Below are 68,432 nucleotides of genomic sequence, written 5' to 3' on the forward strand. Positions count from 1 at the left end.
CTAACGAGAGGTGGCGTTTGCGTAAATACATCTATTGCTTGTGTTCCTGTTGCAAAACTGCTGCATAGGATTTTTCCGTCGCCTTTTTCTGTTAATCTAAAATACGCTTACGCGCCTAGAAAAACGTAATATTTTCTCGGACTCTCAGTTCTTGGATATCCTTCTCTACCATATACTTCGGGCAATTTTTAGAATTGGAGGCGTGGTCCCCAGCACAATTCACACAGTGCTCGGCGCTGGCACACGGGGATTCCCCATGGTCAGAACCGCCGCACCTTGCACATACGATGTTGTTTGTGCAACGTTTTTGCGTATGTCCGAACCGTTGGCACCTAAAGCACCGCATTGGGTTCGGCACATACGCACGAACTGGGACACGCTCGTACCCGACAAGGATGTACTCTGGTAGGACAGGCTTTTCGAAGGTCAAAAAGACAGTGCTCAGCGGAATAGTCTGTCCGTCCCGCTTACGTAATAAACGGTAAGCCTTGGACACAGACTGTTCCGCTAGTTCTAGTTGGATCTCTTCATCAGACATACCGTCCAGAGAATCCGTATGCACTACTCCCCGCGTGGTGTTCAGCGAGGAGTGCCGTTCGACTTTAATAGGGTAAGACCCTAGCAACTTCGCTTTCAACAGCGTCTCACTCTGTTTTGGAGATACCGTCTCGACGAGGAGACTACCGTTGCGGAGTCGAGTTGCATTTTTGACCTTCCCAACGAGTCCGTCGAGTGCGCGTCTGACGGAAAATGGACTAATGTTTTTCATTGTCTTTTCTGTTCCGTCCAAGGTGATACTGATAAACTTCGGAGGCGGCACTTTGACAGTTACTTTCTCAGGGTCCAAGTCCATAGCAATTTTCGTCAAAATTTGACCACCAGTCGTATCAATTCCTGTCTTCTGTTTTTTATTATTTTTTCTGAGGGAGGAGAAGAGGAGCGCGAAGAGGCCATTTTGAACTGGCCCCCCTACGGAACTGTCGACGTGAGCCTGGCACCGGGGGGGCGAAAGAAAAAGACACCTAAAAAATTCTTCGCGGTCTGTGCCGGCCGTGGGGACTCCCCCACAGCCCGATCCCAAGCAACCCACTTCACGCAAGTTACCCTTCAAACTGGTCATTACACACCTAATGGCAAGTCTTACACCAGAGGCGTGTCGCAGTTTTATGCCCCTACCACGGGAATAACCGCCCGTGGCTCCCCACTCTACACAGAATACAAGTGCCAGACTACTGCGGCTAACTCCGACCGACCCTCCCAAAGTCGGAGCAATCCGAGACCGCACGCAACTTAAGGGGACTTGTGGTAGATTACACTGCGACACCCATACGTCAGCGGTAACACGTCGGAGCGATATATCCGCCTCGGCGAGCAGAGTCGGTCACCGGGACGTTTAAGTCGCTCCGGACCCCCATTGGGTTTCTACGTGAGTGTACATGACTACTGGTCCGGGCTCCGCACCTAGACTTGCATATAGGGGCAGTATGAAGGGTCCACTATTGCTTCGTTGCTGGGCGCCCTGTCGGGCCACACAAGTTGGAAGTCGCGCTCGAAACCGTGGGACAGGACCACGGAGATAGGAAAGATCCCCGCTGGTGAGACGGGAGTTATAAACCTAAGAAACTTAACCTAATAATAGATATAAGAATTAGAAGGGGAAGAAGAATAAAGCCTCATCAGGCATTGTTAACAAATCCCGTAATGGTGGCGGACGTGGCAAGAACAAAAACAGCGGGGTTGGAGAGGTGAAAATGGCTGTGATGATGTGGTGGGCGTTTCGCATGCAATGGCGGCCGGCAGAGAGAAATAGTGATGAAAAAGAAGAGAGAACGAAGAGGAGTGGATGGTGATATGACGAAAAATGGCCGAAAAGAAAAGCACGAGAGCCACCATTGCACCCCCCGGTCACCACTTGGAGGAACCCACCTCGACCGGTTCACATTGCTAAGGCTTCCACAAATGTTATGCTAAGAAGTTGAAATTTTTGCTACAAGTGCTCTAAAGTATACTTAACAAACGTATTTGCCACTTTTTCAAAAAAGTAAGTAATTTGTGAATAAAAAAATTAAATGTGTGCATGTACTCTGTAAATTTTAAAAAATTTGAATATGAATAGGATATATTTTTTTTTCCTCTTTTCACAAGGTAAAACTAAAAAATGTGAGAACATAGAAACTTTCTGAAGAGATCAAAGCTGTTGTAAAAACAAATTCAGACCTGGTTCTTCAATTTTGGAGGAGAAGTAGCATTTTGTAATTATGCAAATTTTTTGTCAAAAAATTTAAATAACTTTTAAACTACTGATCCTATTAACACGAAACTTAAACACATCACTACTGATATCAATGGGAGTATGTATACAAAAAATCAAGTCTCTAGCTAACGAAATATAGAAAATAGGTATTTCACCCATCGCCTCCCTTAATATTTGTTTGTTTTTATTCGTGGTACTAAGGTACATATAGAAGAAAACGATTAAACTCTTGAAGTGAAATCGAAGGCCTATTGGTGAATGACGATATCCAATTGTCGGAATTCACTAGTAGTTTGTAATTTAAAAATTAATTAAATTCGACCTCCAGTTTTGAATCTGAAGGAAACGTTAATGTCATGGCAGGTCTTTCGAACACATTAGCAATCAGTTTTGCTACATCCATTGTGTGCACTGTTTGAAACTTTACAACCACTGACACAACATTTCTGCCAGGCGTGAAGAAAGAGGCATACTCAAGGCGGAGCTTGAAAGGCCGCTAGCTGATAGTCGGAGCAGCCAAAAATGATATTTCGCACTCCGTTTAACATTATCACGTTGTAGCATCTATGATATTCATACAATCGCGCTTCAATTTGTTTATTGATAGGTCAATTTCCAAGGGAATCATAGAAAAAAAATCAAAATATCGTTTTCAAATGTGAGAAAGAAAGTAGTGACTTTGAAGTGATCAGCTCATACCAAAAAATTTAGGTAAGCGCTAAACATTTTTGTTTTTCACGTTAGATGAGGGGGAGTCAAAATTCTTCGCGATCTGTGCAACCCTCGTCACGGAAGTTACCCTTCAAACTGGTCATTACATACCTAACTGTACGTTCTACACTAGAGGCGAGCAGCACTTTCAAGCCCCTACCAAGGGAATAACCGCTAGTGGCTCCACACTCTAATCTGAACAGAACCGCCGGACTACCCGGCTAACTCCGACCTCCCCCACCACAGCCGAATAATCTGAGACTGCACGCAGCTACAGGGGACCTGTGGTTGATTACACTGGAGCACCCATTAGTCAGCTGCAACACGTTGGAGCGATATAACAGCCCCAGCGACCAGAGTCGGTCACCGGGGCGCCTTAATCGCCCCGAGCCCCCATTGGAGCTCTACGTGAATGTACTTGACCTCTCGTCCAGATTCGGCACCTAAACGTGCATATAGGGGCACTATGAAGGGTTCAATATTGCTTCGTTGCTGGGCGTCCTGTCTGGCCACACAATTCGGAAGTGACGCTCGAAACCGCAGCACAGGACCACGAAAATAGGATAAATCTTCGCTGGTGAGACGGGAGTTATAAGCCTAAGAAACTTAACTAAATAATGAACATAAATAACTAGAAGAGGAAGAAAATGTTGCCTCACCATGCATTCTTAACAAACCCGTCATGTAGGAGGACCTGGCCAAAAACAAAACAGCGGGGTTGGGGAGGTGAAAATGACTGTGATGATGTGGTGGGCGGTCCCAATGCAATAGTGGCCGGCGAAGAGAAATATAGTGATGAGAAAAGAAGAGAGAACGAAAAAGAGCTGGATGGTGATAAGTCGCTATAAGAAATGCACGAGAGCTACCATTGCATCCCCTGGTCGCCAACTTGGAGGAACCCACTTCGACCGGTCGAAATACAAACATCCCTTCATCTGGACAACTTTCAAAGACATAAACCCGTGATTCATGTCCTGGAATTGATGATTTGAAGTATGTCTTACTGACAAGTCTGGAAGAAGAATTGATAAGCTCATGTGCATGCAGTGGGTTTCAGCGGAGCACTATTCATTGGAAACTATTTAAAAGTTCACAGTTTCTTGAAGATTTCAGCCAAACTGATCACTTTGAAAAATTAAGATTTAATGGCTATTTTTGCAGGGAAGAAATGCCAATTTAGCCTAGTGAAGGATAGGTGAAATATGATTCTGGTAAAAGCTATTAATTTATTAGGACCTATATAAGTTGAAGACTGGTCATTCCATTGAAACAAGTCAAAGGCAACTCTATCCATTCTTGTATACTACAAGGAAAAGTATAAGAGTTCTGTTTCCATCTCATAATTCATGAAACGTGACACAATTCTTATTCGTGCCTTCCAAAGAAATCGATTTGCTCTATTGGAAACAGAACTGTTCACAAACTTGAAAAATATTTTTTACTTTTCACACAGTTCAGTAGCCAACACAAAAAACAAACGAACTCTGCAAATTTGTGTAACCACAGGATGATTTCCAAGGCACTGAAGCAGAGTAACATTTTTATACCATTATGGCAGTTAAGACACATCCAACAAAGACAAGCCTTCAAAACCCTCTCTCGTTTCAGACCATGACACTCGACAGCTGTTTGTGTGGAGAAATCAAACATCCTGCAATAAGTATTTTGTGTATAATAAATGAATATCTGGAAGAGAAGTTGTTACAAATACGATTTAATGAACCAATTTGTTACAGGATCTCATAAATTTCATTCCTCTCGTTCAGTATCAACTGAAGTTGTAGCAACAAAAAAAAAAATTTCCAGATTCTGAGGAAACTATTTTACATCATATTAAAGGTTGAAGATATACATTTTGATCATTTCATGGCTCGTGCTTATGACAACACGTGGTGCATGGGATGTATTCTCTCAACGGATGCTGTAGATTGTGATTGAAATAAAGTTTTCACACCCAGCTGGATGACCTACACACTCCCCTTGTCCCATATGTTCTTACCATATCAGGAAATTTCATTCTTTGCAAACGTAATCCAGTAACATACTAGCTTACCCACAGGAGAAGACAAAAGCATCCAATATGCTACTTAATAAAAAAAAGAGATGTTTTATCATTAAGAAACTATTATAACGCTGTTATTTGATTACTGCGATGTTATATTAACTGACATAACTTCAAAATTAGCCATAAAGCTACAGCGTGTCCATAATATGTGTATTAGATTTATATGCAACATTCGAAAATATGACCATATATCAGCATACTTCGAACAGCTGTCGTGGCTCAGACTTGAAAATCGCAGAAAACTACATTCACTCTCAGTGCTGTATCAAATCATGCACACTTCTTGTTTCAGAATCTCTCATCTCTTCACAACTTTGCCACCCGGTCTAACCAAGAAACTATTATTCTTATACATGAGCACAGAACATGCTGTTATTCTCACTCATTCATAATCAACGCCTCTCTAATCTGAAATCTTCTTCCCTCGATATTAGAACCTGTGGGATGGTATCATCTTTCAAAATTAAAGTGCACAATTACCTAATTCAACAGGCATAATAAATTACATTCGCTCTTAAATGTAATACTCGTAAGGAATAATTAATAATTTGAGTTTTTTTCAGACTAGTTTAATGCAATGAATTTCTCTCCATATGGTGAACAGTGATTATATTTAAATATCTAAATAAATGTATTTTCACTTCCTAAGTAATTATCTTTAGATTTCTAATTTACACAGATTAACTGGAAACTTAGATAAGTTTCAATAATAATATTTCACATTATTATTATTATTATTATTATTATTATTATTATTATTATTATCATTATTATTATTATTACTATCATTATTATTATTATTTACGCACTTGCATTCATTCTAGATATGGTTGAGTATATGAGAATGCGTTAAGGCCTGAACTCTGCCAGGAAAAATAAAATAAATATTATTATTATTTTTATTATTATATCAAATTTTTATACAATCACTTGCTTGCAATAAGAATAACACCACCACGTTCACCCTGAAATAAATTGTAGTCTCCATCAATCAAAATTACCTAATAATTTCCTGTAAATAATTCTTATTCAGTTTATGCAAGAGTTTAACCTGGTTTCAGTTAAGCATATCATGGACTTACTGGGAAGAGTTCGCAAATACACAGGGGAGTGATGGGACTTAACAACATTTTTCCACTAAGTTCACGATATGATTTTACACTAACCTCATTGAAGACGCAACCTATGTTAATTGATTTCACTTATAAGCCCCGTGATATTTTAATAGTAAAAATAAAATGAGTTTTCCTTTTCATTGTCGGATTTTTTTAAGACTTTAATGGCTTTTTATGGCAAGCTATAGGTCTATTCAGTTTTCGGCTTATTTTCCTTATTCTCACTCACCTGATTCCACCATGCCGTCGGACTGTGGGTGGAGGGGAGTGGTCCTGGTTTTATGCACCCCAGACGCTCGAGCAATTCTCCCAACAGGTTGGATTCGAAGTTGCGCCCCTGATCGCTATGCAATTCCTGGGGCACCCCGAATCGGCAGATAAAGTTGTCAAGCAGCGCGTCGGCCACCGTCGAAGCCTCTTGGTTGGGAATTGCGTACACCTCTGGCCATTTTGTGAAGTAATCCATGGCGACTAGCAGGTAGCGGTTCCCGCGATCTGTGGTCGCTGGGGCGTGTTTGTCCATCACCTCACTCTTCTTGTCCAGCAACTGGCTTGTCTGCTCTTGACGACGCTCGAGATCGCGGATTTTGCCGTCGAAATGGTCTTCCTCCTGTCTCAATTCGGCTATTGTCTCGTTTATAGTTGTAAAATTCTTGTTTAGGTTGTCAAGATCGGCTTTGAGTTCGTCTTTCACGATGGCGACAATTCCATCTACGTGGGCTGAAACGCTTTCAATTTGCGTAGTGACGTCATCTTTCACTCCGCTTATGTCACTTTTCATCTTCGTTTTCACTTCACTTATGTCGCCTTTCACTTCGCTTATGTCGCCTTTCACTTCACTTATGTCACTTTTCATCTTCGTTTTCACTTCACTTATTTCGTTCTTCAACTCACTGATGTGCTTGTTCATGTCGTGATTCATTTCTGCGATGGCTTGCAGGATCTGCTGTAGGTTCTCCATTGTCGATAATGTCCCGATTCTGACACCAGTGTAAATTTATTTCAACTCAACAACAATGTAATTTATTGTCACAACAATAACTCTTCACTCTCTACAATTTAACTTCACTCCCGTCAACAATGGGATTTGCTCTCCGCACAGCAACACAGCGTTCGTTATTGCACTCCCCAAACGACAATGACAATTTACTTGGACTATTACGAACAACAATGAACTGTTAATCTTAACTAATATTTACAAAGCACTATTTACAAATCAGAACTGTCAGTTCTCAGTTCACAGCTCTTCTAGCTCAGTCACTCGAGTTCACAGTATCTCGAACCACAGACCTTCAGAGACAGTCCACTGTACTCATACTCAGGTCCCTCCAACTGCGGTCCACTGCACTCGAACTCAGGTCCCACCAACTACGGTCCACTGCACTGGAACTCAGGCCTTCGGATGCTGACACAGTTGCGGACGCACACTCGAGTCGAACTCCGGTAGACAAGACTGGCTTGCTTGCTCTGGCTTACTCACTGAATGGCTGAATAAACTGAAAATTGCTCCAGTTCGCTCGCGTTTCTTCTTTTATAGCTAAACTATCGTTGCGAGAAAGTACGAGTTCTGGATGGTTCGCGATATTTCGACGCGTGTGTCCATTCTCGAATCATCTCGCACGCTGCTGCTTCCCTCCTTCACCGCGCGTAGCCATGCCCCAGGAGGCAGATGCGCGCGCAACCCCTCTAGCCGTGTTGACGTAATACACCCCCTCTGCCCTTCAGCATGCAGATGCTCCCCGTACCAGCGTTTCGTCTGCCGCGCGCCCTATCGGACGCGTGTTCGACTCCCGTTGCAGCTGCCACAATATTATCACAGCGTCACCTAAGTTTATATAAACTACATTTAACATTCATTTTGTCATTCCAAACCTTTCGCCTTCAATCCACATCCTTTCTATTTACACCAACTTCAACTGGGACCTCTTACACCTTTCTGAACTGTTTTTTATTTTTTGATGATATTAAGTTCTTTTGATATGCAATATTTTTATTAACTTTCTGTTAAAATATGCACCTTTAACCTAAGAGTCTTACTGTTAAACAAGTATTCACTTTTGAATCATCATACAGTTTATTGTTCCACTATTATAACTCGTTTCGCGATCTCTAGCTGTCATGAATGATTATAATATGACATTAAATATGCATATTTATCATACAACTACCATTTGTTGCTGTATTTAGTGTACCTTTTTAGAAAATGTTTGTAATGAATTTATAAATTTCCAATAATTGTTTGTAGAATTTCAATATGTATTATGCAATTATGTACATATATCTTTATGGTCTGAAGATGCCCAAAATGGGCGAAAACGTTCACAAGTAAAATTTTAAAATGTGTTTACAAATATATTTCTGGGTTAACGTTAAAATAAGTGAAGACGGAAACAAAACTAAATTATATTTTTCTTTATTATAATTCGACTTATTTGAAAGCTTTATCAAAATGAATTCGAAATTCAAATTCATCAATTATGTTTTGTCTCTCTCCATCACATGTATTTTCAGTAATACAGGTATTCCTCAGTAAATTGTTCACTCAGCAGCAAGCTATACCTATCAAATCTACAGTTTCAGGCTTGACATTTATAGTCGTAAAAGAAATTCTGAAATTAGAACATATTGTGGCGCCATTCTGGATTGCTCTTGTTGCCTCAGGAGTGTGCGTGCGTATCTAACGAGAGGGAAGGCGCAAGGAAACTGAAACTCGAGCTTCGGTAGGCGCTGTAGCGCGGTACGGAGCGAGGGGAGAAGACTACGGTGACGGCGCGGAGCGAAGAGGAAGGAAAACATCTAGAAGCGGATAGCTCTCGAAGGTCCAGAAAGCCATGCGAATCGAAGATTCTAGAATATGTCGTGTAGTAAAAAAAAAAAGCCGACAGAAAGTCAGTCAGTCTTGGACAGAAAGCGAGCAGCAGCGAGCGACGCAGCTGAGAAATCTCAGTTCGACGTGCAGTGGACCGAAGCTGGGAGACCTAGGTTCGACGTGCAGTGAACCGCCACTGGGAGATTCGAGTTCGACGTGCAGTGAACAGCAGCTGAGAAACCTGGGTTCGATGTGCAGTGAACCGCAGCTCGGGAGACCCGGGTTTGACGTGCAGTGAACCGCAGCTGGGAGATCCGGTTCGACGTAGAGTGAAACGCAGCTGGGACACCTGGGATCGACGTGCAGTGAACTCGAACAATGAGCTAGAAGAGCTACTCAAGGCAAGCGAACTGTGAACTGAGAACTGACCGTTTTGTTCTGCACATAGTGCATTGTGAACATTAATTGAAATTAGGAGTACAGTGATGTTCTTCTGAATGTTACACGTCATGTATTGTCATTGTAGCTGTATAGAGTGAAATAACGACTATTGTGTTACTGTGTTGAGTAGAATATCCATTGTTGTCGGATGTTAAAAATAACTCACATTGTTGTCGGGTGTGTGGTGGTTAACCTATTTGTTACCATTGTCCCTTTCTTGGGATATTTATATTTTATTTTTTCTACAAAACATGTACAACAATGGTGATAATTTTTGTGATTATACTGGTAGTACTGGATATTATTAATGAGAGCGAAACAGTTTTTTCATTGTTGATTGCCCTTATGTAGTGTAGAAATAATTGAAGAGGTGCCTCTAAAAACGTTGCAACTGATAAAATTTATGAATGGTATGTTTCAGCGTAAAAACGTTCCTTATGACCTACTGAATCATGTGCTACCCTCTGGTGACATTATTTCGCACTTTTTCGTATTGTTTCTAATCTCCAAAGTTCGCGGTTATTGTAGAAACGTTCCAACTGCAACGAAAATGGCCGAACCTTCTGTCAAATCGCCTGCATCTCTGATTGTAAACAAGCTAAATAGAGGCAAAAATACGTAAAGTTAAGTATGAAGAATGGAAACAGGTGAAGAATAAGACTCAAGGATAGTGGATTGGCTTATATGGGCTCGAAAGGTGTCGTCAAACCAACAAAGAAGCCTGCAAATGCGGTGAGTGTAAAAACGTTGCTTCTGTACTATGTAGTTCTAAGGTTAACGGAAGCGCGCTTGATACATTTTAATAGGCAAGTTGGTAATCTTTTTAATATTCTGCAACAAATTATCTCTTATATGTCTTGATTATACAAGTTGTAACACTGTATCTTTAGTCAAATAGGTATTTACAAGCTTAGTTTAGATTTAACAAGTGAAAGTGATTATCATAAATACATTCCTAAATTCCCTATTACTGACATTGAATTACTTAACTTACGAAAACTGAAAAGCTGCGAAGACATAATAATATTTCTTATTGGATATTTTGTTATAGGATGATTTGTGTTCAGCAACTTGCACGTACGATGGCTGTTCACTGCTTAACGAAAACAATGCACAGAAGTTGTTTCTCCTCAACATATTTTACGGTTATTCCTACAACGTGCAGCAGCAATTCCTAAGTGAATGCTTCGATATTCGTGATCCCCAGCACAGATCTCTCCCGCGAATGTATCAACACGTCAGTGCACAGTGAAGTATACATTATCCACTTCCAGTAGATCTTCGAAATGGCAGGTATGTCAGAAGCAAATTATAAACACTTTGGATGTTACAAAAAGCTGACTGCAGATACTAATTGAGAAAATTAAGTCTGAGAAAAGCATTTTCGATGAGAGAGGAAAACACAAAAACAGACCTCGTAACATACTAGACGCAGACAAAGAATTAGTTGAAGAACACATTAAATTTTTTCCGTGTCAAGAGAGACACTATTCTCGCCAATCCACTAAAACCACTTATCTGAATCCCGATTTTAACGTTGTTGCAATGTTCAAACTCTTCAAGTCCAGATACTCAGAATCAAAAGTATTACTACACACGTACAGGTCTGTGTTTCGAGAAAAATTTAATGTGAAGTATGGGTTACCACGCTCTGACAAGTACAAGACCTGTGATCAGAATTTTATTCAGATGGCAGTAGCACAGACTGATGGGGATCTGAAGAAACTTGAAGTAGATTCAGAAGTTCACCATCGGAAAGCTCAAAAAGCCTACAAACCACTAGCCAGTGATACACAGTTTTCCAAAGAAAATGCTAATATGATTGTCCTCTGTGTAGACCTCCAGCAGGTAATTTATATCCCTAATTTGAAACATGCTTACGTATATTATCAGAACAGTTTTTCAGCTACAATTTTTCTATCCATAATATGGGGGAAAATAAGGCCACGATGTGTATTTGGAATGAAAGTAATGGGAAAAAGAGGCGCATCGGAAATTGTGTCATGCACTATGTTGGCACCAATTTCCAAAAACTTCTACCTCATGAGACACGATCACTGGTTATATGGTCCACCCGTTGCGTTGGACAAAACAACTGGAAAATGGTAGCACTGTGTCATTTCTTAGTTGGTCTGGAATATTTCACAGAAGTAAACCAGGAGTTCTTAGTAATGGGGCATAGTTTCCGACTGGGAGATAGGGACTTCGCTCTCATTGAGAGGAAAAAAAAAAGACAGCAACCCTACAAGTTCCACATGACGTAACAAAGTTGATACAATCTACAAAATATACAAATCCCTTCTTCATTAAGGTGATGGAAGGATAGTTTCTTGATTTTGCACCTATTGAAAATCAAATTTTCAGACATCCTGACTTGAAAATCAGTGAATGCAGGTAGATCCAATTTTCAAAAGACAGTCCGACAGAAATTCGCACCCGAAAATGCCACAACACTCTCGATGCCTGGAAGGTGTATGAAATATTGAAGAAGAAGAAGAAGAAGAAGAAGAAGAAGAAGAGGGGGGAGATAACCGATATGAATACGTTGTACCGAAAAATTCATCCATCAGAGCTAGGGGAAGCCTTCCTATCAACTCTGCTAAGAAGACTCATCTCATCAAGATGTGTGAGTTCTTACCTCCAGAACACAGAGAATGTTACCTTTCTTTGGCGTGTGCAGTTTGAAAAATGAAACTAAGCTTCATAGGTATTATATCTAATATTGAAATGATTATTATGTTACTAACTGTTGTTAATATCATGGTGGTATCTATTTAATTTTTTTCATTGCAGTACTAGTATAAATCTGAATTCTAAGTCATTCATAGCTTACTGAATTGTATAATTCGTAGGATATTGAAAGTCTGACAAGTGCAAAGACATTTTGTAAAAACGTGTGCCTAATGTGAAGGAAGTAATGGTGTTAATGATTTTGTATTTTACTGTATATTATTGAACAACTGGTGTATTTTTATTTTTTCCGTTTTTCAGTTACTTGAAGTACACTGATACAAGGTGACTGGAAATTAATGGATAGATCTAATGGTTCTAATTCAAAGACAAAGCTCGTTTTTATTTTCTACAGACTCTTTTTCACTGTGTATTTCTCTTTCTGACGAATGCAAATTACTTGTATTATATAGCTGAACTCTTCACATAAGTTCTCCCATTTTCCTTTTGTTGTGTTCTACATAGTTTCCTGTCCGCCTGGAGCAGTGGTATGAGGAGAAGGAGGATGAAAAGGTGCTAAGGAAAATATTTGGGTCTCTGAGGGATGAAGTTATAGGAGAAGAGGAAATGAAAACCTAGCCTAATATAACATAATCTAAGTTACACAACGCAGAACTTCATGTATTGTATTCTTCACGTAAGATAATTAGGAACATTAAATCCAGACGTTTGAAATGGGCATGGCATGTGGCACATATGGGTGTATCCAGAAATGCATACAGTGTTAGCTGGGAGATCTGAGGAAAAGATCTTTGGAGAGGCCGAGATTTAGATGGAAGGATAATATTAAAATGGATTAGAGGGAGGTGCAATTATGATGGTAGGGACTGGATCAATCTTGCTCAGGATAGGCACCAATGATGGGCTCATGTGAGGGCGGCAATGAACTTCGGTGTTCTCAAAAAGCTATTTGTAATTATGTAAATATTATTGTCACTTTTCATTAAATTTATTTGCCTAATATACTTCTCTCCAACTTGCCAAAAACAGATGTCCAGCCAATGAAACAATAATATAAAAACGTTGCAAATGAACATTTTAATAACGGGAGGTTTGAGAATAAAAACGTTACATCTGTGCAAATGAAACGTTTTTACACTGAAACAAATTAAAAACTGACATTATTTAATCAATCAATTCAAATTTGAAAGAAAACTCATCAACAGCCATACACGAAAGGCTGAATAAAGGATTCTGACCATAAATGGCGAAAAAAAAAAAAAGATTTAGGTTAAGAACAAAACGTTTTTTCTTCTTCCTGAAAAATTTTTTAAATGTGGTTTGGAACGTTTTTAGAGGCACCTCTTCAATTGATTAATAGATGTTTCTCTTAATATTTGTTGTTTTTATTTGTAGTGAGAAATTAGCATTTGCAAATGCGTTGTAGTAATTCCAACTGTGTCAGAATCATTAATTACATTACTACGAAGTACTACAATACAACACTTCGCTTATTTTAACTCATAGGTAATTATTATACGTCCCTTTTTTTTTTTTTTGGGACATTGGCGTAATACACTTGCAGTTCCAGGTTTCATTATTTGTTGTATTACACGAATGATTTTGCTATATTTTATCATTAACTAGAAACAAAGCGTCAAATTTACTATGGATTAATATACATCTATGGTAGACCTACTTTATATACCCCAATGTACATTATATTTCTTATTTCAGATAAGTAAACAACATTATGTCACGTTATTACACTAAGGGTCTAACAGTCAAACAGATACAGAGTGTTATGGAACACCTGGAACGAGAGGAACAGGCTGTGGATGATGTTGAGGTTGTAATTGTACTCACAGATCCAGATGAAGTAACGGACGAGGAAGATGTGCGTGTGAGAACGACCTCACTGAAAGTGAAGTGCAAGATGTAGCTGGAACATTAGAAGTATTTGTAAGAACTGAAAACGTATCAGTAAACGGTGAAAAAGATGAAACTTTTCCATCGGCTTCAGAAAATCCTCATAATAAAAAGAGAAAAACATGTGCTAGTACTGAAAAACCAACATCATCAAGAAAATAAATTGAGCTACAAGTGACAGTGGAGAACAAATGGATGAAATGTGAAGCAACATACAGTGCAGATAGTAATTACTATGAAACTGATGACAGTTTAGATTATCTATATGGGAAAAAGTAGATATTTTTGAAGAATTTTTTTCTGACAAAGATTTGGAGATGGTTATAAATCAGAGTGAAATTTATGCTAATCAGAAGAATCGTCCTGGTTTTTCTATAAGTAAAGAGGAACTAAAGGCATTTGTAGGTATTCTGTTGCTTTCCAGCTACCACAAACTACCTCAGGAAGACATGTACTGGGAACATGCTCCAGATGTAGGAGGTCCATTAGTTTATAAATCGATGCCAAAAAATCGTTTCAGAGAAATCAAGAACTTCCTGCATCTGAATAATAACTAAAAAATTGATAAATCTGAAAAAAATGTATCAATGAAAGATATTTTTTGATACTGTTCGAGACGAATTTTTAAAATTTGGAATTTTTCATGGTAAACTTTCTTTAGATGAAATGATGGTTCGCTACTATGGTAGACATCCGGCAAAAATGTTCATGAGGGGCAAGCCAATCAAATTTGGATACAAGATATGGTGCCTATGTAGTTCGAATGGTTACTTGTATAATTTTTCACCATACTGTGGAAGAACAGACACTCAAGCTGGACCGTTTGGCCTGAGAGAAATTTCTGAGCTCACTAGTATAATTCCAGCGGACAAGACACAACAGATCAAGTTGTTTTTTGACAACTTTTTCACTAGTGTAGATGCACTTACAGTCCTAAAAGCCAGGAACATCAAAGCGACAGGGACAATGAGAGACAATCGCACCAGCAAGTGTCCAGTCATGTCTACTAAAGACATAGAGAAGAAGGAACAGAGAGAATTTTGCGACTTCAGATTCGATACAACAAATGAGATACTGATTCTGAAGTGTAAAGATAACAAAGTCGTCACTGTGGGTACTAACGTCTGTACAGTGGAACCATTCAATTATGTTCGTAGATATTCTCAGAAAAAGTAGAAAGAAATACATATACCCATCCCAAAAGCTGTACATGGGTGGAGTGGGTGCATATGGGTGGAGTGGACTTGCTGGATAAACAAATATCATTGTATCGCATTCGGGTACGCTCAAAAAAATGGTGGTGGCCTCTTTTTACTCAGATGATTGATATAAATGTTGTAAATGCTTGGCTTACCTACCAAATTTCCAACAAAGAAGAAAATGTTTCACTTTTGGATGTTCGAAGGAACATAGTTCTAGCATATCTGAACAAAACGACAGAGTGCACACCAAAGCGTAGAGGTTCTCAAGCGAGTAAATTTTTGGGTGGAAGGGTTAGCACGGAAGTAAGGTTTGATCCAGGAAATCATCTAATTCAAGCAATAACCACGCAAATGAGATGTGCACTGTGCAAGGAAAGAACTACAAGAATATGTTCGCGTTATGATGTGCCACTTCATGATAAGTGTTTTGCTTCATTTCACACACGTTAATAACTGCAAGTAATAAAATTTCATGAAAGTATGTTAGAAATATATTTAAAACCAAGGAAATCATATTAAACACTACCGCTTATAAAATAAAAATAAAATTACAATAATGTATATATATATATATATATACACACATTATTGTAATTATATATATATATATATATATATATGTTAATTTTGCTAATGCTTTTTGCCAATGTCCCTGTTATGGGACGGTCCTTTGTAAGAACTCTATGTATAGAAAATTAATAAAAATTTGCTTTTTCGGTGTAATATCACATTCAATAGGAATATAGCAATTATTAATAAAAAAATTATTTGGAATAATTTTGCTGGGTAATGGGTTAAAGTAGAATAAAAGTTACATTGGTGGGACATTGTGTACATAATGAAGAACCTTACACTACAGAAAATCCTGCAGGCCATCATGGAAATGAAAGCAGACATGAAAAACGATATTAGCGAGGTGAAAAACGGCATAAGTGGAGTGAAAGGTGATATAAGTAAAGTAAAAAATGATATCACTACGCAAATTGGTAGTGTTTCGACGCACGTGGATGGAATTGTTACAATCGTGAAAGATGAACTTAAAACCTTTTTCGACAAACTAAACGAGAATTTCGCAACTGTAAATAAAGCAGTGACCAAAATAAGACAGGACGTAGACCATTTTGATGGCAAAATTCACGCATTTTACTTTAATCTTTTCGTTATTAACCTTCATGCCTTTACTTTTTAACTCTTCATTCCACCCCTCCATTACCTGTTGGAACTTTCGGATGTGTCTGATATTAAAATGATATCATCAGCAAATAGCAGAGCTTGAAGGTATGTTGATCGTAACCTCCACATGCCTAGTTTGGTTCCATGGGTTCGTCCCTTACACATTTTATCAATTTCATCTAAGAAGACATTGAATAGGCTTGGGCTAATGCTGTCTCCCTGCTTTATACCTTTCTCAATATTGAATTCTCCTGAAAGTTCTCCATCCATTCGGACTACGCCTATAGGACTATGATATACAGTAATTACATACCTACGATACATAATTTACATTATCGTGAAAAAACATTATATAGTAGGTAGTCATTTTGTCTTCAAATTTTCACTGCAGACATTATTGTAAATTAGATCTTTCATATGTAGACTTATTTCTCGGTAGTCTTATTACTGTACATAGATTTAATGTCTGGCAAGCTTGTAGAGAGACTAAAATTAGTGCATTTTTTAATAGAATTCGTATTACCAGTACTGGTACCAAAAGTGTTCGATATTCATTTGTAGCAGATAAGCGGTTTCAGGCGTGTTTAGAATTTAAGATAAAATCTTTAGTTTGTATCTTATTAACCTGGTACGGATAACGCCCTTGGGCATTCTTTTCCTGTGTACCAAGACATTGCAACTACAATTTCACGAATACAATTAAAATTACAATGACAATATAATGTAAGTAGCAAAAATTATCTGGTTGATAAACACTAGTCAATATTTTGCAGAAGTTAAAAACAACAAGGAATTAGTTGCTGAATTAGACATTAAATCTAGAATAATTACGTAGAGATCAAATTACTGGAGATTGAATTATTTTATGCTACAATAAGATAATTGTTTACGAGAAGCCATGTCTAAACTAGTCTGAGTTACTGGACAAGTGTCTAGTAAGTTAGTGTGCGATGTGCATTGAAGATTATTTTGACAGTCCCTGATACTAGCGCGTAGCAAATTGGGGGATATTTCCAGGAAATTGTGAAAGAAGATTGAGTACGAGGTAAAGAATGTGAATTACTTCCTAGCAACTTGTTATAACTGTTTCTCAACAGCACAGTTTCTGTAATCACTGTCAGTTACATAACCTTTTATTTCAGTTGTGATGGATGTGATCAAAATTTAACCTGCACTTGATCTGCTGGGCTTACAACTACATAACACATACGACATAGAAGAAAATGAGCCTTTATCAGAGGTAAAGTGAAATGTCTTACAATGTGTTTTGTTTATATGTTTATGTGACAGTAACAGAAAGGCACTGTTTTCAACATTTCACACTTTATGTCCAGTAGACTAGAGTAGATCCCTATGCTGTTGCTGTTTGGTATAAGGCGTCATGAATTGTTCTGGCAATATGCAGCATGCGTTGGATCTACTCTCTCCATGAGAAGAACACGCTCTCAAGCGTCGTCAAGAGCAGACGAGTGAGTTGCTGGACAAGACGAGTTGCTGGATCAACATGTTGAGAAAAACAAGCACATACTCGCGTTAGTGGATCGCCAGGCTAGAAAACATATACAGATAATTGCCGAAGAGGTTCGACGAGCAGTGGAAAATCGGCCACAGAATTACGGACACCATATAGTGGCCCTGTGGAATCAACGCCTCCAGCCAGACAATCGAACGTCAAGACGCCGACGTTCGACGGTACGACGTCTTGGGCGATTTTCCGACGCCAGTTCGAGGCTACCGCGGTGCATAATGGGTGGACACTAGCCGAGAAAACTACCCAGCTGCTGACCGCCCTTCAGAGACAGCCGTCGGAGATCCTTCACAGCGTCCCAGAAGAAGGAACATCCACAGAGATAATGAAGACCTTAGAGCGACGTTATGGTGACCATCAACTTGCGGCAGCATTTAGGACCCAACTGAAAACGAGGGTCCAACAGTCAGGCGAGTCCCTACAAGAATTTGCGATGGCAGTAGAACTGGCCCATAAGGCCCTCAGGGGCCTACCTCCTAGCTTCGTCGCTGGAGAGGCGGCCTACACTTTCGGCTGCGGAGTCCGCGACCCCAAGATCAGACAACTACTCTTGGCTGAGCATCGCAACATCAACGATGCTCTGGCGGTGGACCTCAGGATTGAGGCGGCCAAGTTGACAGCAAACGTCTCAGCACCGCACATTAGGAGCGTTGCGGCGGCCGACGTCGAGAAACGCGAACTGAAGTCACCCGAGCAACGACGACCTGCTGGTCCTGCGGCGAACCTGGCCACTTAAGGAGGGACTGCGACCGATGTGGCCACAGACAGGAAAACTAGAAGAGGTCGATGCGAGGAGGGGCACGCCGGGATCGCCATCCTAGTCCCCTTGGCGGATCCTGAAGACGGTTAACAGAAGATGCGACGATGGGCCGATTCCTGAAGGATGGATAAGAGGCCGTCAATGCAGAGTACTGGTGGACACCGGGGCGTCGCTCACTATCGCCAGGCCACAAGTCGTGCATGACCTACCTGAGAGGACGCCACTTCGCCGATATGAGCTACGTACTTATTCAGGCGAGAGCATGGCAATCCAGAAAGAGGTTCTCCTGGATCTGACATGAGAAAGACGAGACTGGAGATGTGGGTGTTCGTCGCCAACATCACTGAAAACGTCATCCTGGGAATCGACGCCATGCGAATTTTCGATGTGACGGTGGACGTCCAGCGCCATATATTCCGTTTTGGTCAGGACGAAGTGTTCCTGAGGGACGCCGAAGACTAACTCATGGCCAGCAGACTCACCTTGGAGAATCAAGTGATAATCCCAGCAGAATGAAAGATGATGGTGACGGCACGACTGGATGGACAGTCTACGAGGAACCTATTCCTCGATTCGCAAATAACTCCGATGGAAGGGATCTATGTGGCCAGATTCCTACTCCCAAACTTGTGGGTGATACCGTTGAGGGTCGTGAATGTCACCAATCAGGACGAGGTGCCTCGTAGAACTATACTAGGTAGCGTCGAGCTGGTAGTGTCTGTCACGTCTGTGAGTGATAACGACCACTGACCACGTCGAGAACTAGACCCATCACTAAAAGAGCTGGTTCGAGAATTGGCGGAGAATCTAAGTAGTGTAGAAAGAAGACAAGTCCACGATCTATTAACAGAGTTTCAGGACGTTTTCAGTCTGTCCGATGATGATTACGCGAGAACGGAGAAAGTTCAGAACCGCATCGACACCAGAAATGCTCGCCCAATCAGACAACCTCATCGACGTGTCCTTCTTTCCAAACAGAAGGAGATTGAAAACCAACAGGAGGGCATGAAAGCAAGGGGGGTCATCTAGGAATACGATAGGCCTTTGTCATTCCTGTGGTGCTAGTGAAGAAGAATGGGGACCTCCGTTATTGGGTGGACTACAGTAGACTGAATGACGTCACCAAGTAGGACTGCTTTGACGATACCTTGGACACCCTAGCAGGAGCAGAGTGATTCTCAACGTTGGATATCAAGTCAGGGTGAAGTTACGTCGTGATGACAAGGAGAAAACGGCATTCTCTACAGGCCAGGGACTTTGGCAGTTCACTGTCCTGCCCTTCGGCCTCTGCAACGCCCCGGCCATATTCCAGAGACTGATGGAGTCCGTAATTAGAGGCCTGACATACGACACCTATCTGCAGAACCTTGATGACGTCATCGTGATCGGCAACACCTTCGTTGAACAACTGTCCAACCTGAAGAGTCTTCGAGAGACTGCGACAACACAGGCTGAAGTTGAACCCGAAGAAATATCATTTGTTCAAGAAGGTTATCTACCCTGGGCACGTAGTAGGGGCCAACGGATTTGCCACGGACCCGAAGAAGTAGGAAGCCGTCAGAGGATGGCCAAGACCGAGGGACAAGCAGGAGTAACGCCGCTTTCTCGGCGCCTGAACTTATTACAGAAGGTTCGTAGCTGGGTACGGTAAACTTCGCCAAGCCTTTAACCCAACTGATCGAGGAGAAACGACAATTCCAATGGACGGATGAGGTGGAGTCAACCTTCCAAACACTGAAAGAGGCGCTCTGCACTGCTCCTGTACTCATATACACCATCCCTGAAAGGAAGTTCATGCTCAACACAGACGCCAGCAACGTAGGCATCGGCGGGGCACTCTCTCAGGAGCAGGACGAGCAGGAGAGGGTGATTGCCTACTTCAGTCGAACACTACACATGGCTGAAAGAAACTACTGAGTGACCCGTAGAGAACTTGTCGCCATTGTGGAAGCCCTGAAGTATTTACACAAATATTTATATGGCCAGAAATTCCATCTGAGGAAAGACCATTCAGAACTCACATGACTATTAGGCTTCAAGAATCTGGTGGGGCACACCACCCGTTGGGTTCAACGCCTGCAGGATTAAAACTTCACCTCCGAATACCGTAAAGGAGAAAAACATTCCAACGTTGATGCTCTATCACGACGACCATGACCGGATGGCTGCAGACAAGGCCTGAAAGTAGAAGAGAGAGATGGTGCCCACGCAGTCCGAGCAATCGCAGCCCAGACGAACCCAGAATGGGATAACTCCGCCATAAAGAGGGAGCAGTTGGAGAACCCAAACAATGGACAGCTACTGCGTGATGTGGAGTCCGGTCAGAGACCAGTGTGGACCGATATCGCCAGCCGTAGCATCACTTACAAGAGCTACTGGGGATCATCGACGGTTAAGGACAGAATCCTGAAGAAAATTTTGGCGTCGGCAATGATAGAACCCGTTTAGAACAACTTGTCCTACTCAGAAGCAAGGTGAAGGAAGTGCTGGAGGGGACTCATGCTGGTGTGACTGGTGGCCACCTGCGAGCCAACAAGACATTGAACAAGTTAAGGCAGAGGTTCTACTGGCTCCATCAGAAAACCGAAAAAGAACAGTGGTGCAGAAGGTGCGACATATGTGCAGCCAGTCGCGGACCAAGTACACATAGCAGGGGAGCCATGCAGGAATACAACCTAGGAGCTCCTTTTGAGAGAATCGCCATCGACGTTGCTGGACCGTTCCCAGCTACTGATCGAGGGAACCACTACCTGCTAGTAGCCATGGAATATTTCACAAAATGACCAGAGGTTTACGCGATTCGAAACCAAGAGGCAACGGTCGCAGACACGCAGCTTGACAACTTTACTGCCGATTAGGTGTACCCCGGGAGCTGGATAGTGATCAGGGACGCACTTCGAATCCAACCTGATGAGAGAGTTGTTCGAGCGTCTGGGAGTGCATAAAACCAGGACCACTCCCCCACACCCATAGTCCGACGGCATGGTGGAATGCTACATCAAAACTGTGAAAGAGCACCTGCGGAAGGTTGTGTCCAGCCATTTGTGAGACTGTGATGCCAGAGTTCCACTGTTCCTCTTTGCCTACCAAGTTTCGGTTCACGATACAATAGGGATGACACCGTCCAACATGGTCTTTGGAAGGGAGCTGCGCCTGCCCTCTACTCTGCTGTTTGACATACCACCCAATGCCGAGCAGCCAGCGACTGACTACGTAGCAGAACTGACTGAGAAGTTGGAGTCTATCAACTGGCTAGAGAGCACCTCAAGATGGCCAGCGACAGGATCACAGATATATAGAGAATATATTGGCAGTGCTTTATGTAACATCATTGGCTCTCGGTAAGGCGAGTGTGTGTCGTGTTGATGCGCGCTGAACCATATTGCTTCACTGTGCTAGTTCATGTGAACAGATACTATCTACTGGTTTCCTTTTTTATATTTAAGGTGTAAATGTAATTGGAGTCTGGATTATTAATATTTTTTTAAATGATGAATATCTGCGTGTTATTCGGGTATAATTTTTCTTACTTTAATAGAAACAAGGAAAAATAAGACATTTCAATACTTTCGTAAGTAGTTCTAGGCCAAAAGTATCTGCATGCTAGAACATTATATACAGAGGTGTGAAAATTATTAGAATAATCTTAATTTGAAAGTTTTTTTAGTAGTTCCTTCACAAATATTCATTGAATTGATGAATATTGGTATATAATATTACTATACTGATGTAGGATATATTTACTACTAACAATGCCGGAAAGCATTGTGGTACATTGGTATTTTTCTTATTTTACAATTGTTAAGGGAATTCAGAAATTATTATATTATGTTGGCGCAATTGGAAACATAAAAAATTAATTAAGAAATGCTTTAAAGAAATTGTTCTTTGCGTTTACATTTTGTGAAGGTTCAAATGAATGTATACATCTGTTTTGTGCATATATAAGTATTAATTCTGTGAATTATAGTCTCTGTATTCAATTCTGTGTGAATCTTAAAAATTTATTAAAATGGGAGAGACAAGTGAAAATTATTAGAATAATAGGAGGAATATGGGAAATACTTAAATAACTAAGCAATTTAAAGTATAGAACACCTTTATTTGTAAGTTATACATACAGTCAGTACTTGGTATGCATCCCTTTGTTCTTTATCAAGGCTTCAATGCGTTTTGGCATGCTTTCCACAAGGTTAAACTTCAACAGCAAGACCAGCATCGCCGGGCTGTGGACAGGATGGAAGTGCGCTACGACAGATTAGTCAACTCTGCGGGATACCAGGAGGGCGACTTACTGCGGCTGTATCGACCAACCAGGACCAAAAGGAAATAGGCGAAGCTGCACCGTGCCTGGGATGGACCCTACCGCCTGGTAACTCGGTTCAACGACGTGGTGTACCGCATCAAGCGACAACCCAGAAGGAAGATGATGGTGGTGCACCTGGACCGACTAGCGGCTTACCAAGGGACTGTCTGGGATGCACAGTCCTAAGGAGGGAGCAATGTGGCGCGCTTGCCGAATGTTCTGGTCGCATCAGGGAGTTGCGCGCGCATCTAGCGAGAAGGTAGGCGCGGGGAAACGAAAACTCGAGCTTCGGTAGGTGCTGTAGCGCGGCATGGAGCGAGGGGAGAAGGCTAATGTGACGGCGCGGAGCGGAGAGAGCAAGGGAAACATCTAGAAGCGGAATTCTCTCGAAGGTTCAGAAAGCCACGCCAATCGAAGATTCCAGAAGTTATGGTGTAATAAACAAAAGCGCTAGGAGTCTTCGGAAGTCAGTCAGTCTTCAGTCTTCAAGTCTAAAAGTGAATCTTCGAGCAAGGAAAGAAACCAGCCTTCGAGAGCATCTGCAAGACTTAGGTTCGACGTGCAGTGGAACCGCATCTGGAAGACTTGGGTTCGACGTGGAGTGAACCGCACAGTGCGCTAGAAGAACTAGCCAAGGCGAGCGAATTGTGAACTGAGAACTGACAGTTTTGTTCTGCACATAGTGCATTGTGAACATTAATCGAAATTAGGATTACATTGTTGTTCTTCTCAATAATACACTTCGTGTATTGCCATTGTCATCGTGTGGAGTGCAATAACGACTATTCTATTGCTGTGTTGAATGCAATACCCATTGTTGTAGGGTGAATTGTTAAGAATAAAAGTCACATTGTTGTCGAGTGTGTGTCGGTTAAAGCAGAATAAGTCACAATACATTCACAACTGGAGAGAGTCTGCGACATTAGCTGCGTTTTACGAAGTTTCTAGGGAAACACTGTACGCAGCGAATTAAGTAATCAGTTTTACGTTGGCGTTTTAGGTTATACGCAACATAAAATGTGTGCGCTGCTAGGAAAACCGTACTTTATATTAGTATATTTAAATGCAGTCACACCTGTACGGCTGCATCCATGACTTCACAAATATTTTATTACACAAGAAACAACTATCACAGATATCGGATTGTAATGGCTTTCAGGAGTAGGTTTGAGTTTTCAACTTACGTAAAATGAGTGACAGATGTCACATTTGAAAAATTACTCCCATATATGGTGGAGCTGAAGCTCGTGGCTTTTAAGGGACACTAGAACAGAATTTCTGGCTAAAATTGTAAAAGTAATGTTTCTTTTCTTTGCATAAATAATTATCTCATACATTTGTTTAATATTCTGTCCTATATTTAGCCACCACCTACCACTTTTGAAGATGTGGCGAGGATTTTTAAAATGTCACAAACACTAAAAATTGCGTTTTCTTAAAATTACGTTTTTGGGCAATCCCTCTGATGCATAACATGGGTCTGAAAGGCCCAGTCATGAAATCAAACTTCTATAGGTTTGTAATTCTGCGCGCTAAACGGCTGCCTGCTTGTGACAAGTCGACAAATTTAATTATGATTTAATATCTGAAATGACATTTTTTCCAGACTGAGGTTTATCTGTAAATTGTTAGTTTTCTTACCAGTACCCTGTTGTTACATAGCAAGGGTCATTGAGGCCCGTATTAATTATTAACTTCTGAGAAACTTCTAAGATCCCGTAAGTGATTATTTACATACAATTATGTAATATTTATGCAGAAACGTAATCTGACACTGTTTGATCAATTGTGTGTTGTTGGGAGTGAAGCAAATTACACTGTAAAATGAGTGGAAAACCTAACAAACGTAAACATTACCTCTGCAAAAGTTGGAGGCACTTATTGAAATACTTGTGTTAGCTGGTGTAGTGAAGAATTGTGATGTATCAATGCGAGAAATATTTTGCTCTTCTAATAGCAATCCCCATTACAGAACATGCATATCAGTTAACTTTATGAGACAATTTGTAAAGCATTGCTTTTTGATGACAAGAGGACGTGGGATAAAAGACTTCAAACAGAGCGTTTGCCTGTCTTTCGTTATGTATGGAGCATTTTCAACGAGAACTGCAAGAAGTATGTGCTCAGTGAGTGCATGGCCGTAGATGAACGGCTATTTCCTTTCAGAGGTAACTGTCCATTTTTACAGTAAGTTACATGCCAAACAAGCTCGGAAGATATGGAATAAAAATATTATGAATCTGTATCTGGTAGAAATATGACTTGTGACAATTAATTTACATGAGTTCCTCTGGCACAAGAACTTCTCAGAAAAAGACTTACTTTAGTCGGCACCATGAAGAAAGACAAGAGGGACATATCACCAGTGACGCAGGCTCATAAAACCAGACCAGTTCGTTCATCAGAATTTTGTTCTCATGGTGAACTCTTGTAAGTTATATTCCTAAGAAGAACAAGAGTGTAATTTTCCATAAATCTGTGATAAGCTAGAAATTAATATTTATTACAAGACTAAAGGGGGTGTGGACTGTTTTCATCACAAGACGAGAAATTACACAATGCTATGTAAAACAAAGAGATGGCCATGTGTGTTATTTTACAACCTGTTGGAAGCAGCCTGTGTAAATTTATTTCTGATATATGAAAGCCAACATCCAGAAATTTGTGGTAAGACGTCATCTAAGGGAAGAATATTTCTCAAAGAGCTGGCCAAAGAACTAATTATGCCACATATGGAAGGTAGAAGCCTGAACATATGTATATCTACAGAAGAGTATCAAAGAAGCTATGGTTATCTGTGGAATTGCATTTCCAGAGCCATAGCAGCAATGGAACCAAGGTGGAAAGAGGAAAAGATATTACAAATGTCCAGTAAAAAAAGACAGGAAAAGCAAAGCAATTTGTGTTAACTGTAAAAGAAATGTGCGCAGAGTATAAGTATGGTATGAGGTTCATCCAGGAAGTATGTTCCAATCACGTCCAGAGATGACATGACTAGTTGGACGAGAATTCGCATGCGTAGCAGTAGAAGGGGATATGTGGAAATAATTCAGTGCACTTTCAGTCTTGCGACGGTAGTAGTTATTGCACAGTGCTAGGACAAAATGGCACCACTGATATTGTCTCCCGCCAACTTCGAGATTCGTGCAGTTATCGGATTTCTGCACGCTCAGAAGCAATCTCTAGCAGAGATCCATTGCCAGTTCTGCAACGTGTACGGAACCGACATTATGAGCGACAGTATGCTCAGACGATGGTGTAGGCAATTCACTGAAGGCTGAACCAATGTGCACGATGAAGACTGTAGTGGCCGACCGTCCCTGATGATGCCAGAACTGATGGAAAGTGTACGGCAAGCAGTTTTGCAGAATCGGCACTTCACAATTTCGGAACTCTCTGGTCAATTCCCCCAGATGTCTCGCTCACTGGTGCACGAAATCGTCTCCCAGTGGCTTGGTTTTAGGAAAGTGTGTGCAAGATGGGTGCCAAAGTAGCAGACAAACGAACACAAAACCAAACGTCTGGCAGCAGCATTAACATTCCTCCAGCAGTACGCAGAGAAAGCTGACGAGTTTCTCAATAATGTTGTCACCGCGGATGACACTTGGTTGTCACATGCCACACCAAAAACAAAACAATTCATGCATTGGCTGCATGGTGGTTCACCTGTGAGGACCAAATTCAATCAGACAATATCTGTCAAAAAATCATGTGCACTGTCTTCTGGGATCGATGTGCTGCGCTCACATGCGAGTTTTTACAGTTAATGCTGAGAAGTATTGTCAGACATTGCAAAATCTGAGGAGGCGATCCAGAACAAGAGACGTGGAATACTGATAAAATACATTACACTTTTCCACGACAATGCACGAGCCCATACAGTCAACGCCACACGGAAACTGTTGCTTCAGTTTGGATCGGAAATCTTAGACTATCCACCCCAGAGCCCCGACCTCGCGCCAAGTGACTTTCATATCTTCCATCTTATGAAGTGCTTTCTGGCAGGAAAACGTTTCCACAACGCCAATGAGGTACAGACGGCAGTGACTTCATGGCTCTAGACATTGTCGGCAGACTCCTATGACACAGGCATACAAACGTTGGTGCACCAGTATGATAAATGCCTCAATAACGGTGGTGACTATATTGAGAAGTAGCCAGTGAATCTGTAAATAGTGCAATAAATATTTCTTACTTACAGATGTTTTTTTTCTATATCGGCCATTGGAACATACTTTCTGGATGAACATAGTACTATGCTGTCAATGTAAACAGTGAAAATCTTGACAACAGGTTAGAAGTAAAATGAAAAGAGAATTTAATATGTGAATGTTTATATTTAATTCTCCCGGACTCCAAATTGAAAACTGAATAGTATATATTTATAATTAAGAGAATAAAATTGAATGACAATGTAAAATTTATGTGTAATAATAGTTACTATTTTGTATAATTTAAATAAATAAATATATTGATTCAAATTAACACGGTATTTTACATTACAATTCAAATTAACACGGTATTTCACATTGCAAATAAGTGCGGGTCTCGTAGGGCCATGTCATACATTAAAAGGGGGGGAAAAGGGTCACGCATCAGAGGGATAATCAAGTTTCTAACGGCTTCTATTTCCTACAATTTACATTAAACTTTGCAAAAATATCAATATATTTTAATACACAAAGCTTTGCATGGAATCAGGTCTTCATTAAGAACTTTTAATGATATGAATTTTTAACTTACAAACATTAAAAAAATTATCAAAAGTAATCTCACTAGAAGTTTTGATTTATCTAGAGTAAATAAATACTCAAGTGGAATTTAATTGACTATTACACGATTAGAAGAAAATATATCAAGATTAGAAGGTATAAAGTATTCTAATACAATAAAATATTGACTTATTGCAATTTTCACTAATGTTAGCTTCACCAAAACGTTTGAATGGAGCCAACATTTTCAGTTGACTGTTTATGCTGTAAACAAACGACGATCGCAAAGTATGTTTAATAGTACCGTAAAGAAATTGCAGTTTGAAATGTCAAAAAAAGAAACAAATGGTAGGGAGGTAATAAAAACAGAAGAAAATATATAAAGATTAGAAGACATAGAGTGCTCCAATACAATAAAATAGATATTAACTGACTTACTAAAATTCTATTTCATTAATGTTACTTTCACCAAACCGATTGAACAAAGCGGCAATTTTCAGTAGACTACGTATGCGCGAAACAAATAAACGATCGCAAAGCATGTTTTACAGTATCGTAAAGAATTTGCAGTCTGAACAAAGAAACAAATGCTCCGGTAGTGATAAAAACAAACAAATGTTATGGAAGTGATAGAATTAAAGACATGCTAGGGAAGTGATAAAATTGTGCGATAAGTAAACATGATTGGTTGAAAGACGTCCTTTCGTACAGTTTTATTGGTAAAAAGTAGTAAGACGTAATAAAAGTGTTTTAGTCAAGGAAAAATTATGATTCGTAAGAAAATTTTTATCTTATAAACCAATTCTCAAATTTAAAAATACATGCGCAGTTTTCTTTACCGTAATATTTAAGTCCTCCAAAGAAGATTTTTAAAAGGTAAAACAATTCTGAAGCTGTCAGGAATTTTTAGAATTCACATATAATTTAATATCATTAAAATATGTGGAATGAATTTTGATGAAATTTGGTATTCTTATTTAAACATACAGACCCAACAAACCCGCAGAATGTGAAATAAATCAATCAAAAAAATTAAAAATTTCAAAACTCAGTCCCTGTGTCCTTTAAGCATAGGCTACAATAACAAACACATATCACAGGCATCAGATTAAAATGGTTCCTCGCCCGTGTCGGCATTTATAACGTTCTAGGGTCGAATTCATAGTCGTCACTTATAAAATGAGGAAACACTTAAGTAATGAGCGTATCCTTAGCTCTTATTTCAGACCGTATTGCAGAGACGCTACTCATTCATTTGCACTGAGCATTCCCTCGACATCGAAATAAATATGGCAACATGGCCAGATGTGAGCGCTTTCGTACATTCAATTGTTTTCCAGCGCCTTCAAATTGTTAAATCGCCATTATTATCGTACACAGATACAAAAGTAAATATTATATAGCTAAAAATTATACAAAATGTCGAGAAACCATTTTACAGAAGAAGAAGTGAACTAAGACAACTGGTTATAAAATATAAAGATATCGTTGAAAGTAAAAAATCTAATAGGCCTTATTATTCTCTCCGAAGAAGGAACTGACATGGGACAAAATTGCAGTTGAGTTTACTGCAAACTCCGGAAATATTCCCGTACGTAAATCTTTCAAATTTATTTTTCACTTATTTTTATGGTAAACAAAGTAGAAGTGGTATAATTACTCAAATTTTAACAGTTTATTCCTTGGGTTGAATACAAACGCAAATGCAAATAACACTTTGTTGGGACATGAATACTTTTCGAAGTAAATGCCACTTAAAACTACCTGAAATGATGCTGTGGTATAAAATCTCAAAGCAATCAGTATTCTCAACAGTGGTGAAATCTGTGAGCCTCATGTTTGTATTGTGAATTTCAATGAGAGACACCAGAATATCCACAAGAGTTCCTGTCGAAATGGTATCTTCCCTTAAATTGTTGATCATTATATAGAACATCTCTAAAGGTTTTCCATATCTCTTATATATCTTTTGTTTTGCCGAAACACATTTTCATTATGGAACTCAGTGAATTCATTTTTCAATGAATTGTATACTGAATCAGCTGAATACAATGCGCATGAGGAAATATTTGAGTAAGCAGACACGCTACCTTATTTGAATAAGTGTTCACTTCAGTGGGATTTATGAATAGGAAATGATTATAAGGAACTGCTTAAGGTGTTTTTTGCGATAAGTGTTGACTATGAATTCGGTCTTTAGAGCACGAGATTGGGAGAAACTAATATCACAGTTATCATATTTGAGATGTTTTTCGCCAGTATGTTTGAATACACGATTACTTATGAGTGTCTTGTTTTGAGAAAAATGTTGAATAGAACACACATTGGAAGGGTTTCACCTGTATGTTGGCGTTCGTGCCTTCTAAGGCTGTGTAACATCGAAAAACACTTACCACAGACATTGCAGTTCAATGGTTACCCGCCTGTGTGCAGACGTTTATGGTTTTTCAGAGTACCCGATTGCGAGAAACACTTACCACAAACATCGCATTTGAACGGTTTCTCGCCTGTATGCCGGCGTTCATGTTTTTTTAATGTACACGATTGTGAAAAACTCTTACCACAGACAAGGCATTTGAACGGTTTTTCACCTGTATGATGGCGTTCATGGCATTTGAGGCCACCTAACGTCGAGAAACACTTACCACAAACAAGGCATTTGAATGGCTTCTCGCCTGTGTGCTGGCGTTCATGGATTTTTAAGGCACCGGATTGCGAAAAACACTTACCACAGGCATCGCACTTGAATGGTTTCTCGCCTGTGTGCCTGCGTTCATGACATTTTAGGGTGTAAGACTCCGAAAAAGATTCTCCACAGATACCGCAATTGTATGGTTTTTCGCCTGTATGCTTGCGTACATGTCTCCTTAAAATTCTCTTATTAGGCAAATGGTTACCACAAAAATCACATTTGAAAGGCTTCTCCCCTGAATGAATGAGTTTATGGCTTGATAACAAACTCGATAAAGCGAAACATTTACCACATTCATCACATTGGAATGGTTTCTCGCCCGTATGCTGACTAACATGAGTCATTAGGTTCCCAGACTGCGAGAAACACTTTCCGCACAGATCGCATTTGAAAGGCTTCTCCCCTGTGTTTTTACGTAAATGGATTTTCAGTTTCGCCAAATTCAAGAAACGTTTCTTACACACGTTGCAATTCAATTGTTTCCTACCTGTATGAGTCCGCACAGGCTTTTCCGATGAAAGTGAGTTTTTCGGAGTCTCAAACACTGTCGCACTGTCTTCGTCTGCAAGACTGTCGAACTCAGATAATACAGTCCTCTCATATGTAGGTACAATCCTATGATCAAAATATGACATGAATCTATAAGATAGTAACAGGACACATACCTCTACTTATATAATTAATTTAGTGTACTGAAATTTATTTTATTTGTCTAGAACATTTATATATCTTGTTTAATTTATTTCATTATTTTAAGAGGTTAGGTACAGCTTACAGCAGTAAAAGTTTTGGAAATACGCAACACGTTTTCCTCCATTCCTGTATCTTCTACAGTAATGAAAATTGGTAGGTGTAAAACACTGTCCTGCTATATGAAAAAAGAATATATTTTTACGATTTAAAAATAATTATATATATTTTTTTCTTTTTTCAAAATTAAAAATGGTGGCAGTTCAGTATGCTGTGATGAAGCGTTTCCCTCATGTCATAAACTTCTTAACATTTTCACGTTCTCTCTTTTTTTATTCTATTGCTGAAACTCATGTTTACAAGCTACATTCCTTAATAAATAATATATATTTATTTTGTGTTAGAAGAAAATACTGATATCTAACCATTTTTTAAAATGAATTTATTTTTTATCAGAAAATCTATGAAAGGTAGAGAAGTGATTTTGTATCATATTGTAGATATGACATACATAAATATATACAAAAAAAATTCATCACAGAATGTTGGATAGTTTTTGAGTTTCGAGACAAATGCTTTATCGGTGCACAGTGAACTGCCAACATTTTTAATTTTGAAAACAAAATATAAATCCATACTTGAGTCTTGCGTACACTACTTTTAAAACTTAAATATAAATGATTGATTAAATGGCAGACTTACTAGTGTTAAATTATATAACCACGTGTGTCTTATAGCTGTTTCGGTGCATCCTTCACACCATCATCAGAGCCTATTAGATCCCGGCGTCATCTCGAATTCGCTGCCTGTTGTAGGGGTGCGTTTGCGACTCCACTTTTCAACACGCAAACGCACCCCTACAACAGGCAGCGAATTCGAGATGACGCCGGGATCTAATAGGCTCTGATGATGGTGTGAATGATGCACCGAAACAGCTGTAAGCCACACGTGGTTATATAATTTAACACTAGTAAGTTTGCGATTTAATTAATCATTTTAAAAAATAAATAATTTTTTAAATCGTAAAAATATTTTTATCGTTTAGCAGAACAGAGTTTTAGATACAGACTACTAATTTTCATTATTGTACAAGATACAGTAATGGAGGAAAAAAATGTTGAATATTTCCAAAAATTTTACACTGTAAGCTGTACCTAACCCTTTAAGTATTCAATTATTTAAGGGTTAGATTAATTTTATTATTCAATTTATTTCACTCATTTATGTAAATACTTATTTATTGAATTAATTTATTTCATTTCAACCGAATCATACACGAGTCTGAGTAACAGTGAATAGCATAAAGAACACACACATTAAAATCTTAACAATATCAAGACTGACACAAGGAATACAATGAATGGAGCAATTTGAATACTTATTTGTCTTAAGTGTAATATTTATGTCATGAAAGATCGAAGTAATACATTACCGAATGAATTTTGTATATTGAATATCGCATTCTCTTTGGGAGTGTATGAAATGGATATCAATGCATAAAGTGCTTACTTACTTTTTGTGCACTAGTGTTTTAAAGGTTCACTTTACGCATTGATAACAGTGGGTAAAATGCAACATTACGCACTATTGCAGAAAAAGAATTTTTTTGCCTATACAGGCCGAATATATATAAAGATTTGTAAATAGTGTCGCAGTATGAATTTGCGTCACTCAGCAGCAGAAGTCTGCTGAAATGTAGATTTTGAGTGATTCTCAACAGCTATTTGTTCTGCACTGCAGATCGTGTTTTGTATTTAAATTATTTTACACTGCCTTACCGTGCACAACTTTTCAAGGGACATTTCGTCATAATGATTATGGAACATTTCCTTGCAGCGGGAAAGTTGTTTGAACTTGGAATATTCGTAGCCAAGATAGAATGAATCAAGTATGAAATAATTTCTTCTAAACTTATGTAGTTGGTTCCCAGATATTTCGTTCCTTATTCCGTATGTCCCTTTCATATTCTGTCCACTGTATTTTTTTGTCTTCTGGTGTTTTATGTCCACTATTATTTCGTCCACAGTTTAAATGTCCATTGTGCTATTTTGTCCTCTGAAAGTTTGGTCCAAATTTTATTATGTCCTACATTTATCTTTGTTCTCCTTATTAAGTTGTCCATTTTATTGTCTCGTCCAGTACAGTGTGTCCAATATCCCTGATTGTCCATATGCATAAATGGTTTCTGGTGGTGGTGGTGGTGGTGGTGGTGGTGGTGGTGGTGGTGGTGGTGGTGGTAGTAGCAGTAGTAGTAGTAGTAATAACAATAATAACAATAATAACAATTATAATAGCAATCATAATAACAACAATAATAATCATAATAATAATTCATTTTTATTTACTTATATTTAATGTGCTGTACAACAGCCAGTTACCAATAATAATAATAATAATAATAATAATAATAATAATAATAATAATAATAATAATAATAATGATAATAATTATCATGATGACGATAATAATAATAATAATAATAATAATAATAATAATAATAATAATAATAATAATAATAATGTGAATGTGAATGTAAGTGGTAAGTATAATTGTTGTGGACAAGCATGTCCTGCCCTCTTACGGTTGTTATCAAATAAGCCATTTTAAATGTATTTCACTTACTTCAAAATTTAATACTGAACCAATGAACTAAATATTTCCATAGAATTGAATATTATTATGGTACAAAATAATTAAATACATTTCCATAGCAACCGTTCTTTTTTAAATTGTATAATGGAAGTACCTGTTACCCAAAAATGAACAAAATATTCGAGAACAAAGTATTTAGTTGACACAGAAACTAGTGGACAAAGAAAAACTGGGAAAAAATTATGGACACAATAATTCTTGATGGAAATATTAATTGACAAATTTTTTGGAGGACGAAATGTTTGCTGGACTAATTTCCTTGGGCAAAATCGCTGTGGACGTGAGATAATGGACAAATTGTCTGATGGCATACTGCTGTGGACGTATTGTCCTGGAAGCATTGTAGTTGAATTATTTCATTCATCAATTGATCTTATTGAACAAGAACATTTAAAGAAAAGTCATTTTGATTAATTTCGAGCTCATGGCCGTTTTACACTTATGATTTGAAAACAGAGATATTCAAATTCACTAAAAGTGATCAAATTTAAATAATTATGTTAGTTTGGCCGCCAGTGTAATGGAGCGTGAAAGGAAGTGGAACATAGTCGTAAAACAAAAACTTAATTGGTGTTCCAATTTAGTAATAATCAGTGAATCTGCAAGGAATGAAGCAAATGAAAGGAAGCTGCTTCCTAAATTTAACAGAATCATGAGTGTGAAGAATATAGAGATTTTCCTAGGCCCCATTCATAATGACAGAAAACAAAGAGGCAGGAGAAAGTAATCAAACTATTCAGAACAATTGCTACAGCAGAGCACAATAAGAATCCTACCAAAACTGATTAATGATCTAAAGTCACAGGATGTATGAAACAGAAGAATTATCACGATGATGATAGTGAAATCTGAAGGGCACGTCAGAAGAATTATCATAAAGAATTCTAACTCTGACAAAGTACTGATCGAGTCCTAAGCGATGTCGAATTTCAGTATCTATAGTAGTTTAAAGTGAAGTCTGCATAAGATTGAACAGTGGAACTGGAAAATGTCACGCAATGGAGGAAAGTGGCCACTGTCTGCACTAGAATTACTTCAGAAATTTTCTAAGATTGACTAAGGGTCATATTTTTCATTCTTATGAAATCAATCAATAAATCTTCTTAATGTATCCAGCTGTTTGCTGACAACATAAAGTCCACTATAGTCCACTGTAGTCTTTTCAGTTCTCGTTTTTCATGAGAAATGGGGGGTATTTTGATAAGTGTTCATTATAGATGCCTGTTACTAATAGGCAGAGGTGGGGTGTAGTCAATATATACTGCAGGGCTGTGTCGTCTGCAACTGGTACTGATGATTTTAATTTACTCTTTTGTAGTTTATGGATGGATAGTATAAAAGAATGTGTTCCAGATCTTCATCATGATTATTACACCACAGACAAGTAGGATTATCAGAAAGGTGAAATCGGTTAGGTGCAATTGTGTGACAATCTGACCTGGTCTGGCTCTTGTTAAAAATGTTTGAACATGTCTGGGCAAGTTTTTGTACATTTCCAGGTATTTGGTTTCTTTTGAACGGACATTTCTTATGAAAGATATTTCTACATTTCTCCATAAGGAGTGTACGAAACGAATACATTATATACCAAAATCTTCGATTTATCTCCTCTACTTTCATTATAATATCAAGCTTGAAAGTCATAACAAAATAACGAACAAAAATATGTATTAATATTAATGAGATGTATACTTTTATAGATGTGCTGCTTCCACGCTTCATGTACTCACAATACACAAATACTTTAGAAATTGTTGTTGTTGTTTTCTAATGCCAGGCGTTTGACAATAAAGTCATTTGACCTCTTGCACTCCAATATTTTTCAAAGATATTATCATGGCCAGCCAATGAAGCACAGATTTTGAGATGTTCCGAATCCATTTCTTGGTTTGAGTTGCACAATGGGCAGTTAGGGGACTGATATATTCCAATTCTATGCAGGTGTTTGGCCAAACAATCATGGCCTGTTGCCAATCTAAATGCAGCTACAGACGATTTTCGTGGTAAATCGGGAATTAACTGTGGATTTTGATGCAGAGAGTTCCATTTTTTCCCTTGGGATTGAGTTATCAAATGTTGCTTGTTGAAGTCTAAGTATGTAGATTTAATAAATCTTTTCACAGAGTAATATGCAGATTTAGTAACAGGTCTGTAAGTAGCAATGCTGCCCTTCTTTGCTAAAGCATCCGCATTCTCGTTTCCCAGGATTCCACAATGGGATGGTATCCATTGGAATACAATTCTTTTATTCTTTAATTGAGAGAGCATTTTAGTTATTTCTGCTGTTTAAGATGAAGGTGTGTGTTTAGAGACTATTGATAGAATAGCTGCTTTGGAGTCTAACAATATAACTGCATTTTTAAATTTATTGATGTGGCATAGAAGATTCCTGAGACTTTCACTTATTGCAATGATTTCTCCATCAAAACTTGTTGTTCAATACCCAAGAGATCTATAAAGTGAGAAGAGACAGCACGTAACACCTGCACCAGCACCTTGTTCTCTGGAGATCAAGGATCCGTCGGTGTATAAATGAAGCCAGTTTTGTGGAGGGTACCTAATATTAATTGTCTCTAAAGACAATTGTTTTAGTATTTCAGTGTTTACTTCTGATTTTAGTATTTCTTCTGTTAAATTTAGATTATATTCTATATTTAATAGAGTTAAAGGGTTTGGTTTAATTTGTAAGTTTTCTTTTAAATTCGGGATATTGATATCCTGTTTTAATTCTTGAACAATGGATATGAAACTTTTTTGAGTTTTCAATCTACAGAGAGGACTGTATGAATGCCAATTGTTTCCTGGTAATCTAATAAGTTTTTCATATTGAATCAGTGCTTTTTCTTCTATTGTCATTTTGATGCTGTTAATATTAGTGAGGAATCTCATAGAATCTATTGGAGTTGTTTTGATTCCACCAGTAATGAGTCTGAGAGCTTGGTTTTGAACATATTCTATTTCGTTTATGAAAGGTGAAGTAATTAAAATTTCTCCGCAGTATGTCAGCACTGGCTGTATAAACATTTTGTATGTAGTGTTCAAAGTATTCCTAGAGCATCCCCATTTCTTTCCTGCTAGTCTTTTTAGAAGGGAGAATCTTTTACGAGCTTTTTCAGAAATGTATTTCAAATGGTTGCACCATGTTAACTTACTATCGAAAATAACTCCAAGATATTTGGATTCATAAGTCCTAGGAAGGTGCTGGCCATTGTATTGGATATTGAATTCTCTTTCTTTTTTACCAAGTGAAAATATTTGGCAGTTACTTTTGCTTAAATTGAGTGTCATCAAATTTGATGCATTCCATTCATGTAGTTGATTTAGAGCTTTAAGAGCAGAATTTTGAATTTTGTCTCTATGTCTGTAAGATCCGAAAGTCCACAAAACTATATCATCTGCAAATAGAGCTGTTTTCATGTTTGATTCCTCTAATAGGGAGGGTAAGTCATTTATATAAATATTGAATAAAGTTGTGCTGAGGACAGCGCCTGAGGTAGACCTCGATATGTTTGTCTGTAACTAGAAAGTGAGTTATTGAATTTAGTGGCAATGAATCTTTGACTAAGGAATTCTGATATCCATCTGAACATATTGCTGGAGATACCTAATTTCTGGAGTTTTAGTAATTTAGCTGCAAAAGGGTATCTGTCGGATACAGGGGGGAGAGCCATTAATCCTTCCCATTGAAGGCTTTAAGGAACCAACCTGGACAAATACCCAACGTCCCATCCCTACCTTCCCCTGGTGCAGCTGTTAGTAAGCATAATTTTACAAGCTGAACTAAAGGGAGGGGCTACTCATCAATTAGCACTGGTCAGCTTGATGAGTTAATGACTGAATTTGGTATAATTTTCCTCTATTCAATACCTAATTCCCTCTTTACCCTTTCCTATCCAGTCCTCTGACTGAACTCTTACTTTCTTCGACCCTGATGGCATTAGAGCATTCGAGGCCTAGGGTTCATTTCCCTTTCCTTCCTCCTCTTTCTATTTTTCTGTTCCTAGTGCTGACCTGCTATGGCACTAAAATCGTCCTCCAGTGGCTTAAGGAGGGAAAGCTGGCGATCAACAAGATCTCCCAGCTGGGTCCAATGGATCCGTCGACCAACAGCAGGTGTGGTCCTCCAGACATTCTGGGGGTTGTGTGTGAATGAAGTAGCCACCAAAACGTTAAAATATGGTGTTCACTTAAATCGGCTACATCTTGCCATTTAACCACTCCAATATGAAATGAGTATCATTAAGGTAAAATTATCCGGAGGTAAAATAGTCCCCCAATCGGATCTCTGGGCGGGGACTACTTTAATGGTACAGAATCAACTAAACATCTTACAATGGAATGCTGGCGGTATAACATCAGCCAAGAAGACTGAACTTCAGAAATTGTAGAATTTAGAGAATAATTCAAATATCTATACATCTAACAGTTCAAGGCAAAACTTTCATCATGTGATAGATTTGCTAATGTTTACATGGGATTGGTGAAAAAGTGGAAATATTAACAGTGTAAAAATAAGGCAATGAGACTTTGTTAGGCCTAAAAGAAAAGAAATTAAAATAATTATCTTCGATTCTAATACTGTTCATTTTTAAATTGGGATAAGTAAGCGTCACAATTACAAACAATAATAAATGCATAAAATAAAATAACACTGAACCATAATTACAGAAAGATCTTCATATTTGGAGAATAAGAATAAATGACGGACACAAAGAGATACACAAAGTGTCTGTTACAGCAGCACTGTTAAAAAAAGACTGGCATGTGTTCGCCATTAAGTGTGGTACAGGCGCAAATTACAAAGTAGGTGGCAAAAAAAATGTGATTGGAGAAAACAGAAAATGATATTAAATAAATCAAACCAAAAGAATGGACGCACATGCGCAAAGAAATAGAACACGGTTGGATTGCAAATAATTTCATAGTTCTATAGGACAATGAAAAGGCAACAGCAGTGGGAGTAGTAGCACAGGAGATAGTGGTGGGCTTGTAGTCAGGTTTCAGGATGATTGGTCCACTACAGTTATGTCATCAACTCTAAAGAAAAAAAAAATGTCCCATAATCACGTTATGTTCACAAGCGTTTTGTCCATTGAACATAACGTCCATGGACATTTAATCCACAAACAAATATGTCCACAAGAAATTTTGTCGATTATATTATATACAATGACTTTTACTGTCAATTAATTATAATGTCCATAATACATCTTACAGAACAGAAATAGAAGGTTGTCTTTTCCCCTTCTGTCAGGCCATTTGGCGTCATGTTGTTCAACTTGAATTAAAGGTTACTTATAATAATAGGGAAAATGATAGAGTAAGAAATAGCATTCGAAAGTTAATGTCCATACCTTCCATACCAATGGATCATATTGTGAATACATTTGATGAAGTTTCTGATGGTGTAGAGGAATCAGTATTAGATTTACCATTATACATAGAAAGGACCTTCGTAAGAGGGATACCTGTCAAAGGTGGAAGATGAGAGGTGTTGCCTCGCTTTCCTCCGCATATCTGGAATGTTTATAACCTAGTCTTGAATGGGACTCATAAGACAATTAATACAATAGAAGGATGGCAATCCAAATTTTAAAAATGTATAGCAACTCATCATGCTAACACAGGGAAGTTCATCGAAATCTTGCAGAAGGACCAAAATGACAATCAGTTATTAATAAATCAATGGCAGGTAAAATGGCAAAACATCGTCCCATAAACACGTTCTATGTTTTAAATTCAAGACACATTGAGGAAATGGTGCGAAATTACCATGTACCGGTATATAGAAAAAACGGTGACAACAGATATCTTAGAGGCATTAGTTATTGGTTGAAACTGTATGCAGAAGAACTTCCTTATGATGAAAACGATAATGAAGCAAATTAATGGTATTTTTATAATTGAATAAACATGCTACAATTACAGTTATTATGTAATATTAAAATTCTAAAATAATGTACAGCTGGTTGACATGACTAATGACTAATGATTTTTTAAGTTGGTTATTACTTCAGATTTGTAGATCTTTTAAATTATGGACAAACCATCTGTGGACACAACTACAAATGGACCTGTAATGTACTGCACCTATAAATTAATGGAATTTAATGTAAAGGACAGAAAAAAATGGATATTTGACTGTGGGCGTAAAAAGATGGATATTTTGTCTGTGAACATAAAAAAGTGGACATATCATCCGTGTATCATTAATAGTAGTGATAATTTTAAGGTATCTTACGTCATTTCTGAATCAAAATATGAGCCGTTCAGAGCAGAAGTGGTGTAAGTCATGAATGGGTAATGAAGGTCGAAGTAAACATTCTATAAAATACAGCGCAAAGTAGCAGTTAATATTCACTTTATTTAAACTATTAGTAGTCAGTGGAAAGCAAGAATGACACTTCATTATCCAATTTTGGCTTACACCACTTTTGCTCTGAATGGCTCATACGTTGAACCATTTATATGAACAACAGTCACTTACAGTCATATTGTAGATAATGTTTAACACATTACACATTAATGTCATATGGAATCATTATAATGAAGCCTAAAAGAAAGGGCGAAGTGCAGAGTGGGCGGGACACACTCACCTTTCGGTCAAAACCTCATTCTCCTCTACTGTTACTTCCACCTTCAGCTCCTCTTTCACTGTGTCCAATTCACGCCACTCATCCTAAAAATAGAGAGTAAATAAAGAAAAAAGAGCATTGGTGTTAAATACCACATAGCTATATTTAAATCGTCTTGGATCCTAGTAGAATTTCAAATAACAGAAGACAATTTATGGGCCAAATTTGTTATGGTATATTTTTGTTCCTTATGAACAAATTACTGAATGAACTACCATAAAACGGAGGTGAATCTTATATAATGTTATGAAACCGACAAGTTGTTTTTCTTAACAAAGAAAAGGTGCACAGATGTTGCTGGTAATTTCAAACCTTTGCTGACACTGTTTCTAAGAAAGATAATTTGCCAGCAAGAAGCGATATTTAAATCACGCGCAACTCACTGCGTTGATTAGCGAGAGGGTTTACGAGGTGTCCTACATTTCTGTATTGGAAAATTCTTGCAGATAACTTGTACTATACTTCACTACATATTTTATGAATAGGGTATGTAACAAAATATTTAATTTCACAAGAGTTTCTAAAGGATTAGTGTGAAATATTAGACATACAAATATTTCCGTTTATATTTTGTGCACTTTTCAATGTAGTATTGTTTCGGAAGGTCGCTCTGATCACGCGGATATAATGGAAGAAGCTGGTGATTTATGGTTGGGATTAATTTTTTTTTTTACCAAGTTACGCTTCTCTACCTAATTTTATATACAAAGAAGCTAGAATATGAACTGCAATTACAATCCAATGTATCTACTTAATGTGGCAAAAACCTGTAAAATCATGAAAATTAATTAGAAAAGCCTCAGTAGAATATGGGGTCCCTTAGACGACACAAACTGCTAATTTACCTATAAGTGTCGCAGATCTTTTTGGCACTTGTGACGAAAGAAAAAGTTAGTAAGCGAGCCTTTATGGTGGTGGTCCTCTGCAGGGGTGGGTCAACCAATGGTCTGGGGTAGATGGAGGAGGAGCAACAACACTAAACAAAAGCATATCAGTTGCTTAGCAGAAATTGACCTGTAGGTGAGATGCCGCCAATACTTTTGAAATAAAATATAGCAGGGGATGAACAAGAGAGATCGTTCCCAATTTATACAATTTTATGAAGAAATGAATGGAGAAGTAAAAAATAAGATACAGAGAGCAGCAGAGGGAAACGTCTGTCTAACAAAGGTGAAGAGGATTTTCCCTGAAAAATAACATGGAGATGAAGGAACATCAATGACTCATCAGGAAAAAAACTGTAGATGGCAAAAGACCGCTACCAACATTGATGACTTTGATAAATGCGTGATACAACGAACAAATCACGAATTCTATCTTTTGCACAAAATTTCTCCTAAACTGTCACAGTTATTTCCCATTCTATGTGAAATCTCCCATCACTGATTTGGGGGGGGGCACTAGTTTAAAGAGTATTTTAAGAGAATTAGGGTGCTATTCATAGACATTTCGCAGCACATGCTATGAGCGTACTAAGCTAGCCCCGGCTATCCACTGGTTACTTGTATAGAATTCAAATTATATCCTATCGCTGACACTGGTTTATGAATACGAAAAACGCTGATCATCCACCGAAAGCCCGCGCTAAAAATGTCTATGAATACGGCCCTAAGAGTTTAATTGTAAGAAGACAGGGAAAATAGAAGTGTACTAATCGAGAGGCAGAGAATATCATCTCTATCAGTCATAAAGTTTAGAGAGAAAGACCGATCCATAATCTATGGGAAAGATAACTATATACACAGAAGTCACAATGATAAGAGGATAAGACGGAGATCATAATAATAACAAATTACGATGAAAGTAGCAGTGATAGTGTAGTGAAAAAAAAGTTCCAACAATAACAATAAATGCACTATGAAGAGAGGCATATGTCACTGTTGATAGTGATTCGTCTGTCGGATGGGGACATTAAGCCTGGCAGTCCCCTTGGTGCTATTCAACAGAAGTATGCTATGTGTCAGCACCGAGTTTCCCCTTCTCCCTTCCTCACCATCATCCTCACTCATTTCCTACACTACACTTACACGAACACTTGTACATACACTCACTCTAATACATGACATAATTTTTCACAGACACACATCAAGCATAACGTGCTCTGCCGAAGTGGTGTGCAACTTGAAAATGGGTGACAATCCTGCCATCTATCTGCAGTATGCGGAACCCGAATTACGCAAGTGAAGTCGGTAGGTATTAGATACACATACAATAAATGCGCAGTCTGTAACGATTTGATGTTCATGACTTATTGGCATTACAGGTCTATTTACACGAGTTCTGAGTACACTTCTACTGTCATGGCGATTGGCAGATGGGTATCAGTTGGAGGCTGCAACTGGTTGGGAGAAAACATACAAGGTGGATAGTGACTCGCTTCTTCGGTTAACATTTAAAATTTTAGGGGCCAAAAAGATCTGTGATACTTATATCATAAAATGATTTCACTATTGTAAGATTCCCCACTAATGGCAGGTTTTTGGAATGTCAGATAACTATTCGATAGCACTATTTATTCAATAAGATTAGCAGACATTCCGTTTACAGATATTTCGTCAACGATTAATTTTGCCTGATTATAAAATTCGTCAAGTTGCGTTTGACAACTGAGAAATTCGACAAGGGGAATGTCGAGAACAGGTATTTCGTCAATATAATATTTTGACTATTCGTGAAATTCGTCAACGAAATATTTTGACTATTCGTCAAATTCGTCAATACTATGGGTATGCCAATTGAAAAATTTGATGAGAATGAACGGAAATAATGAAGTGTGAAAGCGTAAACTTTATTTGTACTATTTGTACATTATCTATATTGTCTATGGAAATAATGAAGTGCTTGCCTGCTGATCCAGAGTTGCGCTCGGGCGCGAGTTCGATTCCCGCTTGGGCTGATTACCTGGTTGGGTTTTTTCCGAGATTTTGCCCAACCGTAGGGCAAATGTCAGGTAATCTATGGCGAATTCTCGGCCTCATCTCACCAAATACCATCTCGCTACCACCAATTTCATCGACGCTAAATAATCTCGTAGTTGATATAGCGACGTCACATAACCAAGTAAAAAAAAAAAAGAAAATAATAAAAAAGTGTGAAAGGTTAATTTTATTTGTACTATTCATACATCATCTACGTTTTCTTCTGCATATAATTTCAAATTGTAACTGACTGAACGTAAATAACGGGGTATGTCATTGTTTCATATTCATCATATATCCGTACAATATTTTCAATTCTGGTCTCATTTACAATAGGCCACTTAACAATGTAGTGTCCTCTCTGTAGTTTGTTTTCACGCTGGTCCTTGCGAATGTTGTCTAGAAACTTCCAGATATTAGAATGGCGAGTAACAATCATTTTCTGGAATTTCGAATGCCAGCTCTCAACTACGTTGTTGATTCTTTGATGTCTGTTAATAACATGCTCGTGAACGTGTGCTATTTTTATTACTTGCATTGTAATTGTACCTGTGATTGTCGTCCTCTAACATGGGCCGCCCCTGTTCGATTGTTATAGTCTTCGCATATCAAAACTTTTGAACTTTTGCTACTAAGATTTATTTCAAATCATCTGTCCTCAAGTGAGGTTCACCACTGGGATCCGGAATTAACAAACATAACAGATAAAGGGAAATGAAACGAGCAAAATAATGATTCGATTTGTATATTAAAACAAAAATTTACGTGTTAACATATTAATGGTAGTATAGAATTTGAAGAGAGGCCTTCACAATTTCCATTACAATCTTCTGAACCTCATAAAAGGGAATTTGAAAGGATTTAAGGATATTACATGTAAATTTTGGTAAACAACCCCTTGCTCCAAATAGTAAGCCTGTAACATCCCAGTTGTAAAGTGAAATGCCATACTTTTCACTGAGATATTGAAGACAAGGTACATATTTAGCTCACTTGTCATCATTTATCCGCAGTGCCTGATTCGTGTCTCATTCAAAGCAAATAGTAGGGTCTAAGACCATCGCTTTCTGGGTTCTTCTATTGATGGCAATTATATCGACTCTTATATAAAAATCATCTTCAGGCACACAATGAATTTCCTCATGTACTTCCCATCCTCTGTTTCTTAGCAGGTTGGCAATTGCTGTATGGGCACGATAGTGTCTGTTGTTACGTAGTAGCTTTCCCTTCTTACAGAACCCCAGTACGTGGCCAAGTGTTTCAGTCTCACTGCAGCCGGGATGGCAACAACAGGTAGTACTGAAGGTTCTGCCATGGACAGATCTCACTGCGGTGACGTTGCAAGACATCTTGATGGCATTGATGTATTCCGAGGACGAAAGACACTTTTTAGAGGAGATCCAGGAGTTTGCTTTGGGGCATTCTTCAAATGTACAAACACCTTTGCTAAACTTGTACTAAAAATGTTGATTACAATTTAATGTCCAAAATCATGGAAATGATAATTTCATGTTCAAAACAATGGAAACAATAAATGTATTGACGAAATGTTACGTGCTGACGATAAGTCCTTGTGCGAATTTTTCTCTTGACTAAAATAAATGTAGGCAAAAAAATTGTTGACGAAATGACCATAGCCATAATGTCCATTGACCAAAAAAAAGTTGACGAATTGTCTGTAGACGTACTGCTGTTGACAAAACGTCCTGGAATTGATAAGATGTGTTAGATTACGTTTCAATCTCGTATTTGGAAGGTCCAGCATTCAAACCCCAGGAGCAGCCAATCAGAGTGAGGTTTTTTTATGGTTCCCTCAATCTATTATACTATATATTTCCAGTAATAAAGGCAAATGCCAGTTTGGTACCTAATTTCCACGAGAAACAGACAAATAACCTCCGACAATAGTAAATTTCATAATCTGTCATTGTAATAGTTGCAAAATTGTACATGAGCCAGCATCTGTCAAGTGAGAGTTTAAATGTCTAGCCCAGAGATATATGGTACTTCAATCGGGGGTGTAAGTTTCAGCTGTTGCAATAGATATCGTGATGGTGACAGAGCACATCAGGTTTGGGTGTCAGATTCTCTGGGTTAGAGAAAATGCCGAACTTCAGACAAAATGATATCACATACATAGTAAAGTCGAGATATGACCATTGTAGATAAAGTAACTATAAATAAACTGGAAAAAAAAGAAGTTTGGGACAGGGTTTTGCAATACGTGCAAAACAGATGGACAACCACGGCGAGAATGTACAGCTATCTGCAAAATATTATGTACAATACATGTGGTCTGCCGCACCAAGAATAAACTACTCAAAATCAATTTTCTCCGAAACTTTAAACGATAACGCAAAGCTAATTTTACTTTCGAAATTAGAGCATAAAGATACATCAGAATAATGCACTTTTTGTTAGTTGCAAATTTCACTGTTGTACAGTGTAAACAAAGGTACCGGTACATAGCCTATCAAACTGTTACATATTTCATCCTAAATCCTTTTACTTTCCTGAATTTCCTAAATACTTTTCAAGTTAATGCACAAAAATTACCAGATGCTGTCATCTGCACTGGAAACAAAACAACACGTTCAAATGAAAGTGTTTTAACCAGTAATAACAATAAACACATTTTATTAACAAAAAAAAAAAGTAAATAAAAAACACTAGTCTTATGTATGGATTACAAATCCCTGTCTATCAATCTACGTACTTTGAAAATATTTCAAAAGTTGTTAACAGATTGTGTGACAAAATATGTGGTAATTTAACCTTGTGTAAGTTACAACTTGTGACAAAGATACACTGCAAAAATGTAACAAATATAAAAAACAGTGAATCCAGAGTTGATTTTATAAAATAAATGTTAATTTTTACACATATAGCAACACTTAATAAATGATAAATCATAACAACTACTCAGGCTACAAAAAGAAAGTTGTGAAATAAAATTGAAACTATGTCCCTGCACACTACTTCCTCATACTTATTCTACGAACATGTCCCTTAAGAAGTAAAAACGTAAGGGCTGTAAATTTTATATACAGTTATTAAAATATTACTACAGCTGAAATTCAGGGTTAACTGATGCATAAAAGTAAATAATTTCACATAGAATATATCAATGGCTTTGTCACATGCCAAAATCCATATGGGTAAAGTGGTATAATAATATGTCTCCAAAGGAAAGAATACAAGATTATTATTGAAAAAACAGACAGAGCACCCTATGGGCTCCACTTACTTCAACTTTGCACTTTGTCGTAACAAGATTAGTAGTTACGGCAGTTTCCACAACTTCTGTCTGTGATGTGAGATCATAGCTCTTGTCGACATGTTCTGTCTTTATTCCAGCCAAGTGGAGATCCAATAAATTCCCTTCCTGCAGAAGACAGAGACATAATGCATTTATAACATATAAGAGTTTGTAAGAATGTCATTCCAAGTGCTACACACTGCACTCTGGTCCTCATGCTGGGCTTGTGGTTGATTGCTACTTAAGGCAAATATGACATACACCATTATGAAATTAATCGACAGTGAAATAAGAACAAGACATTGGGTAATGTGATAAAAGATGAGCATGTTGTCTTCACTCACGAATTGCGAGAGAATTCTCGCCTTCGAGTGATAAAAATTCCTGGGAAGAGAGTCTATTCTGGGTTGACCTCTGCCCCTTGACTGCTGGAAAGAGACTGCTCATCCCTATATTTTGGTGTAATAAAACATAAGCAGTCGCTTTTCTCCAAGAGAGATATCTCATGTTTTCCAGCGTTAGCTTTGTGGGTGACTCCATTTGCTTTCTAATGTGAAATGGCACAGTATATTATATGATAGTTCGTCCAAGAAGAGAACAGAAACTGCATAGATACTCACAGTAGTTGACTACAGATCTTGATCCTCTATTATATCTCTGCATCTGTGCAACGTGACATTTGTGGTAGCGAGGAAGAGGGAAAGAGATAAGTTTGCAATGTTTTTTAATGTTCTGACGCCCAAGAGTACGATAATCCATTTGAAATTTACTGGTCATCCATCGGCAAAGATACAATGAAAGAACTGTGCAAATCTTTCTATCGATTTTCGAAAGAAAATATGTGGTGGTTGGTAGAGTTTTTTTCTGGTCATGTAGAAGAATGAAGAGGTGGTGCCCATCCATAAGAAAAATAAAAAAAGCATCTTCCTACACAACATCGGCGACTTGGGTTTCGTGAAGACATCAGCGTTCATTGCAGTACTATATCAAAACATTTTCACATACTAACAAAAATTTAATTATAGAGGACTAGTAAATACCGTTTCTTGCTTATGTTACTTTGTGTGAACTGAATTGCAGGAGCTATACACTCTCCCTCACCCTAAGGGTGTAGTGGACTGCACTCACATGCAAATAAAAGAATCACAACTTCATGGGAATGAAAATATAAACAGAAAATGAGTCCCTAGCATTAACGTGCATAGAGGAAATAAATGTTCATTAACATAGATATCTCTTGGCAATGCTCTGAAGCTACATGATTATCGAATTTGGAGATATTCAGACACTTATATAATATAATTATGTCCAGGATGCCATGCTCATGCATTGCTGCTCAGTGATGCAGGCTATAAAATCTCGCTCTAGCTGGTGGCATTGTACAGAAATCTAAGAACTCCAGTACAAAGATCCTATAACGCATGTAGTATAACCAGAGAGCATGTCGTAATTGAAAGACGTTTCGGGCAGTTAAATAAGCACATTTCTAATGACGAAGGCTTTGAAGTTCCAGAATGAATAACAATTAGGAACATGGAATAAAAGTTGGAAAAAGCAATGGCGTGCATAACAGAGGGACAGAGAACTAAAGGATGGATAATAATAAATTATGGTTTATTTAACGATGCTCTCAACTGCAGAGGTTATATCAGCGTTGCCGGTGTGCCAGAATTTTGTCCCGGAGGAGTTCTTTTACATGCCAGTAAATCTACTGACATGAGCCTCTCGCATTTAAACACACTTAAATGCCATCGACCTCGGCCGGGATCAAGCCCGCAACCTCAAGGATAGAAGGCCAGCGCTATACCAACTACACTACCGAGAGCGACTAAAGGATGGATGAAATAACTACAGCAATATATAATTTTAATTGTTAGGAACATGTGAATTTATTATACTGAATCATAATGATTTATTAATTTAATTATTTCATATTCTTAATTATAAATTAACAATAATTTTATTATTTATTCTGGTGTAGTAAAGGTCATCAGGTCTTCTCTTTCACACCACGAGAAATACAAATACAATAATAGAAATAAAAACAAAAATAACACTACAAACGAAGTAAAGCCACACAAAAATATACAACATTGCAATCACACAAACTTTAGATGAGTGATTAAGTATCATAATTAATTATATCCTAATTAACGAATATAAACAAGAAACTTGCAATTTTAATCTAGAGTAAAAACCACAAATCAACACTTCCAGCAGTACCTAAAAACAATTAAATAAGACAAAAATTTTCCAACAACAATAATAGTAATAACAGTAATAATAATAATAATAATAATAATAATAATAATAATAATAATAATAATAATAATAATAATTCGAATATTCACAAGGAACTCTGCATCCTACAATCCCTGCCCATACCTTATAAAGAAATGGCGTGCGAGTTTCTACCATCCAGAGTGGGTTAGTTTCTGACTAGTAGCTGCAACTTTGTCTATTTATTTCTCCATTCAGACAAAATGTACATTCATCAGAGAAAAGCAAGCTTCATACGAAATTGGGGACTCTTAACACAAAGGTTGGTCATTGTCTCACAGAATTACAATCTTCTGTCTCAGTCATCTTCCATTAGCTCCTGCAAGGGCTGCACTTTAAAAGGATGATATTTATTACATCGCAGCAGTCTCTAGATGGTTGTTCTCGATACATCAAATGTAGATTGTAATTCAGTAAGTGAAAAATGTGGATTATCTTTCACTGTTATCAAAATGTCTAGCTCCAATTCTTCAGTAGGAACGGTTTATGATGGTCTACCAGAACTTTGGACATCTCTCACATGTCCACTTTTAATTGACTTTGTTTTGTATTCTACTCACAGTAGACTGATAAATAGGAGGTCGATCTGGATGTGTTTAATTGAAAAGTGCACATACTTCATCTTGTGTATGTTTCCTGTCACCATATTTAATCATTATTAAAATCTCAATCCTCTCACTTTCACTTAATAACATCATTATTGTCTGTTAATTTCTACGACAAAAGTGCTTTGATAACACCAGGAAATCCAACTATTTATTTTGTTACCATAGCAATGTTACTTACTGGATTTTAAGGAACATAGAGGTTCACTGCCGCTCTCACATAAGCCCGCCATTGGTCCCTATCCTGAGCAAGATTATTCCACTCTCTATCATCATATCCCACCTCCCTCAAATCCATTTTAACATTATCTTCCCATCTACGTCTCGGCCTCCCCAAAGGTCTTTTTCCCTTCGGCCTCCCAAATAACACTCTATATGCATTTCTGGATTCGCCCAAATGTGCTACATGCCCTGCCCATCTCAAACGTCTGGATTTAATGTTCCTATTTATGTTAGCTGAAGAATACAATGCGTGCAGTTCTGTGTTGTGTAACTTTTTCCACTCTCCCGTAACATCATCCCTCTCAGCCCCAAATATTTTCCTAAGCATCTTATTCTCAAACACCCTTTACCTATGTTCCTCTCTCAAAGTGACAGTCCAAGTTTCACAACCATAAAGAACAACCGGTAATATAACTGTTTTATAAATTCTAACTTTCAGATTTTTTGACAGCAGACTGGATGATAAATGCTTCTCAACCAAATAATAACAGGCATTTCCCATATTTCTTCTGTGTTTAATTTCCTCCTGAGTATCATTTATTTTTTTTTTTATTTTAGTAGGTTATTTTACGACGCTTTATCAACAGCTTAGGTTATTTAGCGTCTGAATGAGATGAAGGTGATAATGCCAGTGAAATGAGTCCAGGCTCCAGCACCGAAAGTTACCCAGCATTTGCTCATATTAGGTTGAGGGAAAAGCCCGGAAAAAACCTCAACCAGGTAACTTGCCCCGACCGGGAATCGAACCCGGGCCACCTAGTTTCGCGGCTAGACGTGCTAACCGTTACTCCACAGGTGTGGACAGTATCATTTATATTTGTTACTGTTGCTCCCAGGTATTTGAATTTTTCCACCTCTTCAAAGGACAAATTTCCGATTTTTATATTTCTATTTCGTAGAATATTCTCGTCATGAGATATAATCATATACATTGTTTTTCTCGGGATTTACTTCCAAACCTATCTCTTTACTTGCTTGAAGTAAAATTCCCGTATTTTCCCTAATCGTTTGTGGATATTCTCCTAACAAATTCACGTCATTCACACAGACAAGAAGCTGATGTAACCCATTCAATTCCAAACCCTCTCCGTTATCCTGGACTTTCCTAATGGCATAGTCTAGAGCAGCGTTTCCCAAAGTGTGTTCCCCGGAACCCCGAGGTTCCGTAAGCAACTCTTAGGGGTTCCGCCAATTCCTGATGTGAAATTATTTACTTTTTAATCTCTAAAATATAATGTTATAAAAACATGAAAAAGAATAAGAACAGAACTATAACTCTTTATTCAGCCATTCTATTGGCAATTATCAGGACAACAATGGGTACCGTTTACAGCAATCCGATCACTAATGCACATTGTTGAAATAATAATAGGTGCGCTTGAAGTAACTTAAGTGTCTGCAGCTAACACATTTTCCAACAATAATGCACGGGTGTAAATTGTATTGTGGAATTACTTGAAAATTCTGCGAAGGATATTTCGCAGAGTTGTTTTAACGTTCCTTTAAGGAAGCACAGGAAACTCCTTCTGGAGAGGAAAGATCATTATTTTGAAGTTAAAGGTGAGTTATATGTTAATTTTGTGTCTGAAAGTTTATTTAATAGTATCAGAAAAAGGTAAAATATTTTAAAGAATAATTGTGCGAGTTTTGTCATCCCTTCTTCAAAATTGTGTAAACAGAGGGCGAGACCGATGAGCTATGTCATCCTATTTTTTAATATAGAGTGATACCGATCCTAACTCTAGTTTTTTTAATACAGAGTGACACTGAATCATGGATTGGTGGCTTAAAACAGGATCATTAAAACAATCAACATCCAAGTGTGCCACTATAACTTCAACTATTCCTAAACAAGTATGTGGGTCTGATAAAGGCGAAATGGAAACTCCAGGTTTACAAAATAGCTTCTCGTCACCTGAAAATGTGAAGGTGCCAATATCAAAAACATAACATGAACCTGTAATTAAAAAACGTAAACACAATGAGAGTTACTTAGCCTTGGACTTCATGGATGCTAAAAATTGCCCTCAGTGCGTAATATGTGGCAGAATTTTACCTAATAATTCGATGGCACCTTCAAAATTACGTCGCCATTTTGAAACAAACCATGCTCAGTTTCATGACAACAATATTGATTTCTTTGATAGAAAACGTCGTGAGTTACTAAATTCACAAAAGATCTTAACTCAGTCAGCTTATAGTACAAATGAAAAAACAGAGTGGCTCAGGCAGGTGAGTCCCACACAGTAGCCGAAAAATTAATAAATTGACAAGGTTAAATTCATGATCAATGAGAAGGAGGCGAAACTATCTTCCGTGCAGCTTTCAAATGACACAGTGGTTCGTCGCATTCAAGACATGGAAGCTTACATCAAGGAAGAATTAAACCGTCGGCACAGAAGCTAATGCAACAAAATCTGAAATTTTCAGACTTGTTAGTGAGTACTTGGAAGAAATCATATACCTTGGGACAATTGTGTTCATGTCTGCACGGATGGTGCAAAAGCAATGGTTGAGAAAACAGCTAGTGCAGTATTGCGCATAAAGTCAGTTGCAAAAAATTGCAAAAGCAGTCATTGTATTTTGCACTGTCAAGCTTTGGCCACATCAAAAATGACACTTTCCCTCAAAAATGTTCTTAATGAAGCAGTAAAAAGCGCTAATTTTATCAAGTCCAGACCACTAAATTCAAAACTCTTCAAAATCATTTGTGATGACAAGGGAAGACTTCATAAAGCTCCACTTTTCTATACAGAAGTGAGATGGCATTCTCGGGGAGAAACTTTAGGTAAACTTTTCGAACTTAGGGCTGGAGTGATAGCTTTCTTCATTGATCACCATTTCGAATTGGACGATCATTTGAGTGTCAAACAATGGCTCTTGAGACTTGCTTATTTAGCTGACATTTTTGTCAAAATCAACGAAGTAAATGTATTATTATAGGGGGAAAATGCTTATATATTCACTGCAGCAGATAAAATCAGGGCTTTCAAGAGAAAATTGCAGTTCTGGATGAGAAGTCCAGCAGGCCGTGAATTTGAGAGCTTCCCTGCTTTGAAAGATTTCCTTGAGGAGAACGAAGAAACTCTCCGAGAACTTGATGAAATCAATGAAGAATTTGTAAAGCATTTGGAGGATATGCGCCATAGTGTAGAGCAGTATTTTTCAGAAAAGGAGAGTGAAAATAATTCTCAAAACTTGTGGGTCAAAAATCCATTTGACATCAAAGAAAAACCTTCTTCCCTCGCTTCTGAAGAATACGAAGCATTACTGGAATTGACGTCTGATTCATCCCTGAAAACCTCAATTTAAGAATCTCCCTGTGATGGATTTTTGGCACAGACTGACAAGGGAGTACTCAGTGTTATCGAACAAAGATATTACAATTCTACTTCCTTTTGTAAATACCTACCTATGTGAAACTGGGTTTTCTGTCTATACGTCTATCAAAACTAAATACCGAAACAGACTGCATGCAGAACTAGACATGAGACTTTAGCTTTCCAACATCAATCCCGATATTAAAGAAATATGCAGGCATAAACAACAAAAACACTCATCCCACTGATCTATTTCAAACAGGTGTTTCTTTCTCAAAAAAAAAAAAAAACATTAAGTACCTGAATTTTAATGTTAATTACAAACCAGTGTTAATAAAGCAAGTGGACTTAATTTCATTTATGCTTGTTATATATTTATTGATCTTTGGAACGGTAGCAAATATATTTCAGAAACATTTATAATTTTTAAATACGAGTATGTATAATATGTGAGTTCAAAAAACATGTTTAATGTTAGTAGATTACTAATCTTCGTAATATCAGCAAATACAGTTCAACAAAATTATTGATAATTTTTAAATATGTATAATATGTAACATCAATAAAATATGTAATATTAGTGGTAACAATACATTTCGTAATTTAATTTTTCTCTGTCATATGCACACATCACTAATATTCCGCTGGGTTCCACAGATTTATTTCGGGTTTAAAAGGGTTCCGTGGGTAGAAAAGTTTGAGAAACGCTGGTCTAGAGCAAAGTTAAAAAGTAAAGGTGATAGTGCATCTCCTCGCTTTAGCCCACAGTGAATTGGAAACTCATCTGACTGAAACTGACTTATACGAACTCTGCTGTACGTTTCACTGAGACACTTTTTAATTAATCGAACTAGTTTCTTGGGAATACCAAATTCAATAAGAATATCATATAAAACTTCTCCCTTAACCAAGTCATAGCAACGTTTCTTGTATAAAACAACTGATAGCTTATGTAAGCACAGAAAATAATGAAATCTTTCAGATAGCATATATAAAAATACAGGGTGTCTTTTAAAAATGTTTTCGATGGCATCACAACTCGCACAACAATGATATCAAGAATGGCTTGTTTTTGTAAAAAAGTGTCTTTTAAAATATACTGTTTGATGTTTCCGAGTGTTTTTCGAAAAACATTTCCATTTAGCTGTAACAGAAAATATTCGTGACTTTTATAACGTAATTTATCAGACACCATAAGAAGTTACGATACTTTATTATGATTTGAAAATATAGCTAAATTAAAACTGTTTCTGTAACTACAACATATCCTCCTATATGTTACAGGATTTTGTACCTCGCTATTGATAAAAAGAAGTGAGAAAAGGCATTTTCATATTGCAGATCAAATTTAGACTATTCTCAAACAAAGAATACGTAAAAGAAAAAAAAATTCAAGAGAGTTTACTGTCTCCATCCAAAACGAGACGATAATGCAAGTATAGTTGTTTCTGTCTATGGCGAACAGGAAACAAGTTAAACATATGAAAATAAATAATAAAAATAATTTGCACACCTCCTGAATCCCAATCACTTTAGCTTCACACTTCACTGTACATACAAAAATCTAATGGCACAGCAGTTTCCTCAAATATTATCTCTGATGTAGGATCACAGTTAAGGCTGGTTCACAATAAACCGGGAACGGAAACGACAACGAGAACGAAAACGGAAATAATGTTAAAATAAATGTGTTTAAGTGGGAGCATTCACAAATAACTATTGTGAATGCTCATATTCAAAAACACATATTTTAACATTATTTCCGTTCTCGTTTCTGTTTCCGGTTTATTGTGAACCAGTCTTTATAGTCTATGCAGCCTTCCTTTAGCGCAGTCATGTTAAGATCTAAAAAATTTCCATCCAGCTGAAAGCAGACACACAAAAAAGAGTAATATTTAATAGTGTTAAAAGTTGAATTAAATTGTTACAGGCTACATTCTGGGTCTGCATATTAGTTCTTGACTACAATATGCAGCAGAAGCGAAAAATTATGTTAGGAACAGAAAGCAAAATGTGCACTGGCATAATTGATAAGCAAAGAACTCATGTGAAAAGTGTGAAAAATGTAGACAGAAAATTTATCATATCACTCCTATGAAATTAGTGTATGTACGATTGTGTTACTTCGTCTCTTAGGTAGTAGATAAATACAATAATTCAGTATTCAATTGTAGTATTAAAATACAGACAAATTGAATGTGCGGGGTATCATACATGACATGCTTAATTATAATGTATAATTGCGAATTTAGGAATATAAGATATAGTAAACATAATCTATAATTACCATATGGATGAATGGCAGGACATTGGAGACCACTAAAATTAGACAGAAAGGAGCAACTGGGACAGTAAACATAACCTATAATTTGAACGTATCTAAATATCCGTGTGGTGCAACTGAAAATTAATGAATCGTGGATAAATGAATTTACAAGAATTTCGCATATTTAATCGAAAGAAAGGCAGGTATTACACATTCGAACAATGTAATTTTCACACCAAAAATAATATTACACCTTAACTCGCAAGTCAATTATGTCTGAAGTGTCCCATAAGTTAATCATTGTTTTAAATTTTATTAATGCAATTACACTACATTTTAGACAAATATATGTTACTCTCTATGCATTCCAACTAATTTATATGGTTGAAACGCTGCCCTTCGTGATCAGGTTAAGCGAGTTACATGGTCTGCCTTATGGCCTATATTAGATCATGATGGCAGTGATACAGTACTCACAACGCTCCAAGCGGCTAGCAACTATCGCGAGAAATGCAAAAAATCATCCCAAGCTTCCCAAGCTTAGACTGTGATAAAAGTATGAAAGAGTAAAAAACAAACACGTAACACGTTGCATGAAGATAAACAGAGCAAATAAATCTATATTTTAAATATCTATATTTAAAACATGAAAGACACACGTTGCATGAAGATAAACAGAGCAAATAAATCTATATTTTAAAAATCTATATTTAAAACGTGAAAGATACATAATACGCAGGGCTGCCGAGAAGGGGGGCCAAAGAGGGTAAGTGCAAATGGGCCCGTGAGCAGTCAGGGCCCGTCAGATTAAGTGAGTCTGATTACTTTTCATTATCACAAATTATTATTCACAGATACATACTGGTACTATAAAATTTTGCAAGAACATTTGTTACATGAATCTGACATATTAACCAACAATAGTAGAATTAATACAAATTACCGCTTCCTTATGTAAATGTTTAACTTTTATATAATATAGTATCGGTTTGGCACGTTAACATTGACTGACACGACAATTGAGGGCCCCGGCATTTGCCTGAAATATGTTCCAGTCGCTTGTACCAAACACGTTCAATTGGCTTGTCCTCTTAAATAGCAACTCCTGCCAGCCCACTGCAATATGCTAGTGGATTCTCCCAAATTCAAGTCGCAGGATTACGTTTCCTTTTCAGTAGGGCCTACATAGTATATTTCGTCTTTTCGTTGTCGTTTTTCTAATAAATTATGCTCATTAGTGTTACCAGTGGAGAATGGACAAGTAGAAGCATAAGTCGGGAGCTAAGAAGCGCAAGGAAAGACAGAAAAATTGGAAGATATTAAGAAAGGGAGTAGAACTTTGTTTTAAGTTGGTGTGAAATTGAGCGACCTTTGAAAACTAAAAAGTAGCAGACAAATTGTGTCATTGAATGTGTTGTTCGAAAACAAGAGCCTTTCCAAAAACAGTATTACAGTATTTTGAAAACTCAAGAATGGAGAATGTGTTCCCAGAGACTGGCTAGTGTGGAGTGAAACAAATCAGGGAAAATAGTACAGTGACTGATTTGTTTCACTCCACACTAGCCAGTCTCTGGAAACACATTCTCCATTCTTGAGTTTTGAAAATAATACTGGAAAAGCTTTTGTTCCGTCATATGGAAGGTTATTAGGCAGGTTGGGGGTAGTTTTTCGAACAACACATTCAATGACACAATTTGTCTACCACTTTTTAGTTTTCCAAGGTCACATGTTACTTGCCATGACTCAGAGTTAGGAACTGGTGTGTGTAAATTTATTTCACTTGCACATATTAACACATCATTTTTACTATTGTTTGCTTGTTCTGATTCAATACTACTGTCATCAGAATTTTTTTCTAAACAGGCACAACCATCAGTATTCACTTCTAATCATGAACTGTCTTCATTTTGACAACCTGAACAGATGGGCTTGAGATTGGTTTATTTTCTGCACCTTCACAAGCAACGCTCAATTTCACACCAACTTCAAACAAAATGAAGGAAATAAAAATGTGTTCAGAGTAACAATGTGTCAAGAAAGACTGAGTAACCTTGGACTCCTTAGTCTGGAGAGCGATCTTGCTAAGTCTTTAAATTTTGATGATATAATTGATGATTTTGCATCAATGAAGTCAAGGAGAGTTGTTTGTTGATGTTGGCCTGCAAGTCAGAAATTACAGCTGTTTAAGAATAATGTTTTAGGAAAACGAAACGAAACAAACGACAACGAAAAGACGAAGGTTTCGTCACGAAACATACTATGTAAGCCCTACTGAAAAAGAAGCGTAATATATTGTGCTAATATGAAGTTTTGCTAAAAGATTTCAATGTAAAAAAGTGTATATTTTTAGATTCGTATATGTGCATGGGGTTATCTTTTATTTATTTTGAAAATAATTATTATCGTCAGAATAATTGGTAACTTGTCATTTTTAACTTTTTTTTTTCAATAGGGCCCGAGCACAATATTGCACAGGGGCCCATAAATCCTGTCGGCGGCCCTGATAATACGTTTCCAAAGTGATATAGTGTTAAAAGTTGTGTAATCAAGATCTATATTTTAAATTCCTTTGTCTATGTATTGCAAATCTATAACTATAAAATGGGAGATATATTCAGTAACTTCGTCATATTATGCAAAATTATAAACGTCACATGGAGAAATTAAAATCAGTGACTTTCGATTTACCTCCGACAAGGCCTTCTTCTCATCTGTAGCAGCGTTATGATTTGACTGTATAGCCAATGGGTCAACCTCGGGTTCCTTCTTGATCACATCCATCACAACTGAAACAGATTTGGGTTAACCCAGATTTGTGAGTAACACTTGTTATAGCAGCATTCAGCAGCTATGTGCATTTAAACGGTTAGGCTATTTAAGGAGAAAGAAAAATGTGTTACCACTTTCAATTCCCTTAATTTTCAAAACTACTTTCGGTATAATTTCAATCATGAAAAATGATGAAATTATACCGAAAAAAGTTTAGAAAATCAAGGGAATTAAAAGCGATGTTTCTTTCTCTCTCCTGAAAACTGTATTAAAATGCACAGACGATTTTGGTGGCACAGTGATGAATAAGATGAAATACACATAATTACATGACGAGACATCAGTTTACAAAAAGTAAATGACAATGTGGTGCTTGACCTACTCGAACCTATGCACACCCTTATCTGCCCCCCCCCCAGGTAACATTGTAACTTTGTGTCACATCTGCAAATTACCTCATGCAGTGCAAACTATGGGCTAACCCATAACCTAGAAATAATGTGCTGATCTTACAAAGAAGGATAAATAAATTTGTAACATTGTAGACTATGTTATGGACATACTAAGAAGATAGTAATAAGATTCGAATTATAATTACACCGAAAGAAAAGAGTGGCAATATTCACGCAATTACACTTACCGGCACCGACTTACGTCTGTGAACAGTAGGCCTACAATATTAAAATAATGAAAATGAATCTCGCTGTAAGAATAACCTCAATTACCAATTCTCAAATAGAATGCACGATTCCAATTGCTGAACAGTTTCCATTGCGATCAAGTGAACTGTGACGACAGTTCAGAAACTTGAATTGATACCATGAAACCCAAATCAACAAAATAAAATAAAAATAAAAGAGACTGGGGATTTAAATTTTCCCGATTATTAAATCAATATGTCTGCAGTTTCATGATTTTAAAAGTATCGTTCTACAAATAAAATTATTATAAAGTATTTTTATATGCTTAAAATTTTTTCTGACACCAGTCTGGATATTTTAAAGTTTTCCTGTTGATTTCAAACTATTAGGTCTCCCAGGATGTCTCCTAGAAACAAATTTACGTGCTGAATCCGAAAATGGCCTTAGTTTTTCTCCATCACGTTAGATGGCGAAAATTGTGTGAAAAATGTACCGGTAACAAAATTGTGATAATTTGAGGTCGGCCTACATAGGCTAATTTTAAAATTGGTTACCAACACAATAAAATATGCACGTAACAGTAACAAAATATATAATAAAATAATTCTGTTAACAATACAAAATTTAATGTTTATTTTTTGTTTATGGGTTCAATTTCTTCCGTTTAACTACCTCATACACCTGCCGTCGCTGGAGGAACTGTCCCCTTTCAGAATCCACCATCCTAGTCTCCATTTTCCTTCATACCTCTTTTCCTATATATCGTTTAATGAAATCTTGCACCTTGCTCTTCACATAAAACTACTTAGATTATTTTCTTGGAAATATTATAATTGTGGTTTAAGATATGCAGCTCTACACTCGTATTGCAACCTAAGTTTTTAAGCTATATAGCATGTCTTCCACAATTTGTTCACAGTTGGGATCTCATAGGCTACATTTCCTAAGAAATTAAAGGTAACATTCTTGAAGCCATTCCAGGCATATTTCTCACATTTTTTCATTGTGTTTTCAAATTCCTTGTCCATCATTAGTACCAGTAACAGAATTTGAGGTCCCACGAAAATTCTGGCTGCTATTTTTTCAAGGGAGATGGAAGGAAATTTTAGGTACAAATATTTGAAAGACTCACTTTCCTTGCTGAAGACTTTTCCGAACTGTTTCATTAGGCCTAATTTAATGTGTAAAGGGGCAATAGCACCTTTTTTGGATCAACTAGGGAATGGTGTTTTATTTCTTGATCCTGGAGTATACATGAGTATAGGGTACCAAAAAGCATAGTTTCTTACTATTTTTCCATAGTCTTAATCCTTCAACACAAGTGCGACAAACATTATGGGACACATACTGCCTATCCTAATCTAGCTGTTCTAAATTTCTGTTCCAATTGATTTTATGGGGAGCTAGAGGGTAGAAGAGGGTGCTGGTGATTTCCTTGATCACATGATACTTCACAATAAAGGAAAGGAAGGGCACTGACTCACTCTTACCTGTCAAACATTACTAACAAAAAGAAAGGTACGGTTTTCCATAGCTTAGGGTGATTTACCCTCAACTACAGAGGTAGTAAACATTCTAAAACTTTTTCTACCATCCTGAAAGACTTTATGATAACATACTTTGTAATGTACCGTAATAGTATTGTTAAGATCCACTGCTTGCCACTTTTTATCATTAAAAAATTATTTGATATATTATTCACCAAAATGGCAAGGCTTACTTCTGCCGTGTTAGAAATATGAGCGAAATGTAGTTTACCTTTCTAAAACTTTTATTTAACACAATGCAACGTAAGTCGTAGAAGTCTACAATATACAAGAGAGACAACAATGTAAGTAAACACAAAAGAATAGATAAAGAGATTGAACATCAAAGAGAAGCCAGTTCATATCATTCAAACCTTCTGGATTGAGAAATATTAGGTTGAATAGTTTCAAGTTACGCTGGTCTGAGATGAGTCTGTTCACTAAGGCGCAGGATTGGGGGTGGTGGGTCTGTGTCAGATTGTGACACAATAGCTGTTTCAGATCCTTGTAAATCAGCTTCATGACCAGAGGCAGATGAACTTTCATCTCCTGATTCAATTGAATCTTCGAGTAGTTCGCCAGTTGGGACTAAATGTCTCGTGGAGACTACGGTTTCTCGTTCATTTGACAATCTGATGTGTGCATACTCAGAGGTCCCTTCCAGTAGGGTTACTTCACCCAAGAGAGGCTCATACTTAGAGTGGCGAACATTTCGTTTTAATAAAACTGGTCCAGGTGTCAGCAGCCATGTCGGAGTAGAGATACCATTGCTTGATCTTCGCACATGCTTAAACATACAGAGTGTCCCATTTATCTTGTGCACCTATTATAACTTTTTTGTTTGGATAGTACTGGAATTTTTGTTTTTGAGCGTTATGTTAGAACGAGTGGCTAACATGAGTGTGGAGATTTGGTGCATGTAACTACATCACGGTACAAGATACACATGACGTCATAAATTTTTCAAATAGCACTACATACTTTAATCATGTTATATTGATTACACACATTAAGGCGAGTTCAAAAATGTGTCACAATGTCACCTTCCTAATCAATAACAACAAAACGAAACAAAAACGTACTTCCACTGTGATAATGTTATGCTTTGCGAGTCACAGAATATGTTCCAAATGGTGGCCATTCACATTAATGCATATTCGAAGGTGTTCCCCAAAAGACCATATGACTACCCAGCATGTTACTGGCTGAATGGATACACAAGCCTGTCGAATGCGTTGCTGCATGTCGTCTGGTGTTGTCAGAATGTTCTGTTACACACTGTCCTTTACAGATCCCCACAGGAAGAAGTCGAATGGCGACAGGTCCGGAGAACGTGCAGGCTACTGTACGTGGATTGTCGCGTCGACAGTTGTGGCTTGTTTACATGTTAAGACAGCAAACATACAACACACGACGTGTACGGACGTCAGTCGTCTTTCGTTTTGTGTAAGTTAATGCACAAGATGAATGGGGCAACACAACAAACGGCACATTCTGATGGGGGAAAAACGTAATACGGCGAACGCAAAGCTCCGTCCACGTCCCCTTTCCACTTTTCCCCTACAAGCTCACCACACACCCTAGCGGGAAAGAGTGGAAATAGGGGTTTAGGATAGGGTGACATCTAGTGTAGGAAAGTGGAACAAAAAGAGTAACGACATCTACGAAGCAAAAGAGGAACTTCGTCCTGTTAGTCTCTCTCTCCCTCTCTTTCTCTCTCTCTCTCTCTCTCTCTCTCTCTCTCTCTCTCTCTCTCTCTCTCTCTCTCCAGCCTCTCCTTCTCTGTTCCTTGCTTCATGTCTGTCTCTTTTTTTTTTCTTACGACTTCGCAGGAGGGGAGATTCGATCCGAGAAAACTAACCCTAAACGCAAGCTTTTTGTTCAAGCTTTAGACCTCTCGGCTACCGAGGCGAGTTGGGGGTAGAAGGGAAAATGAATCTATTTATATTTAAGGGAACTGCCATAACGTATTGTAGAAGGGGACAATGACCGAGTCGACCTGGTTGGCGAGTTGGTATAGCGCTGGCCTTCTGTGCCCAAGGTTGCGGGTTCGATCCCGGGCCAGGTCGATGGCATTTAAGTGTGCTTAAATGCGACAGCCTCATGTAAGTAGATTTACTGGCATGTAAAAGAACTCCTGTGGGACAAAATTCCGGCACATCCGGCGACGCTGATATAACCTCTGCAGTTGCGAGCGTCGTTAAATAAAACATAACATTTTAACAATGACCGAATAGCGTAGGTAGAAACCGGTGGGCTTGTGAATGTGGCATAAGTGTTAACGAGCGCTGGTGGAGTTTCATTGTGTCCATGTCCAGTTTCGTGTACAGACGTAACCACGTGTAGTGATGATCAGTACCGAAGACATGTACTTCTTCCTGAAAATGTCCAGGGAGAATTTGAAGGCAGATACGGTAAGGTACTGTGAGGAGCATGGACTACTTGCTAGTCATTACGAGTGTCCAACCTGTGGGAAAAAAAAATTATTGTGTTACTTCGAGGACGTGCAAAGTTAACAGGTGAGTGTTGTTTAATGAAAACCACATTACATTGTGTTGTGTTCTGTTGTGTTGTGTCAGTACATGTTGTGGACAGTTGTCTAATGCGTACTGTCTAATGTGTATTGCATTGTGGTTGTGGACAGTTGTCTAATGCGTATTACAATGTGGTAGGCAGTGATCCACCGAAGCAGGGCAGATAGTAGAGAGAGAGAGCATGCGAGCGAGGTGCCGAGCGGCGCGGGTGGAAATAACTTCCCCTACTGGCGTTCACCGTAATACGTTTTTGCCTCTGATGGCATTCATTTTGTTGTTGTTATTGATTGGGAAGGTGACATTGTGATACATTTTTGAACTCGTTTTAATGTGTGCAAAGTAACATGATTAAAGTATGTAGTGCTATTTGGAAAATTGATGACGTCACGTCTACCTTGTACCATAATGTAGTTACATGTACCAAATCTCTACACTCATGTTAGCTCCTCGTTCTAACATAACTCTCAAAAACAAAACTTTTCAATACCTATCCAAACAAAAAAGTTATAATAGGTGCACAAGATAAATGGGAAACTCTGTATGTTCGTGTGGTGTCTCATTTGTTGAAGTACACAGAAGTGATCGTATTAAGTTCAAAGCATCTGGTAATACTTGTTCCCATTTTTATGGCTCAACCTCTTTGCCCATCATCGCCAACTGAATGGTCTTCCGCACAATGTCGACATATATTTCTAACTGGCCATTTACTTGAGGGTTATAAAGAATTGCTAGACTTGTTGCGACACTACAAGAATTTAAAAACTGTTATAATTCTTCAGCCATGAAAGATACGCCATGGTCAGAATGTATGAATGCAGGGGTACCAAAAGTGGGAAAGAGTTTGTTTTTGATGATAGCATAAGCTTTCTTTTCAACACCCGCATGTCACTGTTCAGTTGGAGAAAAAGAACAGGAGAAGAATGCTACAGGCCAGCCTTCTTGCGAAAGCATTGCAGCTATAGCTTTCTCTGAAGCATCTGTTTCGTCAGTCAAGGTACCTAGCTTCTGGGTTTACAGACGAAACCACTGTATTTGCTACATCTCCCTTTAGACAATCAGATGTTTCTATTGCTTCCGGACTAAAAGGAAATTTATTTCTTGTTAGAACTTGAACTTTCTCAGATAATTAAGGATGAAATGTGAATAGTGAGAGAGCATTCCAAATGCTCTTCTCAAAGAAGGAATATCTTTAGGATAGGCAACTCATGAAGTGGTTTAAAGTGCCCTGGGTCTGGCCTTATTGTTTGTTCTATTGCTTATGATATAGCCAAAGAAGTGAACAGAATGGACAGGAAAACATGATTTCTCTTTGTTTATAGTCACTTTGTACTTTTCAGATACTTCCATTATTTTTTTTTAAATTAAGGTCATGTTTTTCCCGGTTTTTATCGCATACTGTTAAATTATCACTGTGTCTTGACGATTTTCATCGACAATAATACTGCCAATTTTCCTTTCAAAAGCAGCCACACCATTGGTAACACCAAAAGGAATTCTTGTAAATTGAAATAATCTGCCACAAGCCTCAAATGCTATGTCTTCTTCGTTAACAGGGACTTGATAGTAGGTACTGTGGAGATCAATTGTATTAAATACTTCATAATTAGTAACTCTGTTAACTAAATCGTCAATTCTTGGCAACAGATAGGCATCAAGATGAGTATAATGGTTTATAGTTTGTGAATAATCTTCAACCATATGCCTCTTATGGTTTCCATCTGACATGACCAGAACTTGGACTTGCCACGGGGAGCAGTTTTCCTGTATGATGTCGTCTTTCAATAAATTTTCTATTTCAATTTCAATGAATTTGTTATCTGATTCAGTACGACGTCAAGATTTTATGGCAACGGGTTTTAGATTTGGTGTTAAGTTCTGAAAAAGGGAAGCAGGCTCCATAAGTGCTGGAGATAAAGCAGAAATTAAGAGAGAGTCTTGGTTACGACCAAATTGAATGCTAACACTGGAGTATTCTTTTAGAATGTCGTAACTAATAATGATATCTGAACAGAGGTTAGGAAGAATATGTAACACAACATTTTCATAAGTGTGACTTTGGAGTGTCAGTTTTACGTCAACAGAAAGACAGAAAGGAGGAAGATGATGAGTAAAGCGAGAACGCTCAAAAGTCTATAGAGATTTGAAGAAGTCAAAAGAAGAATTGGAAAAACTGAGAAGCGAAAAAGAAAAGTATAAAAACAGATTTTTCAGACTAAAAGAAGGATTTATAAAATGTTCGAATGATGAACATCACCAAACTGAGTTTATCTATACTAGAAAGGTACACGAGTCTGTTATTATTACTATGAGGGGACAGTTGCTTCTAGATGAAGCACTGAAGACTCAATTACAGACAAATGCAACTGAATATAACAAAATGCAAAGGAAAAATCAGAATTTTATAAAAAGTTTAATTTGGTGAAAAACTAAAAAATACCATTTGCTTGGTTGTTCGAGGAAAATGGTATCCTATAAACAAAACAAGAAGCTGATGTCAGAAGTTGGTATATGATAGGAAGAAGAAAACTGGTGTTCTGAGTGAATGTGTTCGGAAGAAGTTACCTGACTTTTTTGAGAGAGATGATATCAGCAATATGTACCCTGAAAGATGGGACTTCATTAGGACAGGCGATAAAACAAAATAAACAACACTGCTATCGCACTCACTGAAAAAAATACATGAAAGGTACAGCAAAAACTCACAGTATTCAGTATCGTTCATAACAATCTACAAAGCGAAGCCTTTCTGCACTGTAAAACCTACCTTTAGAGACAGAGAAACCTGTGCTTGTTGAAAACACGAATATATATATTTTTTTGGAAACATGAATTCACTGGATGTCATAAAAGAACAAATAGCAAAAGAAGTACATGACAAGCAAATAGAAATATTAATCTACATAACAGAGAAGAAGACACTACATACTTCTTATGGACAACTAATACAAAGGAAAGAGTAGTACTAGAAACATTAAAATACTGGGAAAAAGTGGTAATAAATGCAGTAGACATTTCAAAATGTGCAGAAACCAAATGCCCTAGTGGTTAGACTGGAGTGGGTATTTAGTTATTTGTTTTCAGACTCTTGAAGAGTACAGTACATATCTGCTCCAGTTTACTCTAGATGGTATAATATACTACAGATAGTAGGCAAGACCTTGCATGAAAGCTATATGAGAGGGGAAAAGATGGGAGACCAGGAACAAAGTTTGTTTTGCTTTAGTTAATATTAGACACAGAAATTCAATTCAGACTAAAAACCTTCCCCTTCAGTACACTCTGGTGACATAGCTGAGGCTCATAATAAGATCATAGAACATGTCTTGCTTCCTCTACTATACGTCAGCATATTTGAGGTCAAACTTAAAGTGTAAAATGGTCTACCTCTCTATCATGCCTCTCGTTATCATTTAGTGGGTTTGGAACAACGACGTCATGTATTACTCGAGAATGGAAGCACTATGTTCTCAATGTTGCCTGACTATAGATCTTGTGGTAAAAAATAATAAAAAAAAACAGCTACCCCAATTTCAAGTTACATGTAAAAAAAATACAACACATCAGATGATTGTACACAGAAGAAAGAAAGAAACTTCATTGGCTAATGATATTATATTTCATATTCATTTTTCAGAGAACTATGTAACCAAGCCAAGCCAGAAATTCAGTCACTTTGGTACCAACAAAAATATTCCATTCACAAAGGTGTTCTTTATCAGAAATGTTAAATTCAGAATTCATAACATCTTCCCTTGCCATCAAATCAAATCATCTCGATCATCAGTCACACGCTGTGTAGCAGCGTATGCAGTAGGGTATATAAAAAAAATCCGAAATTAAAAATTTAAGGATAGACAAAACTTGTCTTGTAGTCTCTACTATAAGCAGCAAAAAACTACGTCTCTGATTATCTTCTTCACCGAGCCACAGGAGGTCTAAAGATTAGCGTATAAAGTAAAACTTTTTTTTTATTTTATTACTTTCATAATTCTCCAGTGCATGGTCAGTGGGGCTTAGGTCACTTCTTTTTTTACTATTTTTAGTTTCTGATAAGCTATTAAAAAAGAAAAACTTCAGTTTTCATTTGGTATTAGAGATTTGTGTATAGGTGGAATAATACAAATCATAATACAGTAAAAAGTCTTATTTTGTAACATTTTGTCGGTGTTAATAGTTTATGTCCACAAATGCCCTCAGTATCATCACTATATGATGTACAGGAGAGACGTTATGTTGACCACTGAAGATTTTTATGCCTTTGTACTTAAACTAACAGGTGCCAACACTATTAATGGGGATGCTTGTAAGATTTATATATCCACTGTTGTTACATTCTATAATATGGAAGAATAGCATTAAAGAGTTATTGGAAGTCTTGTTGAGATGTTCTGCATTAGAAATAAATGATTCTTCTTGTAGAAAAGCAACTCACATTGACAAAGGTAAGTAATAGTTATTTATGCAACTAGTAATAAATTAGCATCATTACCGTTCGAATGTGTTTTGCAAAAACGAGGTCTAAGTCGAGTTCTGTAATTACATGAGAGCGGTCATTATGCTCATCCCAATAGTTGCATACAATATTTTAACTGCGTTTATTTAATAATGCGTTCATGATATGATTGTTGACTGAGTGTGATTTAGGTATCATACTAAATACGGTAATGAATGCCATTACCATGGTGATATGACAATGGATAAGTATCCAATGTTTTTAATAGGAGTATTTTCTGTAAGTAGCCTATTTCTTTTTCTTATATAAAACAGACAAATTGATATCGACAGCTTAATGTCAAAGAACACTAACTCCAAAATCACAACTTTTCAGGAGAGGCAAAAAACAGTTTAATTGTGTACATTTTCTTATGTTACTGCTTTAATTTAAGAGATATGTTGATAAAATTTAAACCATATATATAGAATATAACCATAAAGACAATACAATACATATTTTCTAGAAACATTTAATATTGTCTTAAAAATTAACACATTTTGGAGATAGTGTTCTTTGTTACTAACACGAAGCGTTCAATTTAGTAGATAGTGTTAAAAATAAATGCCAAAATATTGAATCTAAACACTCTAATAAAAATTATATATCTATTTGACAATGCAAATTAATAAATTTAACTTATTGTGGAGAGCTGCAATTATCATATTTCTTCTTCTTTATAAAGGAACATTATCTAAACTCAAAACATATCAGCATTATTATAAAAGTGCCAGTTAATATTATTTATAAAGCATAAAAACATAATATTATCATTATTAGATTAATTTATACTATTATCTGAAATAATAATTTTAACAGTGCATTTATAAAATAATAAAAGAGCAAAGTTATCTTCAATTTACATTGCATTTTAGAACAACAGTGTTTTTAAATAGTTGCTAATGTTACGCTACTTTAATTTACCACAGCTAATGAGGGGTTTGGACGAAAAAGTTATTTAACTAATGATCAGTTTATTTTAAAAAATAGCAAAGCCTACAAATTCAGTTGATTTAAAAGTCTGTCTGCACGTAATAAAAAGAAAATACACACTTAACTCAGAATTTATACCCTAAATGACATTGAATAAATTATAATCTGAATATATTATATTTTATTTGATTCAGTATTTGTTTTGAGTAGTATCAATATCCAAACCTGTCATATAAATATTTAAAATTTCTTCCTGATTTTATAATCACTCATTGCTCTTCATTTTGAGTATTTTCTACGATTTCCTGTTCTCCATTTTTAAA

At 37.4% G+C, this 68,432-nt stretch overlaps 1 protein-coding gene across 1 annotated transcript; it reads right to left on the minus strand.

The window, feature by feature from the left end:
- Positions 1–22,738: 22,738 nt before the first annotated feature.
- On the minus strand, positions 22,739–58,814 carry LOC138691359 (zinc finger protein ZFP2-like). The gene is made up of 5 exons (XM_069813264.1): positions 58,624–58,814; positions 57,903–58,000; positions 46,510–46,647; positions 40,306–40,388; positions 22,739–30,982 (listed from the first exon to the last, which is right to left on the minus strand). The coding sequence occupies exons 2-5, from the start codon at positions 57,993–57,995 to the stop codon at positions 30,091–30,093; spliced, it is 1,206 nt and encodes a 401-aa protein (XP_069669365.1). The 5' UTR covers positions 57,996–58,000; positions 58,624–58,814; the 3' UTR covers positions 22,739–30,090.
- Between the last annotated feature and the right edge of the window lie 9,618 nt (positions 58,815–68,432).

This window comes from Periplaneta americana, chromosome 16, assembly GCF_040183065.1.
Source record: "Periplaneta americana isolate PAMFEO1 chromosome 16, P.americana_PAMFEO1_priV1, whole genome shotgun sequence".
In the NCBI taxonomy this organism is placed as follows: Eukaryota; Metazoa; Arthropoda; class Insecta; order Blattodea; family Blattidae; genus Periplaneta; species Periplaneta americana.

Excerpts from the sequence above, each read along its gene's own strand:
- LOC138691359 (XM_069813264.1), bottom strand. The coding sequence starts at position 57,995 with ATGGATGTGATCAAGAAGGAACCCGAGGTTGACCCATTGGCTATACAG. Across the intron at positions 46,648-57,902 it reads AGAAGAAGGCCTTGTCGGAG|GAAGGGAATTTATTGGATCT; the intron begins GTAAATCGAAAG and ends TGTCTTCTGCAG. Across the intron at positions 40,389-46,509 it reads CGACAAAGTGCAAAGTTGAA|GATGAGTGGCGTGAATTGGA; the intron begins GTAAGTGGAGCC and ends CTCTATTTTTAG.